At 50.0% G+C, this 53411-nt stretch overlaps 7 protein-coding genes across 9 annotated transcripts; 6 read left to right on the top strand and 1 right to left on the bottom strand.

Moving 5' to 3' along the window:
* Nucleotides 1–1360: 1360 nt before the first annotated feature.
* EVX2 (even-skipped homeobox 2) lies at nucleotides 1361–4491 on the bottom strand. The gene is made up of 3 exons (XM_066189250.1): nucleotides 4068–4491; nucleotides 2604–2854; nucleotides 1361–2014 (listed from the first exon to the last, which is right to left on the bottom strand). Exons 1-3 carry the CDS (start codon nucleotides 4489–4491, stop codon nucleotides 1361–1363), a joined length of 1329 nt encoding a protein of 442 aa, XP_066045347.1.
* Nucleotides 4492–12513: 8022 nt separating this feature from the next.
* Nucleotides 12514–14272, top strand: HOXD13 (homeobox D13). Its single transcript, XM_066189249.1, has 2 exons — nucleotides 12514–13228; nucleotides 14022–14272. The coding sequence occupies exons 1-2, from the start codon at nucleotides 12514–12516 to the stop codon at nucleotides 14270–14272; spliced, it is 966 nt and encodes a 321-aa protein (XP_066045346.1).
* Nucleotides 14273–19795: 5523 nt separating this feature from the next.
* Nucleotides 19796–20928, top strand: HOXD12 (homeobox D12). The gene is made up of 2 exons (XM_066189248.1): nucleotides 19796–20357; nucleotides 20690–20928. The coding sequence occupies exons 1-2, from the start codon at nucleotides 19796–19798 to the stop codon at nucleotides 20926–20928; spliced, it is 801 nt and encodes a 266-aa protein (XP_066045345.1).
* A 6206-nt stretch (nucleotides 20929–27134) lies between these two features.
* Nucleotides 27135–28554, top strand: HOXD11 (homeobox D11). The gene is made up of 2 exons (XM_066189247.1): nucleotides 27135–27741; nucleotides 28319–28554. Exons 1-2 carry the CDS (start codon nucleotides 27135–27137, stop codon nucleotides 28552–28554), a joined length of 843 nt encoding a protein of 280 aa, XP_066045344.1.
* An 8007-nt stretch (nucleotides 28555–36561) lies between these two features.
* On the top strand, nucleotides 36562–39631 carry HOXD10 (homeobox D10). The gene is made up of 2 exons (XM_066189246.1): nucleotides 36562–37333; nucleotides 38739–39631. The coding sequence occupies exons 1-2, from the start codon at nucleotides 36592–36594 to the stop codon at nucleotides 39014–39016; spliced, it is 1020 nt and encodes a 339-aa protein (XP_066045343.1). The 5' UTR covers nucleotides 36562–36591; the 3' UTR covers nucleotides 39017–39631.
* Nucleotides 39632–41858: 2227 nt separating this feature from the next.
* HOXD9 (homeobox D9) lies at nucleotides 41859–46345 on the top strand. Of its 2 annotated transcripts, XM_066189882.1 has the most exons (3): nucleotides 41859–41901; nucleotides 43315–43935; nucleotides 44550–46345. In XM_066189882.1, the coding sequence occupies exons 1-3, from the start codon at nucleotides 41898–41900 to the stop codon at nucleotides 44789–44791; spliced, it is 867 nt and encodes a 288-aa protein (XP_066045979.1). In that variant the 5' UTR covers nucleotides 41859–41897; the 3' UTR covers nucleotides 44792–46345. The 2 variants fall into 2 exon arrangements, with proteins under 2 accessions (XP_066045979.1, XP_066045978.1); XM_066189881.1 differs by lacking the exon at nucleotides 41859–41901 and having other exon boundaries at nucleotides 43057–43935.
* Nucleotides 46346–49327: 2982 nt separating this feature from the next.
* Nucleotides 49328–51494, top strand: HOXD8 (homeobox D8). Of its 2 annotated transcripts, XM_066189880.1 has the most exons (3): nucleotides 49345–49683; nucleotides 49957–50104; nucleotides 50686–51487. In XM_066189880.1, exons 1-3 carry the CDS (start codon nucleotides 49567–49569, stop codon nucleotides 50979–50981), a joined length of 561 nt encoding a protein of 186 aa, XP_066045977.1. In that variant the 5' UTR covers nucleotides 49345–49566; the 3' UTR covers nucleotides 50982–51487. The 2 variants fall into 2 exon arrangements, with proteins under 2 accessions (XP_066045976.1, XP_066045977.1); XM_066189879.1 differs by having other exon boundaries at nucleotides 49328–50104; nucleotides 50686–51494.
* Nucleotides 51495–53411: the final 1917 nt, after the last annotated feature.

The raw sequence follows: 53411 nt of genomic DNA, 5'->3' as shown, positions 1-53411 counted from the left end.
TTTTTTCTTTTTTTCTTTTTTTTTTTTTTTTAATAAGAGGGGTTTTTTTAAATAAGAGTGTACGTGAGTGTGTGTGTATCCACAATCACACAGGGCCTAAACAAGCAATAGCAAGTTAGATGAGGGCTTCAACTCTTCAGAAAAATCTCATTATGTGAAGAGTGAAGTGGCTCTGTAGGGAGCATTATGGAAATATCTGGGTTTGATTTAATGAGGCTCTTCACATTGGTGGAATATCAACTTAACAGAGAAAAGTCTACCCGGGGTGTCCAAGTTACCAAAATGAAAATTGGCAATTGAGATGATAAGAAAGTGGCTTTCTTGTGCGAAATCACTTCAGGTAAGAGAGATAACATTAAATAACATACATTCTATGCACCAAGAACAATGTTTTATGTACCAAGTCTCTTATCTGTCTCTTCTAATGACTTCCCTTAGCGGGTTGTTAGTACTTGACAGCAGGTCTCTGTGCGGGGAACTTTTTTCCAATTCCACATTCAAAGGAGGTCCATCAGAGAACATGATTGGCAATTTTCGTCATAATCTGCACATTATTAGCATCAAAATTGACATGGCAGTAACACTGGTGGTTTTTGATGTGCCTTTCTCCAAGTTCAAGGAAGTCCCTCCAGTAGCAATGGTTTGGTTTAGCAGGTCTCAGTTACCCAGTGGTGGCTTTTCAGAGGCAAAGGCGCGATAGAGATGCGTGAGAAATAAATCCAAGAGCCGTTTGACCGAGAGAAGAAAAAGACGTCGAGCAAAAGAATTAAATTTAGAAAAGTGTCTGGAAGGTAAATGCTTCAGGACAACAGCCTACACCTAGAGAGATTCAAGTATTTCCCAGATAGCGTGGAATATGGTAGTTAGAAAGCGCGATCTTAAAAATGCCTCTCCCCATCCTGACAATGTCACACTTCCCTTCCCGTTACTGGCCCGGACGCGGCTGCCTCATTAGCTACCGCTCTTCATAGGAAATACTCGAGATATTTCCCATTTACTCCAACTCAAACCGAAATAATAATAATAATAACAATAATAATAATAATAATAATAATAGTAATAATAAATTAAATAAGGCCAGGAACACATTCCCTTCCTCCGGCTGCCCCTCCCTGCCCCCACGGGCCCGGTTGCCCGCACCCCGCGCAGCCCGGCAGCGAGCACCGTGGGGCCACCTCCGCGGGGGCGCAGGACCGCGGAGCGCCCTCCCCGCCGGTTCCGCGCCCCACCGCGCCGGGGCTGTCAGCAATAAAAAAATAGACACAACTTTTTGGCCGAGCGCGGGGGCGCCCCCCACCCCGACCCCCCCATCCCCCCGCGACTCCCTCTACAAAACACCCCCGGGCTCGGGCCGGGGTTGTTATCTAGTGAGCGGCGCCTCCTCCCGCTGGTCCGGCGAGGCCACCGCGGCCTTGCTGAGCACGGCGGCCGAGTAGGGCAGGAAGCCGCTCTCGGAGCGCTGCCCCGCCGCCGTGCAGGGGAAGTCGGCGGCCGTGCCGCCCCGAGAGCCCAGCGCCGAGGCCGCCGCCGCCGCCGCCGCCGCCGTCTGGCTGCTGTGGCAGCTGAGGCAGGAGCAGGGCGCCGAGCCCCCCGGCGGCCCCGAACCCGCCGCCGCCGCCGCAGCCGCCGCCGCCGCCGCTGCCGCCGAGGCGGCCGCGCTGCTGTTGAGGCCGGCGGCGGCCGGCGTCTGGTAGAGGCCGGGGTGTCGGAAACTGCAGAGCAGCTCCGGCCGGGAGTAGGGGTGCGAGAGGGCGCGGAAAGTGTCGAGCGGGCGGATGGAGGTAGCGAAGGGCGCGGCGGCGGCCCCCGAGGCGGCGGCGGCAGCGGCGGCAGCCGTGACCCCGACGTGCGGGTAATAGTGGAGCGGGACGTGGGAATGGAAAGGGTAGGGCAGACTGCCCGTGGCCGCGGCATGGGTCATCATGTAGGTGTAGAAGCTGGGGTCGGCCGGGTGGGGCCAGGACATGGCCAGGCGCTGCCGCTTGTCCTTCATCCGCCGGTTCTGGAACCACACCTGCGGGGATACAAGCACAGCGCGGCCTCAGCTCCGCCGCCCTCCGCGCCCCGCCGCACTCCGCTCCCCGCCGCACTCCGCGCCCCGCCGCGCCGGTTCCCGCGGACACCGGCGGGCACCCACCGACGCATATTGCCAGCGCTTCTAGGCGGCCCCTCTCCCTCCCGGAGCGGTCTCCCGTGACCTTGCCCGAGGGAAGCGGTGGGTACGGCCCTCCCTCTACTCGAGAGGACCCCTTTGAACCGAATAAATGTTTTCCCTTCGAATCGTCCCCTCCTCCCTACTCAGGAGTGTCTTCACGGTAGTGACGCTCATTCATTCCCCCTACGTCTATTCTCTCCCCTCTTCACTTTAGGAAATAGGGTAACGCGATAAAGACTGACGAGGAAAATAAAAACAACAGTAATTAACAACTGTAAAAAAAAAAAAAGAAATGTGTTGGATGCAGAAAAGCAAACCAGCACGAGTGGTGCTCATAGCCGTGGGCCCTGTGAGTCCTTCAGCCGGAGAGTCCAGCCGGCCGCGGCCCGGGGCACCGCGGGCCTGCGCGGGGCAGCCGAGGCTCGGCGGGGCGCGGAACGCGGCGTACCTTGATGGTGGTTTCGGGGAGGTTGAGGGCGGCGGCCAGCTCGCAGCGCCGCGGCCGCGACACGTAGTTCTCGCGGTAGAACTCCTTCTCCAGGCGGGCGATCTGCTCCCGGGTGAAGGCGGTACGGTAGCGGCGCACCTGGTCGGCCCCCGCCGCCGAGCCGCCCAGCGCGCCGCCGCTGTGCAGGCTGCCGATGCCCGCGGCTGGGGCGGCGGCGGGGGCGCTGGGCGTCGGGCTGCTCTCCGCGTAGCCTGCGGGGCGAGGGCACGGTGGTGAGAGCGGGCGACTCGGTGGCCCCCCAATCCTCCCGGCCAGGCCGGACCGGGCCCGCTACACCCGTGCTCAAGGCCAGCTGTCATTCTTACAAATCCCTGCTGCTAACAGAATCGATAAATTTAGGTCTGGAGGTTGTTTGTTGGTTATTGTTTGGTTGGTTGGTCGGGTTGGGGTTTTTTAATCCTTCGTAACTGCTTTATTTTCAGATGGGGCGGACTTGGAGACTGCAGGGCAGCCGAGCTCAGGGGAGAGCAGGCGAGGGCGCGGGCCGTGTCTCGGGGCCCGGGCTCGGCTCTAGCCTGTTCCCTTTCGACTGCCGTTCTTTAGTTTCGTTTGAGACATACAAAATAAAAGCAGCCATAAACCCCCCCCTTTTTTCTCTCTCTCTCTTTTTTTTTTCTTTTTTTTTTTTTTTTTTTTTTTTTTTCTCTTCTCTCCCTCTCTCTCTCTCTAGGGTTACGTCGAGCATCCCCTTCCTTTCTCTGGCACATTTGACGAAAAAGGCATGCACTGTGGCCCCTAGGAAATCCACCGTTCATCTGCCTCGACCTCCCCAGTAATAGCAACCTCCACCTCCGGCTGTAGTAACAACCACCGTCCATCTTTGCCCCGCAAAGAACGGGGAAGGAGACGAGGCTGTTTCAATGCGCCTCTTACAAGCAGAGGAAAAGTGAACAATGCCAAATTAGCCCGAGGTGGACACAGACAGCACGTTGCATATACACAGAGAAGGACACACACAGTCAATCGCGGGCAGTTTCCTCGCATTCCCCCCTCTCTCTCTCTCTCTCTAATTTAATCTATGTATATACACTCATATACAGCTCAAGAGACGCCGAGAGCTCCAAGAGCGCGGAGAAATACACGGAGAAAGCTTTGCCTAAATATAGGTGTGTGGATATTTGTGCCCACATGTATTCTGGATATATATCTACATATCAATGGATTTGAGCATGCACACACACACACGAAGGCACCGGCACAGGAGCTGCCCGGACAGTGTGTCTCGGCTATTGGGGTAGCGTGGTAATTGCAATAATATTTTACAGCCTGGAGCTCTGTCTTCGCAGAAGAGAGAGCGCCGATGCAGAGGCCAGCAACTTTGGCGGTGGCGGTGGGTTTCCTCTGGTTTTTAAAGCCGGTTGGCAAAGTGCGGGGCTTAGATGAAGATGATAAAGGAAGAGTTACCTTTGTTACTGTTCTCCTTCAGCTGGGAGGAAGTCAGGCTGGACGGGGAGCGGAGCGCGGAGCAGCCCACCTCCACATCACTGTTCATATCTGCCTCTTGAGCAACTTCGGAATAAAGGCTGATTTTCTTCCTGCTTTCCGACGGCGGGATTTCGGAGGAGACAGTGCTTTCACTGCTCGGATGCTGGAGATTGAATAAAGTGTCTATTTCAAATTTGCCTTTGGCGGAGATGTCCCCTATAGCGCTGTGCAGGGAGGCGGCAGTCAGTCTCGGGCTGAGGCGACCACTGTGCGGAGAATTTTCAAGGGCCTCCAACACCGCATTTCCAGCTGAGTCTGACAAATTCGAGAGCCTTTTGCCAGCTGTAGGGCTGTGCAGCCCTCTCTCCATCAGGATCATCTCTTTTCTTATTCTTTCCATCATCTCAGCTTTATAAAAAATGTCAAAGTTGCAGGGCTGGTCCTGTACTAATGATGAGCTGCAGCAGGGGCTAATTCACATTCAGCCCGGCAAGTGTCTCTAAATATTATTATCTGTTTTTGAGGGAGGTGTAAAAATTGTGGGATGCCAAAGCGAGGGAATGACTGGTCAAAATGACCCATACATCCTTTCTAGCCCGAAATGTCATTCATCAAAAAGTGGTGCTCGTCATTAAGGTACGAATGACGCTGTTCGAATAATCATTTATTGTAACAGGTTTATAAGCAAATAAATACAAGCTCCTGTCAGTGGATAATGAAGGCGGCTTCAGAGCAGACAAATATATCCAGGTGGAAAGAAAGAAAGACAAGAAGTGAGGAGTAAAGCTCCTGTCCTTAGCTTGATCAGATCCTGCTTGAATTGCTCTGGGGTTTGGCCTCTGGGGTGGAATTGACAGTCTGATTAATAAAATGAGCTGTGCAACATTTCCCCCTTCATTTAGGTGCATCATTATGCTCTGATTTTTGTTTTGTTGCCTTTTAGGTCCTAATGATGCAGCTTCTTTCTCATTTGTCCTCGGACAGAACTACATGCTAAATATTAGATAATGCTTTTCTTTATTATTATTTCTGAGGCGAATTTTAGATCACAACGCAAGAATGTGCTGGAAGAGGACCAGACGATCCAGAACCTCCTTTGCCGCTGATATCTCTTTACTTTTCCCTCCCATTTCCAGACCACATTAGTACTTTTATTTAGGAATTTACACTGACACCCCCACGCACCCCCTCACACGCGCGAACCTTATGCCCAGACTTTATAAGTCAGTTGCCCAGATTCAAATGTACCTACAGTAGTTACCTGGAGACTAAAATATTTGCTACAATCTAGTTTATTACAACTCTATTATCTTTGTCTTCGTTGGATCCTAAATATGATCTCATTTTTACTTTCTATAATCCTGCTTATCGACGAAGCTACCCCGGGATTTTTCTTCCCTCTGGGAAAATACTGACTATTGTGCGGTATGAAAGGGGAAAGAAATAACTGGAGAACATTAAATGCATTCGTGACTTAAAACACTCCGTAGGCGTCCATTTCATTCTCCCAGCAGGTTTCACTCCAGCCCTCTGCTTCTTTCCTCCCCATCACCAATAAAACCGAAGCATTTGAAAATTTAAAAATAATCATAGAATTAAATGATGGATGGGGGGTTATTGCCTATAGGCTCCGACCTATCAGAAACATCACCTGAACACCCTCTCTCCGAAGTTACCTGTGGCTCAGTTAGCTCATCCCTCCGCTCTTTGCCGGGCGCCGCGGGGCCAAGCGTGGCCGCGCTGCTGGAGACACGGGCTGCCGCGCTCGGCAGACGTGACAGTCGGAAAGTCTCCCTTCAGTGGTAACTTTGCTAGTAATAATGACGCTGATGGCAACCATTTAAACGAAGATAAATCCTTTGTCGTTAGCATCTCTGGAGTGCGCTTCGGTAGCTGCCCAACCTTTTTTCTCCCCGTGATTTTTTTTTTTTTTCACCCACATCATCTAGTATTTAGACCCTGGGAATACGAATTTCATCTCCCGGGGAAACACCCGAATGTTTCCTGTGATTAAACGCGGGTCTGATTTTTTTTTTCTTTTTTTCCTTTTTATTTTAATGAGCAGAGCTGTTCCTGCTAATCTTGGTCACACGCATCTCCTAAGTTTCTGTGCTCTTGTGCATGATTCATAGTTCGAAAATGGGATACTTCTCAGATTTTTTTCAATAACATGTTAAAGTCTCCCTAAACATTACACCAAATATTTAGGAAACATTCTAGGCGCTGTTTGCAAAATCCAGCCTTCTATTAAGAAGAGTTTTATGTCAGCCCTATGAAATGTCAATTTAGACTGCAGTATGGTGCCCTGCGTTTTACAACCCCCAAACCAGAAAAGAGTAAATGTCAACTTTTCCTTGCCCGCGGGCGCGGCGGAGGAGCGGCCCGATGCGGAGGGGAGAGGAGCGGTCCGCCCGCCACGGGGCCGCGGACATCCCGCGGGGTCCCCGGCCGGGCCAGGAGCTGCGGCTCCGCGGGGCGCTCCCGGAGGGACGGAGCGTGTCCCCGGGGTGCCCCCGCCGAGCGCGGCCGAGCAGGCGCCCTGCCGGCGGCAGCTGTCCCCGCCCCGCCCCGCCCCGCCCGGGGACGCGGCCCCGCCGCGCTCCCGCAGCCCCTCGCTTCCCCGCCGTGCCTGGCTCCGCAGCTGGCGGCGGCCCGGCTGCCGGTCCCGGCGGGGCGGAGGAGGAACGGAAGCCTGCGGCCGGGTTTATTGCTGTCGTTTGGCGCCCTCGTCTGTTTTCTTACATGCTGTAACGCGGCGAGCATCTTTTCCCCTCCTCTCTCGAAAACCACAGCCGAGATACCACATCTCGGAGGCAATCGTATGTGCACACCACCAGAACCGGCACAGCTTTAGACTCAAAAAATGTTACTGCACCACTAAAAAGGAGAGAACGGGTTTTATGTTATTTGGAACGGATGAAAAAGACTATGTGAAAAGCCCCAATGTGAGAAAAATAAGTTACACTCAAGCGCGGCTATGAATGATCTTTACTAGGGTCGTATTTTACACCTTTTAAATAATACTGATACTTTAGGTTATGTACAGAGTATCTTAAAATACAGCTAGATTCATATGCAAGGGTTATAAAACGTTATACAAGACGTTAATAATCTTCCACTAGGTAGAGGTGAGGTTGCAAAACTTCCCTGCAATGCAGTTAATCAGTTCACCCCAAACCATCAACCCCCTAATAAACTAGTTGTCTGTTGTTCATATTCCCAGAAAACTAGAGATATTTACTGCACTGATGTTTATCTCTTGGGGTGTCTTTTGTGTGCGTCTGTTGGGGGGGGGGGGTTATATTATGGGATTGTTATTTTGTTTATCTAGTGTGTTTTGTTTTTTCTTAATTGTTGCTTTTCTTTTGTGGTGTTCCATTTGGGGTTTTGTTGGGTAGGGGCTTTTTTTCCAAAAAGAGTAGCACAGTCTACAAAATCTTTCCGAAAATGTTTGTAGTTGTTCAAAACCACCAGCTAAGCCTGAAGAACCACGGACATTGACGCCACATTAGTGGGCCAACGGGGAGGAAGTTACAGAGACCGCCGAGGAACTGCCGAAATATGTGAGCTTTTGTTAGACTCTGTTTCCTCAGTTGTTCTTATAAGTTTAAATAGCTGCTTAGGCCTTTGGCCAGATTTTTACCTTGAAAGTTATTGCTAGATGCATCAAAAAATATTTCAGTAGTCATTTATTAAATCTTACGGGGGGAAAAAGGGTCACGTAGGTTAATTGAAATGAAGTTCGTATTAAATGAGACAAACATCTCGGGCAACTTTTCACCAGTCAGAGCCTTCTTGGGGAGACGGGCGGGAATATATTCTTTCTACCCTGCAGCGGGGCAGGCTGCCAACAGGGCCCCAGGGCAGCGCGCAGGAGACATCGGAGGCAGCGCAGGATCAGGCGGCAGTGCGGTGGCCTGGGAGTGCGGTGGCGGTGGGAAGTGCGGGAGCGCGGGGAGCCGGGCCCGGCGGGGCCGCTCCGGGGTCCCGCGGCGCGGGGGGCGCGCTCCGCTGCCGGCGGCACCGGCGGCAGGCACGGCGGCGCCACCTGGCGGCGCTTCGGCGGCGCTGCCCGTCCTGCCCTGCGCGTCCGGCCCCCAGCCCAGCCCTACCCTGCCCTGCCCGTCCTGCGCTACCAGCCCTGCCTGCCCTGCCCTCCCTGCTCTGCCCGTCCTGCCCTGCCCGTCCTGCCCTGCCCATCCTTCCCCCAGCCCTGCCAGCCCTGCCCGTTCTGCCCTGCCTGTCCTTCTCCCAGCCCTGCCAGCCCTGTCAGTCCTGCCCTGCCAGCCCTGCCCATCCTGCCAGCCCTGCCCATCCTGCCAGCCCTGCCCTTTCCATCCTGCCCACTCTGCCCTGCCCTGCCTGCCCGCCTGCCCTGTCCTGCCAGCCCTGCCCATCCTGCCCACCAGCCCTGCCCACTCTGCCCTGCCCTGCTTGCCCCCAGCCCCACCGGCCGTACCCGCCCTGCCCTGCCCGTCCTGCCCACCAGCCCCGCCCACCCTGACCTGCCAGCCCTGCCCTGCCAGCCTGCCCTGCCTGTCCTGCCCACCAGCCCTGCCCGTCCTGCCCTGCCGACCCTGCCCGTCCTGTCCTGGCCATCCCAGCCACTCCTGCCTGTCGTACCCGCCGGCCCTGCCCTCCAGCCCTACCTGATCTGCCCGCAGGCCCTGCCATCCCTGTTCGCCGGTCCTTCTCGGAGGTGCTGCCACCCTGTCGTCCAGCCCTGCCCGCCCCTTTCCACCAGCCGGAGGCAGCCTGGCAGGGCAGCTCCGCGCCCTCGCAGCGGTTGTACCGAGTGTCTGAGCGCGCAGCACACTCCTGTTCAGCCCCGAGTCTCCGCTCTGCCTCAGGCCGCCATATCAGCACAGGGCCAATCTTGGGGCGTGTTCAGTCCATATTGTTTGTGAAATGTCACTCGCAAGTGAAGGACACGAGCACAGCGTGTCCCCGAGTCCCGCGGTTGCTGTACACCGTCCCTCCCCGCGCTGCCCAGGCAGAAATCCACGGGACACTACACGAGCTTCACAATTACACGATATCTTCTGAGGCTGCCTTTGCACACAGACGGGGCTTAATTCAAACGATAAAGCAAGTCGCAATAATAACGTGATAATGATAAACGATAAATTCGGTCGCGAAGGGACTCGGCCGATGGTGCAGTTTAAGTTGTAACCGCAGCAGGCTGCCGAGATGGTCCAAGGTCAGGGTCCCGAGGTCCCCGCGCTGCTTCAGAGCGGTGGTGGCAGTCAGAGAGCGGCCAGCCCGTGACCCCAGAGCTCAAGTTCAACGCCCACAGTGCTCAGGCGCCCGTGGCCGCTGCACCGAGAGCCCCGAGAAAACTTTCTCCGTCTCGAAACAAACTATTTAAGGTCGAAGTAACTAAAGAAGTAAGAAGCTATGGCATAGATCTGGAGGGGGAAATAGTTTAACAATTCTCCACGTGTTGCTATTCAATCTATTCGTTATCATAACTGGCTAATTTTTCTTAAAGGCATGGAGGAAAATAAAAGTTCTTCTGTTCTGTTTAGCTATTAAAATTCATACAAGTTAAAAGGTAACAACGGAACGCAGTGGGCACGGGATAAGGTATGGGAGACGCATAAATCGAGTGGTTTTGTTTGCGTTCTCTGTTTGCCTTGGATGAGAAATTTTTTCCTAGAGCAAACACTTACCTGAGAAGCAACTCCTATAGACAAAGTTACCATCGGCAAATTCTGGCGAGGGAGGAGATAAAAAATCGGCGGGGTTCCTGCAAGAGATGGATACTAGGCAGATACTAAAAGCCACTTTTAGTGGAATACTACCTGTATTAAATAATGGTAAACGCATTTGACTAATGAGATTATTTCAGTTTTTTTTTTTAAAAAAAAAAAAAAAAAAAAAAAAAAAAAAAAAAAAAAAAAAGCCCACAACCTTTTCTTCCGGGGAGGCACAATCACGTCTGCAGCGTTGCTTTCTAGCTCATGTATTCTGCAGATTCCCGTGCAATGTGTCAATGGAAAATGCGACGCGACTCCTCGGGGCGCTGGCCACCCGCGGAAGCGCTGTCCTGCGAAGACAAGGACGGCCTCGCATGGACAGAGGCCCGGCCAGCAGCACGCCAGGTCCTCCTGCCCTACCCGACCCGGAGCTGAGCCTCGATGGGAACTGTTGTCCCCGGCAAAGGAAGCCCTGGGCTGCTCGGGGCCTCCGCACAGAGCCCCGCATGGCCCCCTGGACCGGGGGTGCGGGACGCATCCTGCTCCTTGTAAACCGGGTGGGTGCTCTCAAAGAACCGACCTTTGCTCATGAGATCATTTATTCCTGCGCATAATATTCTGCCATGCAAGGCAATGCTGTTTTCTACACCCTTCACAAAGCAGCTCCTTGCAGAATTGAAGTTTTTGGTAATGAACCCGCCCAAAGAATTTTTTGGTACACCGAGGTGCTCTCGTTGGAGCAGAGGTCTCGGCAGGGCTGAAGACCTCTACGGGAGTCGCTGCGGCTGCACCGTGTTTTCCTTTTATGCAATCGACCTCAAAAAGCTCCAAAAACCCCTGCTCTTTAGGTGTGCCTTTCGCAGCCTTATTTAAAGGTCTTGACATGAGAGAAATTTTCACTGCATTTGTTGGAAGAGGAAACACAGCAGGACGTGGGAACACACATAGAAAGATGTTCGGAGAAATAAAGTCCTTCGTTTCTCTGAACTTTTTTTTTTTTTTATAGCAATGTTTTCGCTAGAAAGTTGCTTGCAGGGACATAAAAGAGTGAGAAAATGGTTCTTCGACAAAACTTTCTTCTAATTGCGGAGTGTTTAGTGTCCTGAGAGTAAATACTGATTCGGCTTATAACCGAAAGAAATATGTAATCACGCCTGGGTCACTCTTAGCTGATTATGAAAGATTAATAGCAATTACGCGGTCAGAGCTAATGAATATGAACTCGACTATGCCATCCGGTTGCTGCCGTAATTACGGGCAACCGTTTGTCATTCCAAACCCCGCTTCCAGATACCGCCGACGATTATTAGACCGGCTACAAACCAGGGCTGCGGGGCAGGCGGCTGCTGCGGGACCTGCAGCTATCCCGCGATAGCCCAGCGTTCGAGGAGCCCCGCCACCACCTGCCCGGGCTGCTCAGCAAGGACACCCCCGGAGCCCCGAAATGGTGTTGGCATACAGTTTCACCTCCATGGCGGCTGCCTCTCTTCTCTCATGCGCCTGAGCCTCCGTAGGGACAGTAAACACAGCCCCAGCAATATTTTCAGCGGCGCGGAGTTTTCTCCTCGAAGCTGACACTTATCCCAGCAACTTCTTGCCCTCCTCGCCCAAGATAGAGCTAAGTGTGCAATACCCAGCTGGGGAGCGACTGGACTCGGTCCGGAGGGGTAGGGATTGGGGTTGTGGTTGAGGTTGCAGTTGGGGCTGAAGTTTGGAATCGTCTTTGGAGCTTTCTCCATTTCCAGCACTTCGTGCTCCTGCATTTCCATCCCGACTCGGTGTGAGAGTCGAGAGAGAAGACAGAAGGATTTGCCACCGTCTTGGGAAGTCACCACGGGAAGAGCCGTGAGCGTAAGCAAACTCTGCGTTTTAACTAGGCTGCCTTACCACGACATGAACTGACACTGCACGGGGAAAAGCCACATCTAATGAGTGCCAGGTTTACCATCTTGCCCTGCGCACAGCCCCTGCATTTTCCTAGCCGGCAGCGATATTGAAGGAGGAGCGGGAAGGGGGGGGATGGAGGTGGTAAAGGGAAGGTTCTCCTGGGGACCGACAGTTCAGTGAAGCCAGGGGACCCCTTTTCCCGTATAACAAAGCCCTTCTACGCCATATATCGCCGGAAAGAAGGGAGGTGGAGAGGATGGAATGCAAAGACTGTGTTGGGGTTTTCCTCCTCTTGCAGACTCAACAATGAACTGGAGAAGGTCTCGCTATGGATCCGGTGAGACCCCTGTCCTTGGCTGTAAAAAAGGGCCCCTGCCCGCGGCCTCAAAATGTCCAGTGGTACTCGGCTGGCCTTTTTGAAGCCGCGTGCAGGAGAAAGGGGGAGATGAAGGCAACGGGGGCCTAGGTCGGTCCGGAGGGGCATCACCGCCTCTCGCCCGCCCAATCTCCACCCGCTCCAGCGTCGGGGCCGTGGCGGGGCGGGAGCGCAGCGGCGGGGCGGGTGTGGGAGTAGAGGGTGGGAGCGCCGTCGGTGCCGACCGGGGGGCTGCGAGGCGAAAGGGGCCGTGCGGGCAGCGGGAGGGTCACATGTTCCGACGGCAGCCTATGAGCAGCCCCCCGGGCTGAGGCAAACTAATTTGGGGCCGGCCGCCCCCACCCCGCTCCCCCCTCCCAACCTGGACTTCGTTTTTATAAACGTACCGCCAGGATCCAACCTGTTGGAGGCAAATAACCATCCGCATCATGCCCGGTCGGGGACCGAGCCGCCGCCGCCCGCGATGTGCAAAGCCATGAGCAAAGCAGCGAGCTGGGAGATGGACGGACTGCGCGGCGACAGCAGCGGCGGCGGCGGCAGCGGCGGCGGCGGCGGCGGCGGCGGAGCCCCCGGGCAGTGCCGTAATTTTCTCTCCTCGCCCGTTTTCGGGGCGGCGCACACGGGCCGAGCGGCCGCCGCCGCCGCTGCCGCCGCCGCTGCCTCGGGTTTTGCCTACGCCGGCGGAGGGGAGCGCTCGGGGGCGGCGGCGAGGCCCGAACCCCCGACTAAGGACTGCCCGGGCTCCACCACGCCGGCCGCCGCCCCCGCGCTGGGCTATGGGTATCACTTTGGCAACGGATACTATAGCTGCAGGATGTCCCACGGGGTTGGGATACAGCAAAACGCCCTGAAGTCTCCCCCCCATGCCTCCATTGGCGGCTTTCCCGTGGAAAAGTACATGGACGTCTCCAGCTTGACCAGCACGAGTGTCCCCGCCAATGAAGTCTCCTCCAGGGCAAAGGAAGTGTCCTTCTACCAGGGCTATACAACCCCTTACCAGCACGTTCCTGGGTACATAGACATGGTGTCAACGTTTGGCTCTGGGGAACCGAGACACGAAACATACATATCAATGGAGGGCTATCAGTCTTGGACTCTGGCTAATGGCTGGAATAGTCAGGTTTACTGTGCCAAAGATCAGACACAGAGCTCACACTTCTGGAAATCGTCCTTTCCAGGTACGAGAGGGGGAGAAATGGTCTGAGCAGAACTCCTCCGCGCCTCCTCCGCCTTCCCGTCCCCTCCCCCGCCCCCCGGGCTGCAGGGGCGGCCTGCCGAGCTGGACACGCTGCACAGACACGCATAGAGCAGGGTGGGGGTGGTGGATATTCTCTTTTCCTCACTCCCCCCTCGGCCGTCTACCCCCGAGAAAATCCTCACCCTCTGCTTTCCATACCCGCGGGACTGACCCCAGAACCTCCCCGCCAGCAGCGCCAGGGCAGCGGAGCCCCGGTCCGCGAGCGCCGGGGTGGCCTCAGGCTCCTTCTCTCGCTGCTTCCCTCGGTGGCCGGGTTTGTAGTCGCGTTTGAAGTTTGCAGGACGGTGTCTCGAAGGCGTGCTCTCCTCTGCCTCTCCGGCTGGCGACTGATCCGGCGGCCCCAGAGCACTTAAGAGACTGCGAGTAGTGAGGGCACAGAGGCACAAACCACATGCAAACAAACCCGGGAAAGTCTCACCAAAGCGATTTCTGTGTGCACAGCCAGCACCGACCCGCACTCAGCATCCCAACCAATGCCCCCGCCGCCCTGCATGCTCGGTTAGCGATGCATGCCTGAAAAGTGATGACAGTCCATCAAAGTTTTGGTGGTGCTTTACTAGAGTGCAAATAATGTGGCAGTGTAAATAATAATAAACTGTAAACAACCCGGCATTATTTATTTGCCCATGAAAACCAGTGCCCAACAAGTATCGGTTAAGCTTTAAACGCCTGTAATAAAATTCTGATTTTTCACATACTGTCTTTTACAATAGGGGACGTTGCACTAAACCAGCCCGATATGTGTGTCTACCGGCGTGGGAGAAAGAAGCGAGTTCCGTATACAAAACTGCAGCTTAAAGAACTCGAGAATGAATATGCCATTAACAAGTTCATTAACAAGGACAAGAGGCGAAGGATATCCGCAGCCACAAACCTGTCTGAGAGACAAGTTACCATTTGGTTTCAGAACAGGAGGGTGAAGGATAAGAAAATAGTCTCCAAACTGAAAGATAACGTATCCTGATATATTAGTTGCGGACAGTGATGAAAATATAAACTCAATTTACAACCAGCTAAAGACTTTTGGAAAGACTTGAAAATATATTTAATTTTTTTTTTGTCCTTCTAGCGATGGCGAAATTTCGGGAATTGTTTTCCGTGAAAGTCAGCGTTTTTCTCTCAGTGTAAGGGAGTGTTGACGAGTCTTGAATTGAATAATAGTTTCTTCTTTTTGAAAATAATAATATTATTAATAATTATTATATTTTTTCTTCTTCCCTCTAGGCCAGTATAAACTAATTTTAAAATGTCGAACGGTAACAGTTATAATTTTTTTAATGCTTAAGTGTTTGGGGGGTATTCTGTGATTTTTTTTTTCTCTGAGCAACAGCCAGTGCCAAAAAGTGTCAGTTTTGATTTGGTATCATAAACTTCAAAACACGCCGAGTGAAAAAAAAAAAAATCAATCGGAAATACAAGAAAGCCGAAATACGGACCCGCGGCAGCACCCGGCTCCTGCCAAACCTGCCTGGTCCACTGGGACCAAGAGAGAATTGCGTGGAGGGTTCCTGGCTGCAGCAGAATTTTCATTATTTTTTCGAGGAAGGGAGAACATCTCTGAGCGGTTGCAGGGCGCAGAGTCGCAGGCACGTCCCACCGCGCTCCCCGCTTCTGCAGGTTTGGGGTTGAAGTTGGGTTTGTGGGGGTTTTCCGCCTCAGTTTCGTTTTCAGTACAAGGAGCCCATACTGCCCGCCTGAAAAAGGAGCCCCGGCTAAAAAAAGTGAAGAGTTCGTGTCCCAGGCAGGCTTTGTGAGACTGAGCGCTCCGCGGACAGCGGCGCCTCGGGGCAGTGCTTTCGGCATGACGGACTGGCCAGCTCGCCCTGCAGCCACAGGAGAGGCTGCCCCTACTGAGGTGTGTATGGACCTGCAAAGACCTGGCGGGAAATGTCCGCTCTGCCCTGTTTGTCTGGACCGGCCCAAGACTCTTGTCCTTCCTCCCGCCCAGAAAATCTTGTCGGACAAGCAAAGGTCACTGCTAGCTTTTAATTTACAAAACTAAACGGGTGTTAATGACAGAAGCAATAAATAAGGAAATTCAAAAGATGCCATAACTTATATAGGCCGAAAGGCTAAGATTTTGTCGATTTTTTTATTCTTTTAAACCTAGTGTGCATGTTATGATATACACAGGGTGATCAGACACGCTAATCAACAACTAGGAGAGAGAAGCGTTATCCTCTCTGTTAATGTGCCTCATCTAATTATTAAAATGTGTTCCAAACTAGCATTATTTATTATAATATCCTATTGCTCTAAACATTTTGATTACCCTTGTATGTGGTAAGACACACGATAAACCTATTTCTCCATAAACCGTTTTTTAAAATTCTGTCTTAAAGTCATCTTTTAATTTGTGTTGGAAATACAATCTGAACTACCAAACTGTTAACGATGTTGAAAATCTTTTCCTGAACCGTCTTTAATAAAATGATATCTTTTCGCTGTATATAAAAAGAGAAAAAGAAATTCGCCTTCTTTTGCCGCAGGGGGTTTCACGAGCTCCAGGTTTGCCTGGGATCCTCTCAGGGACCCTTGCAGGATGCCATTCCTAGAAAATGAGAGGTAGATACAGTGAGACTCGTATTAAAGGATGAGAAAGAGCATCCGAGAGCGCCTTGTCCATAGGAAACGGTTTTAGTGAGAAAGAAATGTTGCCGGCGACAAACACAGGGTGTGGGAAGCAGGCGAAAGTCTGCGCCTCCCCTTCTTCCTCCGGGCCCTGCTCTGTCTGCCCGGTGTCTGGCGGCCGAGGGCGGCCCGCAGCCCCTTTGTTCTCCATTTCCAAAACGTCCCGGCACTTGCCGGTTCCTCGGCGGCCGGCCCGGAGCGATGCCCCTCCGCTTTCTCTGCAAGCGGCCGGCTCCATCGGGAGGTTCTCTTCCGCCCCCTCCGCCCTCTTCCTTCCCCTTGCTACTCCGCTTGCACGTTCATGGTGATTGTTTCCCCTGAACGGACGAAAAAAATGTTCATTTCGGAGCAGTTCAGATTTTATCGCAAAGCGTATTTTTGTTTAATTCTAGTATAAAAGGACACTTGTAGTGCTCATCATTTGCGTGCCTGGAGCAGCCCTCTCTGCTGATGCAACCTTGTTTTCTCCGAATGCTTTGAATTCTTGTCTTCTCCCCCTTGGCACCCCCACTCACCCACACATAGCGCCATTAATTCTGCAGAGGTTTTTCCTCCCACCGGTTCTCCCTGCAGAGGACGGCCGGGCACTGCCAGAGCTGTTTTGTTTCCCGGCCGCGGAGCCATCGCGGGCTGATCTCTTCCTCCTTCCAGGCTTAACCTTTGGCTTTGCCGGGCTCCGTGCTTTCAGAAGGCGCAGTTTGCCGGGCCAAAGCCGCCTTCCTTAGGCAGAAGGAAACCCGAACTGTCTGGCAAATCGGTACCAGATGGAGAGGAGTCGCCTTTTAGTTTCACGAGAACGTGCAGAATCATTAAGAAGACCGCAGCTACAGGCAGGAGGAGGGTGAGGCGCACATCTGCCCCTCTACCTACCGGCTGGGGTTAAAAGGGTTTTCTAAGCCTGGAGCGGGGGCATTGGTGAGCCTTGTTCAAAACCCTCTCGTCCACAGCTTGGGCTCTTCAGGACATCAGTTGCCCCGGGCTCCGGGGCCGGGCCGCAGCCGCCCATGTTTAGAGAAAAGGGAATGAATGATCCGCCTGAAATGCAGCGCACGTTATCCCAGATAATTAACATGTACCTCGACAAACGGAATGGTCAATGCACACTGGCGCAGTGATGCATTGCTGGGCGGCTGTCAGGAGCGCTGTGTTCCCAGCCATGTCTGAGGCAATCCTGCCATCTCCTGGACAACCCCCGGCATAGGCAGGGAAGCCGCCTCGCTTCGGGTGCCGCGTTTCCCGGTGATAAATGAGCGAGGGAGGCTGCTCGGTCACACGCAGAGCACCCTTCATCTGTAAACTGGACGACTATGCCAGTGAAATCATAGCGTGTGGTCAGCTCTGATGTCCAGGCCTATCCGGACGCCTACATAAAAACCAGGGAAAAAAAAAAAAAAAGAAAAAAAAGAAAAAAAAGAAAAAAAAGAAAAAAAAAAAAAAGGCAAGCGGAAAAGAGGAAAGGAGCGTGTGAAAGCATGCCTCCAGATCGCCCTGTTCCTCAGTGGTGATACTTCCTGTACCGACACAAGCGGGGGGACACCCGCGGCATTAACACGCCGCCCCCAAACCAGCAGCCGGCTGTGGCTGGAAAAGGCAGCACAACTCCGTACAAGGCTCTCCCTCCACCCACCCCGCTCCCCTTGGCTCCGAGGCCAGCCGCCTCTGGAACAAGATGTTTCTGTAAATGTTTTTGTATGTAGATTTAAACATTTTCCCTAACTGTGAGTGTCTCCAGCTATTTCAGGGGGGTTACTGTTTTTTTCTTTTTTTTTCTTCTTTTTTAAAAATTAATTAGCAATTACAAATAAGTTGAATATTAATTGAAAGCTCTGTTTTCTCTAACCCCATAAAAGTTAGTTTGAAGTGTCACCTTTCTTTCCGGTAACTGGGAACTCACATCCATTCCCTGTGTTTATTGCAGACAAAAATACAGCCTTTGAACTGAATGTTCCTTTTCTCTTCCAAGAACCGAAAATTACAGTCAGCTCTTTCGTAAAAAGCGATTATGAAAAAAAAAAATTGTCCATCTTCTTAGGGAACACAAAGTTAGAATACAAATCAGCTAATAAGAGAGAGACTCAATTGGTAGACATAATTCAAACAATAAAAATTAAAGGCAGTGGTCAGCAATATCCTCCAGCGGTGCTTGTGTGGTCCTGTGTGGTCTAGGAGAGAGCAATCATTTAAAGATTTTTTTTTTCCAGGGCAATGAAATTACTGCAGAATTTCCCTCAATTTCCCATTAAACAGAAAGATGAATTTGATTAGGAGAATGTCAAGAAGGGCAGAGTCTCTGATCTCGCCTTAGAAATAAAACCAAGATTAAAACTGTGATTAAGAGGATAATAACAGGGAAAATTAACCCTACATGCTAACTAGGTTCAAGTTTTTAATCGAGGTAATGAAAGAGGGAAACTCTGGGCATTAAGGCCTCGCTTGACGCCGGACTCGCACACACCAGGGGAGATCTTCTTGGGAAAGAGGCCGAGGATAGAAACCCCGGTCCGGGTGGCTGCTCGGCCTCCAGAGTGTCCCGCGGACATGTGGGGCGGTGGTGCAGCGAGCGGCCGGGAGCGCGGAGCCCGTGGGTGCTCCACTCCTTCCCGAGCCTCCCAGCTCCCTGCCAGGGTCCCTGGGTGCAACACACGGGGCCTTGCCTCCTCTCGGCGGAAAGAACAGTCTCATGAACGGCACGGTTTGGGAAAGGACACGAGCAATCTCCTGTGAGGATGCTCTCAGATATGACTTTATTCACTCTGGGGCTGTGGGGAAATGAGAGAGATAACGGAATAAATGGATTCCTGTTTGATCAATCAAATACATAAAAATATGCATAACCCCCCAAAATAGCACGGTAAGGGATAATTTTCTTTTCATGAAAGAAAATCTCCTCACACACAACCTGGTAGATGAGACTGACTCTCCCCTCTGCCCGCTGCTGCGTTCATACCCTCTCTGCTGAAGAGCAAATCCTGGCATTTTCCTTCTTGAAGTCTGTCTATTTTATTTGTTTGTTGGTTTGTTTAATCTCAAAGGGTTGCTCAAGTAATTCTGTGATGTTGCTGTTGTTATTCTCTGTTTGTTGGTGTTTGTTTGGTTGTATTTTAAAGACGAAACAAGCTCCGAGTTTTAGAAGCGATCGCCTAGAAGCGCTTCCAAGTGAAGATGAAAGGCAAAAGGGGTAAAAAGGGGCAGACCTGCGGACCTAAGAGAATACTGGTTATTAGTGTGCCAGAATGACGATCCCGGTAATATCCGATCGATTAAGACTTTATTTGCACGCATATGCAGATGCATATCGTGCAGTTAGGGGCAGAAGTACATACGTGTGCCCTGGACAGTCACATCTCACAGACATCACAAGTTATTTCTAGTTCTCTGTGCTCACTCTTACCGTGGGTATCGTTGTGGCCCGGGTGGTGCTGCCAGCCGGCGGGCACTGCCAGCCGGGGACACGGCCGGCACTGGGGCTGCACCCGGGGCTGCCCTGTCCTCTCGGCAAATGTTTGTTTTCCTCTCATCTCTCCGCTGGCGCCGCAGCTCTACCAATCCGCCCCGGCCACTTTTATAGAAGCGGAGACCATGGTTTCCCCTCCCTCTTGAGAGCTCGATATTTTCATATTTCGAGTGTTACCATAAGACTTTTTAAAAGTGGGGGTGAAGAGGAAGAAAAAAAAAAAAAAAAAAAAAAAAAGGAGGTGGGGGGGGGTCTCCGTGGCTCGGTCGCTGGAGGCGGTGCTGAAATTACCGGCTTTGAAGAACCTGTCTGCAAAGTTTCGTCCAATCGTTTCAGGCTTTCCGCTTATTCCCTGTTGTAACTAAATACCGCTGTAAGAACAGCTGAAGTCCTTTGTTGGAAATGTGTGATCGCAGTCTCTACAGATCTGGCTACGTTGGTTCTCTCTTGAATTTGCAATCTCCAGATTCCTTTTATTTTCCTAATTTGCGGGCTAATGGCAGTCAATTGGCGGCTCTGCCCACCATTTCCTACCCCCGGAGCTCGATCCCTTGGACTTGCTCAAGTTCGTGCGCAGCCCAGCCGCAGAGCCACGCGTTCGGCGGCGCGGCGCAGCCTTACCTCCCCGGCTCCGTTCCAATCAACATCAGCTCCAACGGCAACAAGGAGTGCCTGGAAGACAACAATAAATATTACGCCCACGATACGAGCTCCAAACAAGAGGAGAGATGCAGGCAGAGGCAATCTTTTGCAAATGACCCAACTGTTACTCACACAACCAACTTAAAACCCGTAAAGTATGACCACTCGAGCCTGCAGAGAAGTTTGCACGGCTCGGCTGCCCTTTTTGAAGTGAATTCCTGCAATTCAAGCTTAAAGGAGGACATCAAGAATCCCGTCAACTTGAACCTGACAGTTCAGCCCGCAGCAGTCCAGTCATGCCTCAGACCTTCAGTGCAGGATGGTATGCCTTAAATATTTCGCTTTAGTTAGAAGCGACCTAGCCATACTTTCTTTTTAAGAGGTGTCTGTAATTACTTTATCACCCTCCCTGAAACTCTTTCGGAACAAAAATCGCTTAATCTAACTCGGAGGTTAGATAGAAATTGTGCTGTCAGATGTGCTTTGCCCAGTTTTCGGACCTAGTTTAGCTCTGCTATCTTGCGGGTTGGATTTTTTTTTTTTTGTGGTTTCTTTTTTTTATTTGAGTTTACTTTTTGGTTTGCTTTTTTTTTCATATTACTAAATTTGCATATCCAGACTTGATCCCCCAAATTATCGATGTGTTTGTTGTAGGTTTGCCTTGGTGTCCCACCCAGGGGAGATCAAGAAAGAAACGGAAACCATACACGAAACAACAAATTGCTGAATTGGAAAACGAGTTTCTCCTCAATGAGTTTATTAACCGACAGAAGAGGAAAGAACTATCAAACAGACTGAATTTAAGCGATCAGCAAGTTAAAATTTGGTTTCAGAACCGGAGGATGAAAAAGAAGAGAGTAGTAATGCGAGAGCAGGCTCTTTCTATGTACTAGAGCAGAGTCCACCCGTTCCTGCATGAACTTGTGCCCGGAGTGTTCACCCCTAGATTAGTGCGTACGCGCCAGTGAAACGCGGGGAGTGTGTCTTTTTACCATTTAAACCAAGTTCTTGAAACGCGTAGGATCCCTGCGTAAGTAGGCAACACTGAGTTCTTAGCCAAGATGAAGAAGACCAGCCGGACCAGCACGGAAATATGTATTATCAGCTTTTTACCTTTCTTTCTCCATTTATATAGATTTTCTCCTGCATCCTTACCCTCTCTTTCCCCGGAGAACAAGCGGTGCTAAACTAAGATAGATTTCTTTTATCTGTATGTAAACACCATTTTGCAGCAAAATAAAGGAATAACGCCTTGTAAAGACGTCAGCTCTGTGAGTCCCGGCTGCTCCCTTCATCTGCCGCCCTGCCCGCCAGGGCGAGCCTGGGGCGCCGGCTTGTTTTGTGGTTTGGAGTAACCTGCTCGAGCAGCGATGGGGAAAGTGGTTAGCAAATAAACCTTTTTCTTTAGGTTTTTTTTTTTTCTTTTTTTCCCCTTTTCCACCCTCCCCCAGCCTGCCCCTGGAGCCGCAGACCCGACCGCAGCCCTGCGGAGAGCGCACGTGACACCCGCGCAAGGCCCGCGCGTAACCCGAGCGCGGCTCAGCGCGGCCCCGACGGCACGGCACGGCCGGGAGGCCTCGGTGTGCCCGCCGGGGCCGCGGGCAGGGCTGCTCCACGGGCACGGCCGAGAGGTTCCCGTCTCGGGTAAAAGCGGCCCTGTGCCCCTCGCCGTGAGCCAGCCGCCTCCGGGGCAGCGCGGCGTCCCGCGGCGGCGCAGGGGTCGCGGAGTCGGGCGCCGGTGCCTCCCCAGGTGGCCGGGCCGGGCCCTGCCCTTGCAGCGCTCCTGACTTTGGCCTTGTCCAGGCGCTGCCCCCACAGGCGAAAGGCAGCGGGCGGTGCCGGGGCAGAGGCCCAGGCTCGGCGCGGCTGGCGGCAGGCTGGGGCCCACGTCTCACTCCGAGGTGCTGCAGGCACGGGAGTCGGGACAACACGGAGGTTTTGGTGGGACCGATCATTTCAGCACTCAATCCCTAGGGCCGTTTCTGGATAGATCTTTGTGAGGGAAAAGTAAGAACCGGCTCGGGGTTTTGCCCAGATATAAACCTCAGAGGATAACCCAACCAGCGGGGCTGGTAGGCAGTGTCTAAGCCGTTCGATCACTGTTTTGGGACGAAAATGAGATCGATTTTTCCTGCATCTTGATGAGAGGCTTTCTCTGCCGAGAGCTGCCGGCCTCTGCAACACCAGAGCAGTCAGACCGGCCAGAGCTCCAGGGCCTGAGGAAACTACACATAGCCCTTAGTCTGATACCTCAGAATATGAATTCCATGGGTTTTTATGTCCGCATTAAAATGCCTTTGGGCTGCAATTTCCACTTAAGTCTTCGTTTCTCAACGAAGAGCATTTCCACGCCTCCCAACAGTAATAATAATTAGGCGAGCAGAGGCTGCCTTCTCTTCTGGCATGTAAAATTGTCTCAGATATGGTTGTTCGTGGCGTACACAAAAAGTCTAAACAATCTCAAAGAACGGCACAAAGCTGCTACCTACCTGCACCGGGCTATAGCCTTACCGAAGGCAACAAACTCATTATTTCATAAAGAATCATATTTGAACCTCCCTGCTACTCACTCCTTTGCTCGCAAGTACTGCTCGAGAGGGCACGGTAGTCCTGATGAATTTGGAGATAAATTCCCAGGCGGGCAGAGATGTAGCCATTTTCCCGAAAGCTTTCCAGAGAGCCCCAAAGGTAACGCTTGGGTGGTGTTTCGGGGGGAGAAGGAAAACCACCCCAAAGCATTTGTCGCCACTCTTACCGCCCGCATTGCCCAATGCAGACAAAACCCTACCTCGCTCATGGCGGGGTGGCTGCCAGCAGGAAAGCGGGGACGAAGCCCCGCCGGGTGACAGCTCCCCGGAGGCAAGGGATGCACACCTAGTCATCCACAGCCACAGGAACCACTCCTGGGTCCCTCCAAATCTTTGGTACGTTCAGCCTCTGTGCTGGGAGTTGACGCATTGCGGACAATGAGGGTCTCTTCATCCAGTGGCATTTCCTAATTAAAAAAACTAGGAGCAACCCCAATGATGCAAGCCAGGAGAAAAGGAAAAACCAGATAAAGCCCCTTTTCTTACTCTCTCCTGGAATACTGCTCAGACGGCTACAGTCCATGAGAAACTGACCCCTTAAGCTGTTCTTTCCTATCCTAGTCCTCCCTAGTACAACCCGTCCTTTTATTGCATGGGTGATGTGAAATCCGAAGAAGGAACCTCGGGTCAAAATACGTGAAAGGCAATATAATATTTATTAAACTCATCTGATCCACGATGATGGCTTATTGTGAAGCTCCTAGTCTAAATCGCCTACGGAAAGAGAAAAGACAGAGGAGGTAGGATCTGAATTGCGATTTGTTGAGAAAGTCTGTGTATTATGTATCTCTGTATGTGCCTGTGTATCTATGGATGCACTCATTTCAGCAGTGCCCGTTGTGTGTAACCGTGTGTGCACCCCCAGACGTACGTGTTTGTGGGCTCATACTGAGCACAGACACACGGGCGGTAGAAAATGGTGCATAATTTCACGCGTGCCCATACTCCAGGTTCCATCCCTTGCTCTAAAGCAGTGGGCGAGGACAGTGGCTCGGGCTTGGGGAGGCACACACGCGTGGCAGAGCTGCAGGCGTGGGGCGCGCCCTGCCTGCGCGGCTCTGCCTGTGCACACCCACCCGAGCTGTCCCCTGGGCACATGTGTGCACAAGCGTGTGCGACACGCCGGCTGGGCGCATAGGAGATGCACCCGAGTGAGGTGGATGTACTCCACGCCCTCCGGCTGGATTATTTCGGGTGTCTTGTCAGGTGCCCCCTGTGCCGGCTTTGCGGGTGTATGCGGGGCGGGATGGAGCAGCGGGCACCCGATGGCTGCGCCCACGCCCGCGTCCCTTCGCAGCATCCCTTTATTTTCTCAAACATAAACATCTTTGCATTTCCACCGCAGCCTAAACGTGATAAAGCCCTTGCAGGAGGCTCTCCATTCCTCCTCTTTTGATAAGGCTGCAAACGCAACTTGGTTTGTTGGGAATGGCTCTGGATGCCTTTGTGCTTCCTAAAAGAGCATAAATAATTAAAGTTTGGCAGAGAGGAAAAGCTTTCTTGCAGAACTGTAGTGGCAATAAATGAAATGACTCAGAATCTCTTCTCCAGTCGGTTTTTACGAGAGCTGCCAGACAGTGTCTGTTCACGTTCTCCAGATACTAGGGGCGCCATAACAAAGTTAAGGTCAAGTTAGTGTCTTATCTTGGGTGGCACAAAAATACTGCATCTTCTCCAGCCGGACCGGGTGTATTTTTAAGCCCAAACGTTACGCAAGTCGCCTTAATTTCCACGGAGAGCATTTGGAAATGTCTCTTGGACCTGAATACTTGGTGATTCCAGGCAACGATTGCAGATGTTTCAAGACGCCTAACGGTAAAGTATTCGCCTGACTGTGTACATGATGTGCATTTATGTTTCGATGCTATTTAATCTGCGTAAGGGGAAAAAAGGAAAAAAGGGGGGAGTGTGGGGGGTGTTATTGTAATGTTCAGAGCTGGGCTGGGACGGACCCCAGGGTGAAAACGCTCTAGCAGGCGGAGACCCCCAGCTCTGCCTTATTCTAGCGGGGTCTCTGCTGTGATATTGGTCTCACGTTTCCCAGATTAGATCGTTTTTTAAAGGACTGTTTCCTAAAAGGGCTTTCATGCTAACAAATCGTCGCCATGTCTTTGAACTTGAATTAGTTGAAACCGGTTGGCTCCTGCGCCAAAATTTAATTGATGCTAGGCTTGCTGCATCGAAAAGAAGGTGCAAGATTCTGGCTAAGGCGCATTTAGTTGTTTGAACGGTAAAGAAAATGAAGCTCCATAGGTTTCCAGAACCATCTCTCTTGACGAGATAGGCGATCAGAAACCTTGGGGGGGGGGGGGCACCGTCCAAACAGAGCCCTGCCCTGCTTTGCTGCAAGGTCCGGGTAATTAGTGGCACAGGAGCCATTTTAACTGCGCAGGCATCATTTTTGGGAGGTGGTTTTTTTTGTTGCAGCAGAACCGAGAGGGCTCAAAAGCCGAAAAAGGGAGGGAATGGCCGTTCTGTGCTTTGATTTCTAGTGATAACTTGCGACTTGCAAGAGTCTACCTGCTGGGATCAATGTGTGGCGTTTGAGGTGTTTTGCGAGTGAGGCATCAAAGCAAAAAAACCAACAAACTCCCCCCCCCCCCCCCAAAAAAAAAAAAAACAACCCACCAAAAAAAACCCCACCCCAACTGTACAAAGAAAAGAGAAAAGGAAAGAAAGAGGCGCCGGTGATGGTGTGTTAAGAATGAGCTCCATAATATCTGCTTGGCTTTGGTCTTCTTATTTTCAGAAAGGGCTTGCTTGGCTGCGGCATGGAAGCCCCTGGGGTAGCCTTGGGCTGCTCTGGGGAGCCGGGCGATGCAGGAGGGGCTGTGCCGGTGGCGGTGGCGGCGGCGGGGCGGGGGGCAGGGTGCGGGGCGCAACCCGGGCTGCGGGGCTCCCGCCCACGGAGCTTCTCCTCATCGCGTAGCCGGGGGCGAGCAGGAGGCTCCTGTAGCAGCGGAGCCGAGTCCTCAGCGGGCACGGCCGCCTCGAGGAGCCGGGTAGCCCACGGGCCTTCTCCCCGCTCGCCCGGAACGCTGTGGGGCCGGTTCCCCACCTGCCGGGCTCTCCGCTGGCTATGGGACCTGGAGGCTGCCTTTGTGGAGGTGATGTGGGGCCTGTGGACTTGCCAGAGCCTCCGCCCGGGGATTGCTGGGGTGTCCGGAGGCGGCCGTGCTCGGCCTGGGGAGCTCGCCCAGACATCGGGTTTATTTGGAGAGCGACATGTGGTGGAGCTAACCTGGCTATGCTGTACGGTGGCGGAAAAAAACCATTCCCATAGAGAGCTGGCAAAGGTTTCTGGAATGAGGAATTGGTGGAGTACAGGACTATTGCTGGCGTGTGTTCTTTATTCTCCTCTCTTTTAAGCCTTTGCGGCCCTGTTTGTGTTTGTCTGTATGAAATCATATTTCTAGGAAAAAAGGAAAATTGGCAAAAATGAGCCCTCGAATGCCGGGCGGGAGCGGGGCTGGCGGCTGCTGTGCGTGTCGCCCGCTCCCAAGTCTTGCTTTTCCCTTCCAATGAAAATGAACATTTTGGTGGGAGTTGGAGGCAGGGGAACAGAGGTCACTTTGTCTGCTCCTCTGCTTCCCAAGGAAACCGTGCTTGGTGGACTTCTTTTCCTGCCATAGCCCTCTACCTTACAGAGAGCTCGAAAAGTATCTCCCTTTCGTAAATCCGGCTGCTGAGAGATTTCTGTTTGCGTGTTTCTCATTTCAGTTTGGCGCCCTGACACAAGCGCGCAGTGTTTGGGCTTATAAGCGAGGGAATACGAGGTGATCGAAACTCAGGCTTTGAATTTCGTGACCGGTTTTGATGCCAACTGTGGATTGCAGGAGCCGGGCGGGCAGATCCGGCCGTACACTCGAGTGTGTGAATGGGACTTGGCTTTCCTGAGTGAACCATCACGCACCCGCTCATCATCTGCTTGAGCGGCGGCCGGAGAGTATCGCTCCCTCTAAGGAGGAAGCGATCACGTTTCCGAGCCGGGGGTGCCCGTCCGTGAGCCCCCCAACCCTCGCTCCGGGGGCTGCTCTCCCCGACGGTGGCTGCGCTCCCCCCTCTCTGCCGGGGGAGGCCGGGCGGAGATGCGGGCGGGGGGCTGCGCTCCGTGGGGCTCCGCGCCGGGCTCCGGCGGTGGGCAGGCGCCTGCCCGGGCGGCGCGGCCCCAGGTGATCCGCACCACCTACGTGTGTCTCACATCGTCTGGTGAAAGGATGAGACTTAACACCGGCTATATTTGTACAAACGGCGCGCTCGCCTCCCCGTGCTGGGAGGGCTCTTTGGAGAGATCTTAGGAGCCTTTCCGAGGGGCTGATATAGATATAAGGACATTTCTACATCGCGTCACGTGACATAATTACCACTAGAATCAATCAAGATGAATTGCACGTCAGCACACGGTGGGGATTTTTTCTTAGTTGATCCTGTCCAAACCCTCTTGTGCAATAGATGGATCTTGTTCAATGCATTGAAGCCTCCTGGTTGCTTGCAATCGCAAAAAGGAAGACATGACTGAGTTTGATGATTGCAGTCACGGCACATCCAATATGTATCTGCCAGGGTGCGCCTATTACGTCTCACCCTCAGATTTCTCGACGAAACCCTCTTTTTTGTCTCAATCGTCGTCCTGTCAAATGACTTTTCCTTATTCTTCTAATTTACCTCATGTTCAACCTGTGCGCGAAGTAGCATTCAGGGAATACGGATTAGAGCGCAGCAAATGGCAGTATAGGGGCAGTTATGCTCCTTATTACTCAGCTGAAGAGGTGATGCACAGAGACTTTCTGCAGCCTGCGAACAGGAGGACGGAAATGTTGTTCAAAACGGACCCTGTCTGCGGCCACCACGGACCGTCTCCCGCCGCCTCCAACTTCTACAGCTCGGTGGGGAGGAACGGCATCCTGCCGCAAGGCTTCGACCAGTTTTACGAGACAGCCCCCGGACCCCCGTACCAGCAGCACTCCGAGAGCGAGGGAGACGCGGAGAAGGGCGACTTGAAAGCCCAGAACAGCACTTGCAGTAAAACACCTTCCAGCCAGGAGAAGAAAGTGACACCAGCAAACAGCGCCGATTCCCCTTCTGGTGAGGCTGTTGCAGAGAAGAGCAACAGTTCAGGTAGGTATCAGTAGTAAATTGGGGGCAAGAGTACAAGGCCAACACTTTGTCAAGCCGCATTTTATGTGCAATTTTATAAGCATCCAAAGGATTTTATATATCCTATAAGATTTCCTTTACCGTTGTAAAGCGTGTTTACGATAGGAAACCAATTTAGGTGGGCTTAAGGTATTCTTGGAAGAGGATATTAATTGTTATTAAATTGTTGGTTCGTCGTGGGGAGACGGAGAGATTTCACAGGTAGTGCTCAGAGCTGACTTCGGTTTAGAGCTTAAGGTCTTCGTTTGTTTGGGGCGGGGGGTGTGTGTGAGAGGAGTTTGAGAAACTTGGAATTTTTCCAGCCCATTTAAATATCTCTCTGTCTTGCTCGAAGAGCTCTCCTTTAAGGAGAAGTTGGGAAATATTAGCTTTTTTTTTTTGCTAAGTCAGTCGGAGATTATAAGCGTCAGGAATATTTTTTGAAGTGCTAGTGGGCTGCTTTCAAGGCAATGGGATATTATCAAAGTCTCTGACCAAATCTTAGCTGAGCATGTTCATAGCAACAGCGTAAATGAGTTTCTTCTCTCTTGAATTTCAGCAATTCCCCAGCGATCAAGGAAAAAGAGGTGCCCCTATACCAAATATCAGATAAGAGAACTGGAACGGGAATTTTTCTTCAACGTGTACATAAACAAAGAGAAGAGACTGCAGCTGTCCAGAATGCTCAACCTCACTGACCGGCAAGTTAAAATCTGGTTCCAGAATCGAAGGATGAAAGAAAAGAAACTGAACAGAGATCGACTCCAGTATTTCACAGGGAATCCCTTGTTTTGAGGGAAAAAAAAAATTAAAAAAAAAAAAAAAAAAGAAGAAGAAGAAGAAGAAGAAGAAGAAAAAGAAGAAGAAGAAGAAGAAATTAAAAATTAAAAGAAAGCAAGGAAACAGAAAAAAAGAAGAAAAACAAAGAATACCATCTGAATACAAAAGTTAATTTGTTTACTTGACACATCCACCCTGCGGAAAAGTTTCATTTTCATGTGCAACTCCCCACACTGAATGGCCACTGGAGATTTCGGGGCTTGGCGGAGCAGATTCCTGATAAGGGGAAACTAGGGTAAATCCAACAGTTCACTCTCGAGGGTTTTTCGCCAAAGGTGCTTTTTTTTTTTTTTTTTTTTTCCCTCTCCCACAGTACCAGCAATGGACCTGCGGAGTGTCTGGTAGTTGTTGCTTACAATTCATTGAGTTCGGGGGGGGGCTCTGTTGTTGCTTTTGAGCTAGGATAACACTTTCCTCCCTTTAAGTGAATGCGGTTTATTTAAGAGATGGTAAATGTACGCTCGCTATATACAAAATATATATATATATGTTTCTATTGTCATCCAAAAGCATGGGCCACTGTCTTTTTCATGTGAATAAATGGTTTCTAGTAAAGTTAAGGTTATAACTTCCGTGCACTGTATGGATTTCCATCTCCGAAGGATCCTAGCGTTTTCCGGGCTAGAGCCAAGTTCAGTTAAATAATAACGTGAGGAAGTCTAGTCGGGTTATTTAAAAAGCATTTTAACTAAGTGATAGTTCAGATGCCTGACTCTCCCTTTGTAGGTATGCGTACCTTCCTCGTTCGCTGTGAGACAGAGCCAACATGGCTGTCTGCACACCATCACTTCTGATGGTGCTACCATTACTATAAACAACGAAAAAGGCTTTTCGTTTAGCTGGTCAGGCTCCAAATACGCCCAGAATCCCCAACGTCAATGACTGTTTACTCGTTAGTGAAGACCAAGGCAGAAAGACCGAGGGCTCCAAACGAGTCAGACAAGAGGGAGCTATAAACAATTGGCACTAGTTGGGGGAAGAAAAAAAAAAAAAAAGAAAAGAAAAAAAAAAAAAAAGGAAAAATAAAGAAAAAAAGAAAAAAAAAGAAAAAAATAAAAAACCACCCCATACCAAAACCACAAAACCACCCCCAACAGTTTAGGGAGCAGAGGGGTGGTTCTCTTCAGTGTGATTGCCGGCAGGGCGAGCGACGTGCGGCGCTGGCGGGAGCGGAGCCCAGCGCGCTCTGGCCGCGGCGGGGCCCGCCGGGGGCCGGCACCCGGAGGAGATCCGCTCCGCTCCTCGCCGCTTTATCTTGCGTGACCTGGCTGGGCTGTTTACAAAACCTTGAACTGTCTAGACAACACCATAAAACTCGAGGTTCTAAACAGCTTAATTGGGTTATATTATACACCTTCTGGTGGGCGAAAAAGAGATTTCCGCAGTGTGCAATAAAGGCGACGAGTGAGAAAAGAATTTGCCTTTTTTGAATAGGACGAGGTGGCTCTTGCAACGCTCGCAGGCAGGGAAGGCAAAAGTGCCAACTAAGTCAGAAAAAGAAGGAGAGTTCAAAAAATAGAGAAATAGAAGAGGAGTGAGGCATGACTAAAAAAAAAATTTAAAAAACACTTTAGCAAGAAAAACATAAGTGTATGCCTTTGAACTTCCAAAATGTCAAGGTCATCACCTTTAACCTTTCTGAATAATTAGGCGCCTTAAGGTTCCTCTGTTATTTTCAACCACCACCCACTCTCTCTCTGTCTCACTCCCTCCCTCCCTCGCTCTCTCTCACACACACGCACAGCCACACACACACTTTTTACCGCATAGCTGGCCATATTAGCAAATGCATCATAACGCAAAGAAAATCCTGGTTGGGTCGAGGTGAGCTCTCGGCGTCGTGCAGTGAGCGTGCCCTGCTCCAGTCCCTGCCAGCTGGAGCACAGGGGGCTCCTCACTTCCCTCTCTTTCTCCTCCGTGCCCTGGGAATTCGACCCAAAAACACTTTTCCTTTTCCTCTTTTTTTTTTTTTTTCTTTTTCTTCCCTTTCTTTTTCTTTTTTTCTTTTTTTTTTTTCTTTTTTTAAGCTCATAAGAAAAAGAGGGGGTTGGTTACAGAAAAATAATAATTTTGAAAAGGTAGAAAATGTCTCGTAATTTAGGGAGAAAGGCGATATTTCTATGCAGTTTCCCCACAAAGCCCATTAATTAGAAACTCGTGAAGTCACGGGGAATTCTTCACGGCATTTTGCCTGACCTTCTAGCAAAATTCTCGCGTGTCTCCCGATCCTTAATCCACACGGCGGGAACGAGTCGTTTGGTTTTCTGTTCCCTGCAGTGCTTTAACAGCCTATCTCAGAGCATTAATGCGCCTTCAAAATGCCAAGACACCGCAAAAGCGGGCCGCGGAAACCGAAACACCGTGGCATTAATCTCGCATAAGTGCTCAATGATAGCGGTGTTGAGTTTCTGTTTAAAAAGAAAAGAAGAAACCCATGGCTGGGAGCAGATTGAGCTGAGGAGAAAGACCCAGAGAGGAGAAAATTCCCGGTGTTTGGCGGGCAGCGGCCACAGGAGGGCGCGCCCAGGCGCTGCAATGCCGCAGCCTCCGGTGCTCCAGTCTCTTTTCCCCCTAATAATAATTCCACTGCTAATAAAATATCTAATATATAAGTAACGATAAGATTTCAGGGCCTTTCAAATGAGAAAATAAAGCATCAAAAAGATTTATTAAACAAATAACCCATAACCGTGACGTGTTGGAGAAATATGCCACTTTAAAAGAATTTTTTTTTTTGGTCGTAATCTTTTATAATGCATCCGAGCTTTAAAAAAAATCCCATAATTTTAAGAAAGAAAAAAAAATCAAACCCCAAAGATATTCAGAATTCGTTCCCTAGAACGAAAATCTATCTACTCCTTTAAGGACAGCCTGGATGCGGGTGGAACAAAAGTAATATAAAAAACATGCATTTCCACAATTTATCTTAGATTCTTACTCGAGGATTTTCTTAGATAAACCTCTAGGTACAGGAAACAGAATGTTAAAAACGTATTTTATTTAAAGGCGAGATTAACATTAGCTCCCGAGGGTGCTTGTTTTTTAAAAGAAAGAGAGACTAAAGAGAAAAGAAGATATTTTTAATATCCTAACATCACCTTGCCAAGGCATTGCTGAATTAAGTCCCTCTCTTTAAAAGTGCTATGGAGATCTATTAAAATGAAAGTAGAGCTTACAGAATTAAAGTGAATCTTATGAATTTCTTGGACGTTCTCCAGCATCCGAGCTGTCTGTTCCGTCTGTTCTGTCTTTCCGAGATTTTTGTTTGTTTGTTTGTTTTGCTTTATCTTTTTTTTTCCTTCCAGTGTGCACTTCTGGTCAGAACTTGAGGAAAGAAAGGATTTCGCTGCTTTCTACTTATTTGCAGAATTCATCGAAATCTGTTTCATACTGGCTTAGCCATATTCCGCATTTTTTTAAAACCCAGTCTCTCGTGAGCGCATTTGTTGGCACTTTGTCTGCTGGATTGTTGGTGTGTGGTTTATTTTTTTTTTTTATTTTTTTTTTTTATTTTTTTTTTTTTTTTTAGAAGTTCATTGTTAACACTTTCCTAGAAATAGCCTTTCCGTTGGTAATAAAATGGCATTGTACAATCCAAAATCCTTGGGATCCCTGACGCCAAAGGTAGCCCTTGCAGGCAGAGCCGTATCCCGGAGGAAAATGCCCTGGTCTCTCGGTGGACATACACTTTCCTAGGGAAAAATGTCTCGCTAAGTTTACTTGTTTGTTTTTCTTGGCATGAGAGGGCTCCTTGCGAGAGTCCACACCGACCTTGAGCCCATTAGGCTTCGTACGAGGTGCTTTAACCCCTCGCAATTACAGTGAGGCCGAACTCAGAGAATATGAACGGGTGATGGGAGCCAGGGTGCGCTGGTAATTTTGGAAAATTATATCTACACACTAGAACATGGAAATGTCGCTTTCTTCTTCTTCTTCTTCTTCCTCTTCTTCTTCTTCTTCTTCTTCTTCTTCTTCTTCTTCTTCTTCTTCTTCTTCTTCTTCTTCTTCTTCTCTTTTTCTTTTTTTTTTTATTTTTTGAACTATTTTGTACATGTGATGATTCTGTGCGAGTCTGTAACGTCTTCTATTTTTCCTTTTTACCCCTTTTCTCAGTTAAATTCCTCTAGACAGAAAAGATTGTGAGCTATTTCCAAATGTCTTTGGGCTTGTCCTTTACGTAGATCGAAAAAGGCATTTGCTTATTTTCCGATTAAAACATAAATGCGGCAGGAATCTGCCGAAAGATAATTGTGCAGCACAAATACCGAGGCTGAAGGCTGCACCGGCCACCGATATATGCGCTAAAATCTCATCACACTCAGGCACTTCTCTGTTCACAAAAATATGGAGATAACATAGGAGAAGGGCTGGGGGTTAGGGAGAAATAGAGCGTACGGTCTGTGCTACTGTACGATCCATATACTCAAAAATAACACCTTTGAAGAAAAGACCAGGGTGCTGTTTTATTTATTTTATAGGCTTTCATATTTGGGAAAAAGCATAATGTCATCAGTATGTCGTGTCTGTCCCCTAACCTCGGTCAAAAAAATCTAGAGAATCTGAGCCCTCAGCCCAGACGCCGACTCTTTCCATGAAAATACGGCACACAGAAATCTGGGCAACGTGACAATTGCTTTATTAAAAGAAGAAAGGGCACAATATCGTAGCCATTTTTTTTTTCTTAAATAAAACTATTCTTCAATGTCCCTGCAATATAACAGCGTGGCATAAAATATACAGTCCGCGCGTTTAAAGACACCCTAAATAAAATGGTGAAATCAAGTAAATCAAAGGAAAATTGCTAAAAGCTTCCTGGGTTTCAGCCTATTTTAAAAAACAGGCATTTCTCGCAATACCTTTGCTACTGAAGGCATCTGCAAAATATCTAGCTTCTTTCGTACCCCTCTCCCATCCCCCTCACATGATGAGACACAAACACAGCAAATTGCAACTATGAGAATGCTCGGCACAGCCGAGAGAAAAACATAATCATATCACCAGTAATAAGGTTCAGGGAGATAAGGCAGTGCAAATTAAGCCCTGCTGCCACGTCTGGTAACCTCCAGTTTTTAGCCCTGACATTTGCTAGAGGAGAAAACTGTAATGTCCACCTATGCTTTATTACAAACAGTAATTTACATCTGCATGGACCCATTGGTTGGGGCATTTTTTCACCCTCGTTCGGAAAAATATGGGGCTCTGAGAGCAAAACCTTTATATTAATGTAGATTGTATATCTCATTTATTGCACAATATTGATTTATTTATTAATGTTAATTACTTTATTCCATTTTAATATGATTTAAAACAATAGTGACATTAAATACCCAGAGCCTAAGTCCCCAGTTCCCCAATGGTTCTCGCATGTTTATTCAACTTCTATTTACATCAAACTTAAACTTTCTACTGTTCATTTTCAATAAAAAATTGCTGCCCATTTTTAAACCCCTCATGATTTACCGTGAGCGAAGGGTCTTATGGAGCCGTTTGCCAGTCCTGAACGCAATATTTAAATTATTATAGTCACAACAGTCATCTGAGTTTCCGTGTAGTGACATGCATGAAATTAATATTTTCAATTACAAAAAATCAAAGAGCCCTCATGTCTAATCAGGAGCCCAGAATCAGCTCCTCCAGCAGCAGCAGCAGCAGCAACAGCAGCAGCAGCAGCAGCAGCAGCAGCAGCAGCAGCAGCAGCGAGGCCGGCGTGGAAAGCAGCTCAGCATTTACTTATTGTTTTAACTTTACTGTTGGGCGAAACCCGCCGCAAAACTCTGGGCTGATACTTTCAGCCGGGATATTTCTGGGACCCCTTTTCTTACAGTGTAAATAAAGATTATGAAAGAACCATTTGATGGGCATAAAATTCCTGATTAGATTTAATAGTCAAAGCCTTAAACTGCGTCAAGAAAAATAGTATTTTGTTTCTTTAAACTCTGTGGGTTGTCCAGGCTGTTGTTGAAGAGGAGGAAATTGCTAGAAGTCGAGGAGGAGGAGGGGGGGACGCGGCGCTCGGAGGGAGCGTCGTGGGCTCCTCGGCGGCTTCTTCCCCGGCGCAGGCGAATCTTAGCCATGGCTCTGATCATGATCTTACGTGGCCACCGCGCCGCAGCGCCCGGCGCTCGGCTCAGCCCGCGGCGCCGGCCAAGCGTGCCCGGGGAGGGCAGGGGCTGCGCCAGGCGCAGGGGATGCTGCCGAAAGAGCCTGCGAGCTGCGAATATTACGAAGGTAATACTTAAACTCCCCGGCAAGCCAGGAGCTGGAGAACTGCAGCTATAAAAAGACACTGGCTCTTAACCTGACAATGATGTTGTATTTGAACAGCTGCGATAAGGTTTTAAAAGGTCTGTCTCATTGCCACCGCGAAATTTTAAATAGGGTTATTGTTTCCAGCAGTCTAAAGTGTACGGTAAAGTACAAAAGCACCCAAATGCCAGGAAACAGAGGAAAATTCAAATCCACGCTGGTGGAAAACGCACATTTGTGAGTGTGCGAAAGACGCATTTAAATTTTTTTAAATCCTTTCACGTGCTGCCCGCTCTTGGTGATCTGAAAGGGTGTTTTGATGGTAGAAAGGCCCAAAATAAACAGGCGAATGAGTCCCAAACAAAAATTATCAACAAGTTCACTTTGTGTGGGTGAGGGTCCTTGACAACATTAGTCCCAGATAAGAAATACTCCAGTTCGGGAAGAAAAAAAAAAAAAAAAAAAAAAAAAAAAAGAGAGAGAGAAAAAATAAAAAGAAAAAAGTGTGTGAGAGAGGAAAGTAAAACGATAAAGTGTAATAAACAGTTTCTACCGCCACTATTTAAAATGTAGTAGCTGCGGGTGCAAATACGGGTAAGGAGTGGGAGGAAAAACAATAAAACACGTTTAAAATGTTGGGACGGAAAACTCTGATCTGCCATGTAGACAGTTACTGTTGCCTTTTGTTGGTTGCTTTCTTTGCTGTTTGTTTGTTTTAGAATACAGATGCATTTATCATTCTTATTTTTTAAAAAAGAAAAAGTTGCTTAAAGGAGTTAAAGGAGTTGCAGTGAGCATATGGGTTTCTGTATGTTTTTTGATGAGCAATACTACAGAAGGAGAAATTATCTTTTTGATGCTTTCGGTTTGCAGGGCAAGTGAAAAACCCACTTTTTCCTTTTTTTTTTTTTTTTCTTTTTTTTTTTTCTTTTTTTTTTTTTTTCCCCAGGCGGTCGGGAGAGAGCATTGTAAAATAATTTTAGGAATGTAGCTTCCCTATAAAATTCGAGTTATGACAAAAGTCCACCTTTTAATATTTGACGATTTGTGTTAAAACAAAAATTGACCTTCTCGGTTAGCAGCTAGAAAAAAAATCAATAGTATAATTTTCAATAATTCATAACGCGAACGCCATTATGCTAACTCTTAACTATTAATCTTATCCTTTACAAAGTCTCGATTGATTTGTTAATAAAATATCTTCCCGTGCGCGGCAACAGAGGGTATAACTCTTGAAAAAGCTTCAGAAGCAAGAAAATTACCGAGTAGCCCGAGAATGTAGATGAGGGTTTTATTGATCGCCCCTGATTCTCCTTAATACGCATTAATAAATCCCGCAACCTTTTGTCCCCGCACTTGTCAGCGGCGGGGCTTTTACAGGAGCCATGGCGGGCGGGCGCGGTTTGGCGCTCCCGCCGCGGCGCTCCGGGGGTTCCGCGGGCGCGGAGGTTGCGCGGCGCGGCGCGGGGGGGGCCGGGCCGGTGCCGCAGCGCGGGCGGCGGGCGCGGGGCGCGGTGCGGTGCCGGCGCGGCGGCGCAGGGGGCGCTGTTGACCGCGGCGGGGCGCGGCGGGGCGGCGCGGCGGGGCGCGTCAGCGGCGGGGCGGCGGCGCGCGGGGCGGCGGGCGCTGCCATTGGCCCGCCTGTCATGTGGTCGCGCGGAGGCATCCGCAATTACACGGGAATGTTTTCCTAGAGATGTCAGCCTACAAAGGACACAATCTCTCTTCCTCAAATTCCGCCCCAAAATGTCCTTTCCCAACAGCTCTCCTGCCGCTAATACTTTTTTAGTAGATTCTCTCATCAGTGCGTGCAGGAGTGACAGTTTCTACTCCAACAGCGCCAGCATGTATATGCCACCTAGCACAGACATTGGGACGTATGGGATGCAAACCTGTGGACTCCTTCCGTCTCTGGCTAAGAGAGAAGTTAATCACCAAAATATGGGTATGAATGTACATCCTTATATACCTCAAGTAGACACTTGGACAGACCCGAACAGATCTTGTCGAATAGAGCAACCTGTTACACAGCAGGTCCCCACTTGTTCCTTCACTACAAATATTAAAGAAGAAAGCAATTGCTGCATGTATTCCGATAAGAGATCCAAACTCATTTCTGCAGACGTACCTTCCTACCAGAGGCTGGTGTCTGAATCATGCCCCATTGAGAACCCCGAGGTTCCTGTCCCAGGATATTTTAGACTGAGCCAGACCTACGCCACTGGGAAAACCCAAGAGTACAATAATAGCCCTGAAACGAGTTCAACTGTAATGTTACAGTTAAACCCTCGCGGCAGCTCCAAACCGCAGATATCTGCTCAACTTCAGCTGGAAAAGAAAATGAATGAAAGCCCGAACAACCAAGACAGCACCGCTAAAGTCTCTCAAGTGGAAAGTCCCGAGCCCAAGTCCACGTTGCAAGAGGAGCGGAGCTGTCTGCCCGAAGGCTCCGTGTCCAGCCCAGAAGTCCAGGAGAAGGAGAGTAAAGGTCTGTATTACCGAGTTTAAGCCGTGCCGTGGTGTAACTCCAACACGCCAGCACCATAAAGCACGCTCGAATATACTAACGAGCATCACAGCCATCACATTTAATGCTAAGGAGTATCGGGCTGCAGGTGCTGTCTCTGAAGATTTTGGCAGGCAAAAATGCTTCACAAACCGGTCCAAAGATTTTCCGTAGAGATCTGCCTCTCCCGTGCACGCAGACAGCCTCTGTGATGCGGGGAATATAGCCGTGTGCTCCGTAATGAGCTGCAGCAGCCAAAAGCAGCCCCATACCTCTAAAAAAAAGCAGGTCTGGAGGCTGTAAAATACGAGCAGCTCAACTTTTCTCTCATAGTATTTCGCCTTTTTTTTTTCTTTTTTTTTTCTTTTTTTTTTTTTTTTCCACTGAGCCTTACTGCGGTTTGATTGCATTTAAAGTTAATTACGATCCTCTTAAAATAGGTGAGGAATAGATGCTACCAGGCTGGGTAAAGTTGGAAAGAAATTCACAATGAAAGCAGCAGCCCGCTATCTTTCTGGTCCAAGGGTAGAATATTTCAATGTTATGCTTTAGATAACCTTGGGTTGGTCTCCAAAAGTGCACCAGTATTTTGAAATGCTTTTGAAAGCTGTAAGTGGTGGCAATCTGATTTTATTTTCCCTTTTAACGTGTACTAACGCCTTTCTTTCGAACGGCGTGCATAGAGGAATCCCAAAACGAGAATTCTTCTGCTATCAAAATGTACTTTGCAACCTCTAGGTCCATTTTTACTCTCTGTATGCATTGAGAATTTCTTTATCTGAATTATATTTAGTAGCCCTGGTCTAGCTCCACGTGAGGTAGATTTCTTTCTGGTGGGGAAAAGAAAACCTTAAAGATTTAAAAAAAAAAAAAATCCAAGACAGGAGGTCGTAATTTCCTGTATTTAATTTTGTCTGGGAAATGTCTATATCTGTTTATAGGTGTGCTTGCGTGATTCAGCTTATGTGTGTGGGGACGCTGCTTCAAAATACAGTGCGAGTTTATTTTGTATTTGGAATATTTTCGTGGCAATTGTCGTGGGAGCCCCAGTCGGCCGTGGCGAGGCTAGACCCGTTAAGATGTGGTCATGGGGCGGATGGCAGGTTAAATATTGTTGAAATGGTAAACGCCGGCCGAAAACTTGAGAGACCCTTTCTGGCAGGAGCAGGAGAGCGGGGTGGCCGCAGGGTAGGGTGCTGTGCTGGGGACAGGCGAGCCCAGCCTGGCAGCAGGTCCCCTCACTGAGCCCACACCTCACCCGAGCGGTGTTTAATGCCCACATCCACCATATCTGCCAGACACTGCAGAGGAGGGGTCATGGCCAAGGGTACACTTTAACAGTCTGAGGTATTTTTGATTTTTTTTTCTTCTTCTTTGATTTTGATAGAGGAAATCAAGTCTGATACTCCAACAAGCAATTGGCTAACTGCAAAGAGTGGCAGAAAGAAGAGGTGTCCTTATACTAAACACCAAACACTGGAATTAGAGAAAGAGTTCTTATTCAATATGTATCTCACTCGAGAGCGCCGTCTAGAGATCAGTAAGAGCGTAAACCTCACTGACAGGCAGGTCAAGATTTGGTTTCAAAACCGCAGAATGAAGCTCAAGAAGATGAGCAGGGAGAACCGAATCCGGGAACTGACCGCTAATCTGACCTTCTCTTAAACCCTAACCCCGGGGGGGGCACCAGTGAGGAATGGGCAGAGCACCACCACTTGATAAAGGCAGGAGAGACTCTGGCAAAACCCGGCATTTTCCAGTTTTGTTTCGTTTTGTTTTGTTTTTCTGATAGAATGTGATTCTTCGTCCTTCTTTTAGCGCTGCAAGTGAATATGTATTACTATGATGAGTATATATAAAACCTAGCACGTGTAATTTATTTTTGTTCTCATCGTAATGCAGGGTAACTATTATTGAATATTATCATTTGGTCTTAACTTATTGGAACTGTCGAACATCCAAGCAATGTGACTTTTTCATGTTTTTACTAACAAAATGGTATTTATGTGGGGCTGTTACACGGGCCATAACATTTTGAGTACATTCAATACTTTCAGAAAAAAATGAGTGGGGGGAAACTGTGGGGGCGGGGGGAAAGAGAAGCACATTATAATGTAACTATCCTCTCAAATGAACTTAGAGATTGTCCTTCGTAAAATGGAATATCTCCTTCTTCTCCATTGTAGACATTTCCTTGTGGTGCATATGTGGAATAGTAGTCGTTCAGCAGCAAATTGTCCTTCTTGTGCATGTTCTGTTTGCATGTATAATGCAATAAACTCTGTAAACTACTGCGGTTCCTTTGGTTTTCTACAAATGTTTAAAGCACGGATGCAGGTTGGTCTCCTGATTTTTCTCTATCAGCAACTTTTTGGACTGGTGTATCTTTTTTTACCATATTCTGGTCTTTGTGTGTGTCTGCCTGACATTCTTTCTTTCTTTCCCTCCATTTTTCCCCCTTCCTTTTTTTTTTTTTTTTTTTTTTTTTTTTTTTTTTTTTTGGTGTGTGTGTGTGTGTTTGTGCGTTTGTTTTTGTTTTTGTTTTCCTAAGGCGTGGGGTGGAGACTGGGCCGGGAAATGATGTAAACCTAATTAATTTATAAAAGTGTCTGTAAGCAACTGATTAATTGATAAAATGTTGTGTGATGTTTGCAGTCTGACAAACTGAATGAAAAAAAAAAGCAACCCAAAAAAATCCCACAAAAAACCCCCAAAACAAAACCAAAAAAAAAAAAAAAAAAGAAAAAGAAAAAGAAAAAGAAAAAAAAAAAAAAAAAAAAAAAGGGGGGGGGAAGAGAACGGATAAAAAAAAGTTGTAAAATATTATGACCTTAACTGGACATCCTCATCCAATCAACTCGTACAACTCGTAAATGGTAAGTGATAAAAATATCTTTCTGCTACAAGCTGTCAGGAATATGTGTGTCATTTTATCTGACGTTCGTAGGTTGATTTAAAAAATATCACTCACTGCCTTCTTACAATGTGCAGACTTTGACTTCGTGTCTTTGCTCGCTAAAATAAAGAAGGAAAAACCAACAAAACCCCTCCATAATAAATGCAAAGCTAGGCATAAGTAAATGTTAAGAAGCTCGGTTTTCAGTCGGCTCAACAGCTTTCAGAAGACCGTGGATGGAAAAAATATTCCCTCAAAATATTCCCAGCATCTGGAGAGGTTGGCTCTTTTTTTGAGCAAAAACCTTCCTAGGCGTGCTTACAAAAGTACACCAGACTCTTCAGACCTACTTTTGTCACCCTGCACCGTTTCTGTTTGCTCAGAGATCGTTTTATTTCGCGCAATTCCATTTTAGTAGCACACATCCAGCTAATGACGTTCACGACTCTTAACCCTTTCTGTACATAGCTGAAAAATGGTATTAGCAGGGCTCTGCGCTGGAAGCTGAGGAAGGGCATGTGTGCTGAGGGCGGGTGAATGCCCCTGTGAGCAGATATACTTAGCAGAACTGCAAATAGCTTGCAAATGAACATGACTTCAAATTGAAGTGCAAATACTTGGGCATACTTTCACCTTCAACCGGGTACTGGAAAAGTAGCGTGGCTACTGTTCGTGCTGGGAAACCAGCTTGCTCACAATCAACGCCCATTTCTCCCCTAAGCTGTTTCTAAATCAAGAAATTAAATTTAAGATAGTGCCAATATTGTGCGACTTGGTGACAGATACTGCTCATAATGCTGTTGGTGGCATTCTGTTTGCTCTTTCGTCGCTGATATTTAATTTAAGCCAGTACTTCTTCATGTGCACATTTACTCATAGGAAAGAGGCTGTATATTCCTCAAACCAAGTCGTCATCATTTTGAAGCTGCGAGAGCCGCAAGCACCTAGGTACTTGGTGCTTGTTCCTGTTTCAAAAACAAACAACAAAACGATGCTCAAAAAAAAAAAAAAAAAAAAAAAAAAAAAAAAAAAGAAAAAGAAAAAACAACAAAACCCCACAAAAAACCCAAAAAACCCAAACCCCACAAAAAACCAAAACCCCAAAGAACCCCAACTCCCTAAATATTATATACATTCGCACGGCCTTTTCCCTTAAAGATACTCGCTACACCACCAAAGAAGTTTCGGCAATGGGAAGTATATAGCTGGCTCCATACCAAGAGTGTAACGTATGTAAAAAGGAGGCTCACTGTAATCTGCTTGCTTTACCAATTTATATCTGTTTGAAGTGAGGGGAATTCTTTGCCATAACACGAGCCCTGCTTCTAGAGAGCAATGTAATAGAAATTATAACACCACAAATCGCAGAAGAAAATGCAAAATACAAATGACGAAAAAAAAAGGGGGAAAGGGAAAAAAAAAAGGAAAAAAAAGGAAGAAAACAACCTAGGCAAGCAATAAATCATTAAATAAACAGGAATTTCAGTCCCTTCCTCATAACGGCCCGCGAGTAGGAAGTGTTTTCCCAGCGCTGCTGTCCGTGCCCCCGGCGGGCTGTGCTGCGGGCTCGCCACTAACTCTCTGCGTTTCCTCCAGATCCCGACACAGCCACCGTCCCTCGCCCGGGGAAGCAGGCGTGGGCAGAAGACCATGGGTAATCCACTTTTGAATACTAACGGGGCATCGTTTCGCTCGGGCAGGAAAAACCAGGCCAGGAGGGAAAGGGTGGGGAGGGAAGGCATGGAAAAGAAAGCAAAGCGGGGAAAAGAAAAAAAAAAAAAATCTCACGTAGGCATTGAACGTGGCTCCCCCTGAACTAGGGGCGGAGGAGACAGCTCTGCCGGCGAGCTGGGGTCAGCGACAGCCCCGCGCCCTCCGCGGCCCGGAGCCTGTCCGTCTGTGCGGACCCTGCCCGCGGCCGCGCTGGCAGCTGCGGGGCCCGGCGGCCTCCTCCGGGCTGCCTCTGCCCGCGTCTCTCCTGGGCCGCACCTTAAGGGCGCCTGTGTTAAGGCTGTGTAGCCCCAAAGTACCGCAGATAGAGGAGGATATGTTCAGCCACACGTCAGTTGTGCTCGGAGACACAGGCTTTGCTGTTTCCATCCGTCCATTTTATTAGGGACACATTAATCTATAATCAAATACACCTCATAAAATTTTTATTGAAAGGCATAAAATCATTACAGAGGTCTTCCACCTGTTTTAAAACAACACAATAGGCATCTTTTTTTGAAAGTGTATCCTTTCCATGGAAACTTTCTGTTCGGGGGTGGGGGGAGCGGATAATAATACCCGCACATGCTCTGAAATATGGAAGTACCGCAATGTGCTTTTACTGTAACATTTTCCTGTTTTATGAGAAGTCGTTACAGTCCCAGCTTGCGATGGTTTGTTTTTACAGGCAAGAATCCCCCTTTCCCAGCGGGTTCCCTCAGCAGCTTGGAGTGTGATTAGCAAGCCAAGGCTGTTGGATTTATTTAAACACCCTGCCTCTCATTGATTAAGAAATGAATGGCAGAAATCGCTCAAAGAAGGTGAAGAAATAGTCCGCACCCGCCGCGACCGTGGGCTGCCAGTGCGGCCACGCCCGCCGCGCCCCGGGCAGGCAGGGCAGACAGGCGGGCAGCAAGGCGGGCAAGTGGGGCAGGCAGGCGAGCAGGGAGGGCAGGGCAGCACGGGCAGGGCAGGACGGGCAGGACGGGCAGGACGGACAGGGCGGGCAGGGCGGGCGGGCAGCCGGGCAGCCGGGCACCCAGGGCGGGCGGGCGGGCGGCCGCGGTGCGGGGGCGCAGGCGGTACGGCGCTCTGTGCAGGGCCGTTGTTGATGATGATTTTTTTTTTAATCACAGCAGCCCCAGTTTAGCGGATTGATTTACTCGCAGTATTGGTAAATATGATCACGTGGGCTCCGCAACCAATGGTTGAGGGTTGCAGTCTGCAAAATACTACGATTGTTCTCCGGGAGGGTATCATATACAGTTAACAGTGTAACCTTTTATATGACTAAGACGGGAGCCTAAAATGTCGTCTAGTGGCACCATAAGTAACTATTATGTCGATTCTCTCATAGGCCATGAAAGCGAAGAAGTTTATGGAAGTAGATTCGTCCAGGGAGGTCACAGTGCGACCTCCAGGCCATCAGGTGTTGCAGAGAGTTCAGATTTTTCCTCTTGTAGCTTTGCACCAAAATCCACCGTGTTTTCCACCTCCTGGTCCACAGTTCACCATCAGCCGTCTGCGGCAATGACCGGGATCTACCACCCCTACATGCACCAGCCCCACTTAGGGGCAGCCGACGCCGGCCGCTACGTGCGCTCCTGGATTGAGCCCTTCCCGGGTTTCCCGGGCGGCGGCGGCGGCGGCGGCGGCGGCGGCGGCGGAGGCAGCAGCAGTGGCGGCTCCGCGTCCAGCTCCGGCTCCTCCAACGGGCGCCACTACGGGATAAAGCCGGAGACGGGAGCAGCCGCCTCCTCGTCTTCCTCCTCCTCTTCCTCCTCCTCCAAAAGGACTGAGTGCTCCTCGTCTCGGGAGTCCCAAGGGATCGGTGTGCCCGAGTACACGTGCAGCTCCTTCCTCCAGGAGTCCCGGGAGAAAGCGCCTGCCGGCAGCTCCAAGGACCCCGCCGCCTGCAGCCACAACCCCAGCCCGAGCAGCGATCTGAAAGAGGAGAAGCAGCAGCAACTTGACCCAAGTAAGTAAAAAAACAAAACAAAACAAAAAAAAAACCCCAAAACAAAACAACAACAACAACAAAAGACAGAAAGAAAGAAGGAAAGAAAGACAAGAAAAAGAAAATAAAAGAAAAAGACAATCAAAGCAAAATGGGGAATGGGAGAGGCAGAGAGAAATAGAGACAGGATTAGGGGCACAGAGAGAGAGGGAGAAAAAGAAAGAAAGACCGAATGAGAGAAGGAAGGAAAGTAAGAAAGGAAGCAGCAAGGGAGGAAGGAAGGAAGGAAGGAAGGAAGAAAGCGAGAGAGAAAGAAAGAAAGAAAGAAATTGCCCCTTTGATTTATTGCCGAAACCTGTAAGGCTCGAATGTGCAAAACTGATAGTTTTACTAACCTATAAAAACGTCTAGACGCCTACCCCAGCGCAAGCAGCAACAAGCACCCATAAAAGACTTCACATAACCACCTACCATCAAGACATCATTTGTACAGTAAACAGACTGGGGCATTAAGGCTTTTATGATAATTCCTCCAAAGTTGTGAAAACAGTCCATCCTTCGTTAAATTAATTTAACGACCTTTCTCTCCCCCCCCCCCCCCCCCCCCCGTTCCCTATATACCTCCCTTCTTCCAGATAACCCTGCAGCAAACTGGATCCACGCTCGTTCAACGAGGAAAAAGCGTTGTCCCTACACAAAGTATCAAACTCTGGAACTGGAAAAGGAATTTCTCTTTAACATGTACCTCACCCGAGACCGCCGTTACGAAGTAGCTAGGATTTTAAACCTCACAGAGAGACAGGTCAAAATCTGGTTTCAGAACAGAAGAATGAAAATGAAAAAGATGAACAAGGAGAAAGGCAATAAAGGAGACTAACGCTGGGGTGGAAACGTAGTTGGGGACTATTGATTTAGTTTTGAGTTTGGATTTTTATCGGGGGAGTGTGAGTTTTTGGTTGTTGGGGCTCCTTTTTAGTTTTGGTTTGTAGGTGTTTGTTTTTGTTTGGTTGTGTGGGGTTTTTTTGGTTTGGTTCTGGTTTGATTTGCCTTTTTTTTTTTTCCGGTTAGTTTGGTTTTATTCTTCCTCTGCACCCTTAGCCCCCCTATAGGTTCCTCCTCCTGCGCCACTCCACCCCAGGGACTTTAAATCAATTGCTTTTTTTTTTTTTTTTTTTTTTTTTTTTAATATAGAAGTGAAACGTGGTCTGTGTCAGGTATTTCGGGAAATTTTGTCTTGCTCGACAACGTGTTTTTCAGAGTCTCTTGATACTCCCCTCCTCCTTCCCAGACCATTTAGATGACAATATTGTGAGTGCACGTTAGCTTTGGAAACTCTATCTGATGTTAAATGTTTGACATGTTTCTTAAAAGTGATGTAGACTAGATAGTTATTTTGCCAAAATAAAGGTAAGGAAAATAATTATAATTACGGTAATAAAACATATATTAAATTACAGTCGCTTAAATCAATGGGGGTTGCTGTGCTGTCCACGACCTACTTAAAGAAATCTTTCCCCAAACTTCTGCTTTCTAGGTCTGAATCCCTCGCAATAGATGCCACAGAAGGGCCACGAGCTACTTCCCTCCCCCCCCTTTAGTGCACTGTTAGGAGGTTGTCTCATCCTCGGAGCCGCTCGCCATAGGCCTAACGCCTCCCGGTCCCCCGGCTCGCTGCCGTCCCTGCCCCCGGTGACTGTTGTACTAATTAACTGCTCCGTGCGTGTCTCGAGCTGCGGACCTGTTGTAATTGTTGTCAGTTATTGCACAATAAAGTCTGCCGTGACCGAACGACAGCGCTGCGGTGAGAGGAGAAATCTGTGCGTCCCTCGCGATGCCCCCCGCGCCGCCGGCCCTTCCGCGCAGCCCCCGCGGAGCTCCCGCGGGCTGAGCGCGTCCGGGCCGGGGCGGCGGGAAAGGCCGGCCGAGCTGCCGGCCCGCAGCACCTCCGGCACCTTCCCCCGCCTCCCCGAGCCACGTTTGCTGCCAGAGGTCAGCGCCGAGAGGCCGGGTAGGTGCGCCCGCCGCCGCGCCCTGCCGGGGCCTCAGGTACCAGCGCTCTTTCAAACATCAGCGATCCCTTGGGATCGGTTAGGAAATACTTCCACACCGGTCCTCAGGAGCCAAGGAAACGTGATGATGCCAATTCGATTAAACATGCGTTTTATTCCTGTTTTTTTTTTTTTCGTTGTGCGTCGCTTCTAACCTCTGCTTTCTTTAACTGGGAGGCTGAAAGCTCTGGAGGGGACACATTCGGCTTTGTTGGCGAGAGCTCATTTAGCAACGCGCCTCATGCTTTCTGCATTTATAAACACACATGACTTTATCAAGATAATTGAGATGAAGTTCATTGTAAAAAATGCTTTGTTTAAAGAGCAACCATTAAAATGAAGGACCCGTAAATATTTACGAGCAGTTCGGTTAATTCAAGACTAAGGGGAGAGCTGAGAGACCTGGTGTTGAATGTTTCTTACCTCAAAAAAAAAAAAAAAAAAAAAAAAAAAAGAGAGAGAGATAGAAAGAAAGAAGAAAGCAAAGCAAAAGCATGCACTGCCAGGAAAAGGTGTTGCATTGCTTCCCATCCATTGTCGAGAAGATACCTACAATTCTTTTAAAACAGGAAGAACCATGGTATAATAAAACCATTGAGATGGCTAGACGTCTGGACCTAATGAGTTTACGATATGCTATGGCACTTTTCTTTGAAAGCACCTTATTTTGATGTTTGTGTTTGTTAGGGGGGAAAAAAGGCAAAAAAATCCAGACAAACTAGGTCTTAAAACCTTGGACTATAAATTTCAGTATGTCAGCATTAGGCCAAGGCAACAGACCCAAAAAAGACCTGAAGGTCATGAAACAGAGATTTTGCAAAGTCCGCTTATTTGTTGAAATGTATTTTATTGGATATTCTACTGCAGTATGATGCCAACCTCAATATTTTTGCAAATATCCACAGAGGGGGGGTGGTCTGCAACAACACATAAACAATATTCTTTTGCACAAAGCTGCATTGTGTAGATTCCAGCAGAGGCTCTGTTAAGAAATTTTCACCAAGCCCACACCATCTTTTTAATATTTTTTATCAGGCAGATTGACACATTTTAGCTTGTATATTTTTTCCCTTTGTTAACCTGTTTTTAATATTGCGTGCATTCATTTCAAAATGGCAGAAAGAAAACCAAACATCTCGATCGACAAAACGCAGATCATCTATGGAAATTACTTTTAGTGTCAAATAGAATAATTTCATTCCTACCCATTGGTTGTGTTAATATATGTTTCCATATATGCATAGTCTCGTGCACCCGCATTATACCGAATAATTCACAGGCATGTGTGGTGAAGGAGGGGGTGAACAAAGATTCATCTTTACTTTCGTTTACATAAATCAATCCACAAATACATAAAAGCACGGGCAAACAAAATAACATACTCAATACTAAAACATATAACTCTGGAACTACCACACATGGAGATTTCGTGGTGTAATATGTGGGGAAACATGGTCGAAAACGCGATAGCAGTCGTCTTCAAAGCTCAGACGTCTTTCCTGGCTGCCATGTGTAAACGAGGCACATTCTTTGTATGCAGTTAATTATAGCTCTGGCAGAAAAATAAAAGAGGGTCACTGAAATGTGCTAAGAAAATGGCACTGTAAACTTAACGGGATAGGAAAAAAAATTTTAAAAAAGAGAAAAGATACTAATGAAAGGAAGAAACGCAACCCAAAACCAGAAAGCAAAGGAAGAATCGGTCATCCCTCGGCCCTCCAGTGTTCCGCAGACTGAATTGGAGCTTGTGGCGAGGCGGCGGCGGGACCGCGGGCAGCGCGGAGCGGAGGGCGCTGCCTGCCGCGGCCGCCGCGCACCGCCAGAGGGCGCCCGCGCTCCACCCTTTGGCGGCCGCCGCGCCCCGCTCTGCGCGGCCTCGGGCACCGCCGCCCGCCGCTGGCACCGCACCCACACGGGAACGGCGCCGGCCCGCGGGATTAACGCCCCGGCGGGATGCACGGGAGGAGAGGCGAGGGTGTCTGGCGCGGATGCGGGAAGTGGCCTCTGTGCCCCTCCACAGGGCGACACAGTGTCTCTGTGCTGCCGCTCACCCCCTGCCAGGCCCGGCCTCCTGTCTTCATGCTGGTCTCTGGCGAAGGGCTTTTGCTGCTGTCTGTCCGTGTGTGTGTCCCCGGGCCTTTCCCGCCTTTCCCACCTCTCCCGCCTTTCCTTGGGCTGCACGGGGGTCCCTAAGCCCTCGCGAGTTCCTAAAGGAGTGCGTGGGGCGCCTGCCCTGGCGAGGGTGTCACTGCGGGCACAGGGCCCGTCGGGGTGCTCACACGCGGGACAGCCGGACGGGTCAGCGAGACAAAGCGAGTTAATCGGCATGGAGGCGTGGGGGTGGTGGAAGAGCGGGGTGTGATGGGGAACGAGCCTGAGATGCCTCTTATGTAACCACAAGATTTTTTTTTTGTCAGCTCACATCAGACGGACACACGTGGTTCTGGCTGGGCCCGTATTATATTTCACATACATTTTTCGTCTCTCTCCGAAATAGGGCGGACCCGAGATCCTGAGGGTTTCTTTCCGAAAAGCTGATTCCCACTGCAGGACGAAGCGGGAGAGAGAGGACTGGAGACGACGCTTCTTGGGGCACGGGGGCCAGCGGGGGTAGCCCGTCCGAGCGGGGGCAGCGCCGAGCCTGCTGGGCAGCGCTTTTCTTCCTTCCTTCCTCCCGGAGAACGGGGCTCACTTATTTCGGACCGAGTCCCCGAGCGATGCTAACCGCTCACCCACACATTTTTATTTATTCTCCACCTCCCTCTCTTTGCTTCGGTAATGACGTCCACCAAGGGTGAAATGATGGAAAGTATATTCATAGGCATGATTTCCATTAAGTATCAATTAACCTGGAGCCTCAGCCATGCGTGCAAGGCGTCAAGGGTAAATGTGCATCTCATTTCCCAGAGATCTGCTCGCCTGGAAGGAAATGACCCGGAGGGCCCGTTGGCAAGGGGGCCCGGCCGCTGCACGCTGCCGCCCTGCGGGGACCCCACTGCCTTCGCCTACACCCCGGAGACCCTGCGATGGGCATCGGCTCCCTCTGAGGGGCTCTGCCCGTGCCGGCCGGCGGTGCAGGCCGCGCTCCGGCCAGCGCAGCCTGGGTGAGCCGGGCGGCGTCGCCTCGGGCAGCGCGCCCGCGGTTATCGCGCGGGATCTGCGCGGCCGCCTCGCCCCTGCGCGGCGGGGGTTTCAGCGGCTCCTAGCGAGCGCACACCGGAGGGGGGAGCGGCGGTGCCGCGGCCGGGGTGGATCCGGGCAGGGCTGGGCCGAGTTGTTTTCTTGCCCGAGGAGCGGCACATGTAAACTGAAGCCAAAAGTCCCCCCTGAGCTCATGAGAGTGTGTGCGTGTGTGTGTGTGTGTGTGTGCGTGCGCGGGCTGCTGTGTGCCTAATAGGAAATAGTAAAAGCAGTGAGGCAGGTCATTTTGGGAGCGATTATAATCCAGTCCTGGTCACCACATACACGGAGAGCAGGAGCGGGGAGCGCACGGGCCAGCGACGGCGGCGGCGGCATGAGCGCGGCGTAGAGGCACCGGCGGCGGCGGCGGCGGCGGCGGCGTGAGCAGCGCCCCGTGCCCCCGCCCGCCGCTGCCCCCTCCCCGATGAGCTCCTACTTTGTCAACCCGCTGTACTCCAAGTACAAGGTGGCGGCGGCGGCGGCGGCGGCGGCGGGGGAAGCCATCAATTCCCCGTACTACGACTGTCACTTCGCACCCGAGGTGAGCGGCCGACACGCCGCTGCCGCCGCCGCCGCCGCCGCTCTGCTCTACGGGAACGGCGCGGCCGCCGCCGGCTTCCCGCACCCCGCGCCCGGCGGGGCGGGGGGCGGCGGCGGCGCGGCCGCGGACTTTTACCACCCGGCCGGGGGGAGCCCCACGGCCGCCTACCAGCCGCCTCCTCCTCCCCCCGCCGCGCCTCCGCCTCCTGCCCCCTGCAGCGGGGTTACCTGTCACGGGGAGCCCGCTAAATTTTACGGATACGATAACTTACAGAGACAGCAGATTTTTACGACACAGCAAGAGGCCGAGCTGGTACAATATCCTGACTGTAAATCGTCCAGTGCTAATATTGGCGAGGAACCAGACCACTTAAATCAGAGCTCGTCTCCTGCTCAAATGTTTCCCTGGATGAGACCACAAGGTTGGACGCAGTCAAAAATTTGCTTCCATCTCACGTCTGAGTTTGAAACTTTCTTTTCCTCCTCCTGCTTCTTTCTCGCTGACTCTCGCTTCCTGCCTCTGTCTCCCCCACTCCCTACCTCTCTCACCGCGATTCCTATCACCGCCGTGGCTTGCGATAATAAAGGGATGCAGTGAGCAAGCAGAAACCTCTGCAGCAGGCAGCTACCAACCCAAGAGTAGGCTTTGAGTCGTCTCTCGGACTCTGAGGCGCAGCTGACACGCTCGCCTGTCTCCCGTCGCCACTGCCTGAACGGGAAGGGTGCGGGGTCGGGAAGGGGGTGGTATACAAAATCATAAAGTGACCCCGCAACATCCTATGCAGAGGGACAGTTGAGGCGCTTCGTGCATTTACTATCGCTGTGTTCCTCTCACTCATGTGTAAAACTCTAGACTCCTCTGTATCCTCTGCTTTCTCTCCCTGCGGTTCTGTGGGGCTTCTCTCGAGGGATTCCGGAGGGACCGGAGTCCTTGCTGCCGGCCTGCGCCTTGTTTTGAACGGCCACACCAACCTCCAAACCCCTATGTTTTTGTTTTAAACAGCAGCGCCGGGTAGGAGGAGAGGAAGACAAACATACAGCCGATTCCAGACCCTAGAGCTGGAAAAGGAGTTCCTATTTAACCCCTATCTGACCAGAAAGAGAAGGATCGAGGTGTCCCACGCACTAGGACTCACCGAGAGGCAGGTAAAGATCTGGTTTCAGAACAGGAGGATGAAATGGAAAAAAGAGAACAACAAGGACAAATTCCCCGCTTCCAGACAGGAGGGAAAGGAAGGGGAGGCCAAAAAGGAAGCACATGATCTGGAAGAAGAGAGAGCCGAAGGCCAGACGAATTAATTTTTGCCGCAAATGTCTTTGTGAAAGTCAATCAAAAATAACCAGGGCTAAAGCCCGACATGTCGGCTCATCCACCCCTCTACGTGATCTTATCATGGGACGAGTGAACCCATGTCCCTCCATTTGACATTTTCCTGCTTCGGGTGCTCTACTTGTTTGTGCTTTTATTTTGTTTATAAGCGTATCCAGAAAGATCTCTAGATTTAACATTTCATCTACTTATTTTTTTCAAATTTGATACAGAGTTTGTAGCAATAAATTTCTAATGATATATAAATATATATATATATTTGCAATCTTAAAAGACGGTGATTGTGGGAAACGACATAAACTTTCTAATAGTAAATATCAATAAGTAAGACATTTAATAACGCTTTATTAATCAAGACAAGTGCACTTGTACTATTTCAGTTCTTGTTCTTATCTTAAGTTGAATAAATTAAGTAAATTTAATAATCTTGAAGAAAATATCATAGGAATATATTTAACCTTCTTCTATAATATTTGATTAAAATAAACTGGTTTTATTCAATTATAAAATGTATTGTCATCCTTGCATCCCTTTTGTAATCCACTTCTCAAGAAACCTTCAGAGTTTCCACTGGTCCGGATTAACTCTCCTCTGCGCCCTCCCTCCTTCTCTCCTCCGGTGCTGGGTATTTCTGTGGATTCTGGGAATAGCACATCGCCTACCAAACCTGCGTTTTCCTCCCTGCCACGAGGGCTGCGGAGCCGTGGTCCTAGCAGCGGCCATCGGGGACTGCGGCTCCCCCTGCGAGCGGTGTGCAGGCTGCGGGCCGGCCCAGGGAGCCCCCGACGTGTGTTCCTGGGCCTCGCTTTCGCCTTTTCCTGCCCCCCAGCCCGGGCTGCGGGGCGGCCCCGCAGGGCACCGCTGCCGGCAAGCACGGCCCTTACCCCGGGGAGACTTTGCTGCCATCCCGGCTGGAGGGAGACGAACCCGGAGAGGGCTTGAGCCCCACGCCATCCCCAAAGGCTGCTCCAACCCGTGCGGGGCTTCCAGCCCTGCCACGCAAACCGCGGCCAAAACGGGCCCAGCTTCCCCCGAGGATGGCTGAAAAGCAGAGAAATGCAAAGGTTTGGCGACCTTGCGTGAGGGTTTCTCGAGGGCTATAATTCTTAAGAGTCCCAAACCATGCGTAGACCGAGAAAAAGATGTTTCTATCCCTAAATATTATCATGTGATGCATTTCCCAGCGGAGGCCGCAGCTGGTGGCAGAGCCTGCCTCACGGTTCCCGCAACCACGGGAGGAAAGGTCCGCTCTGATTAGCAAAACAATTTAATTTTTCTCTCCTTCTCCCCTCCCTCCTCTTGCTCCCGCTCTGCGGTGGGGTCCACAGAGTGTGGTAGCAAACAGGACGCCTGAGAGTAGTCCTTTTTAGGAGCAGCAAGCAGAGGGTCGAGGGATGAGGTATAAATCCCTATCAAGATTTTTGCGTCATTTTTTTTCCTACCGGCTGACGCTCCCCTGAGTAATGGCTCCGTGAAGGAAATCGAATGGACCCGCCAGAAACTGCGGCAAACACGACATATAATTCTATTATCTGCCCAGAAACGAGCGTGATCCCGACGAGGCCGGGGCTGAACCGAGGCCTTGCCCGGAAAATCACAGCAGAGTTCCCGAGGAGGCGTCGGCCACAGCTCTGCCCGCCCGCTGCTGGGCCCTTCTCCCGCATCCACCGCTTCGCTCCCGGGGATGCACCCGGCGCGGCGAGAGCCGCCATCCACGGGGATGGGACTTGTAGAGAGGGTTTGGTTAATTTCGTTTCCCTTCCTCTTCCCCGCTCCCCACCACCGAGGCAGGCACGTTTCCACTGCTGCAAAGCGCCAGCTCTGGAGGGAGGCACGAGCGAGCGGAGCTATTGTTCTTGCTTTTATTTTAATTGCCTGGTTGGCTAAAGGTTGTAAACAAGGGGAAGCTGCAACAAAGCAGTGAAGTAAACATTTTTGCTGCATGGATTTGCATAAATACACCGGCATCCCTAGTATCAAGGGAGGATGTTGGGCTGGTGGCTGCGCGTTTAAAGTAAACCCGGAGGCCCGAGGCGCAAAACCCCCTCGCTTCTCAAAACAATACTCGTGCTAGTGGCACCGACATATTTGGTCTCCGGGCAGGAAAAGCCTCTCGCTTGCGGCGGAGGCTGGACGCAACACGGTTCCGGCGGCCCTGCTGCAGGGACAGCCGTGCCGGTGCTGCCCGCTGCTATCCCGCCAGGCGAAGGCACGTCGAAGACCTTCACACACGAGCGGAGCACTCCTTAGGCTAGTGTTTGTCCGGAAGAGAGCTGCTGCGCTCCTGCGGTAGTTGTTTTTAATTATCAGACAAAGAATAAAATTAAAATATTCCTGAAGAAGTTTCCGTTAGCGTCGCTCTCCTAGGACCGACTGGGAACGCAGCCACGCAGGCAAAA

The sequence above is a fragment of the Chamaea fasciata genome, unplaced genomic scaffold (genome assembly GCF_029207755.1).
Source record: "Chamaea fasciata isolate MVZ Bird 193981 ecotype frontalis unplaced genomic scaffold, bChaFas1.0.hap1 SCAF_8, whole genome shotgun sequence".
Lineage (NCBI taxonomy): Eukaryota > Metazoa > Chordata > Aves > Passeriformes > Sylviidae > Chamaea > Chamaea fasciata.
Note: the sequence above shows the minus strand (reverse complement) of the source record. Positions and strands in the feature narration are given on the sequence as shown.

Bases quoted from the DNA above. Each gene is read 5' to 3' on its own strand.
- HOXD11 (XM_066189247.1), top strand. From the start codon at position 27,135: ATGACTGAGTTTGATGATTGCAGTCACGGCACATCCAATATGTATCTG. The intron at 27,742-28,318 runs GTAGGTATCAGT...CTTGAATTTCAG, and splicing joins AGAGAAGAGCAACAGTTCAG to CAATTCCCCAGCGATCAAGG.
- HOXD12 (XM_066189248.1), top strand. From the start codon at position 19,796: ATGTGTGATCGCAGTCTCTACAGATCTGGCTACGTTGGTTCTCTCTTG. The intron at 20,358-20,689 runs GTATGCCTTAAA...TGTTTGTTGTAG, and splicing joins CAGACCTTCAGTGCAGGATG to GTTTGCCTTGGTGTCCCACC.
- HOXD8 (XM_066189879.1), top strand. From the start codon at position 49,567: ATGAGCTCCTACTTTGTCAACCCGCTGTACTCCAAGTACAAGGTGGCG. The intron at 50,105-50,685 runs GTTGGACGCAGT...TGTTTTAAACAG, and splicing joins TCCCTGGATGAGACCACAAG to CAGCGCCGGGTAGGAGGAGA.
- HOXD10 (XM_066189246.1), top strand. From the start codon at position 36,592: ATGTCCTTTCCCAACAGCTCTCCTGCCGCTAATACTTTTTTAGTAGAT. The intron at 37,334-38,738 runs GTCTGTATTACC...TGATTTTGATAG, and splicing joins CCAGGAGAAGGAGAGTAAAG to AGGAAATCAAGTCTGATACT.
- EVX2 (XM_066189250.1), bottom strand. From the start codon at position 4,491: ATGATGGAAAGAATAAGAAAAGAGATGATCCTGATGGAGAGAGGGCTG. The intron at 2,855-4,067 runs GTAACTCTTCCT...CTCGCCCCGCAG, and splicing joins GAAGGAGAACAGTAACAAAG to GCTACGCGGAGAGCAGCCCG. The intron at 2,015-2,603 runs GTACGCCGCGTT...GTATCCCCGCAG, and splicing joins TCCCCGAAACCACCATCAAG to GTGTGGTTCCAGAACCGGCG.
- HOXD9 (XM_066189881.1), top strand. From the start codon at position 43,266: ATGTCGTCTAGTGGCACCATAAGTAACTATTATGTCGATTCTCTCATA. The intron at 43,936-44,549 runs GTAAGTAAAAAA...CCCTTCTTCCAG, and splicing joins GCAGCAGCAACTTGACCCAA to ATAACCCTGCAGCAAACTGG.
- HOXD13 (XM_066189249.1), top strand. From the start codon at position 12,514: ATGTGCAAAGCCATGAGCAAAGCAGCGAGCTGGGAGATGGACGGACTG. The intron at 13,229-14,021 runs GTACGAGAGGGG...CTTTTACAATAG, and splicing joins CTGGAAATCGTCCTTTCCAG to GGGACGTTGCACTAAACCAG.